We start from the raw sequence: 72,089 nt of genomic DNA, 5'->3' as shown, positions 1-72,089 counted from the left end.
TGAAAAGTTCTGCGTTTGCAGCAGTTTTATCAGGGTTTATGGGGGCTTGATATTTTGCCAGATTATCAATTAACAGTAGGAAGTTAGCCTTAGACTAGTTCCTGAATATTCCAGGGTTAAGCTGGGCTTCCTGGTTTTAGTTTTACTTCAAAGTAGACCATTCTGTGGTCTGATGTTACAAGAGAAGACATTACACTAGGAGGTGTGCAGCACTAACCCATATTAATGAGGATCAGATCCAGTATGATTGCACCCCTTGTTGGTGTACTGACAATCTGGTCCAGGGAGTTTGTATTTACAAAATCCAGGAATCTCTTTGCCTCTATATTTGGTGTCGTATATGATTCCCAGTTAATAGTGGGGTAATTAAAGTCGCCCATAAATATGGTATTGGGTCAGATGGTGAGTGTTTCCAATAAGTTTAAATACATGGTATGGGTTTCCTGGATCACAGAGGGGGACATATAGCTTGCAAGGAAGTGGCATTGAATTTTGCCTATGGTGATTTGAACATGGAGAAGCTCAAGTGTCTGATCAATCTTGAGGTATATTTATTTTGATGTAAATCGAGCCGCCTCCACCTTTAGTCTCTGTGTAGTAGCTGGTCTAAATGTATGGAAAGCATTATAACCTTGTACTGTCAGTGTGCTCTCCGTGGTTGTAAACCATGTCTCAGTGACTGCACAGACGTCAACATTCTCTAGGGTGAAGAGAGCTTCTAGGGAGTGAAGTTTTTTGGAGATTTTATGTGACAATTCTTTATTACTCTTTGATAACCAAAAAATTTCTCATAAGTAGTTGTCACTAAATGCCCCATATACCTGAATAAGGTCTCCTCTTAAATATCTGTATGAATTTTAGATACTTTAATCTTCTGCAATAACTTAATTTTCAAATACATGGATGCTCTTTGTATATTTTTGATGTACTCTTTCCAGTTTAGTCATTATTGTTTTCTAAAAAAATGTCCATATTATTATTGTTCCATAGTCTAGTATAGCTGTATTTTCATAGACTTTATAAATGTTTTTGTACAGCCTATAGTTTTATAACTATCACTAACCCATTAGTTGATATAATCAGAAAAAACGTAAAGCTGGATTTACTCATATGCCCAGATATTTAAATGAATCTACATTTTCAAATCACTCAGTGTTGCATTACATTTTCATCCTTCTCTCTATGTCTTTTAAATATAATTTGCTTAGTTTTCATTGTATTTATCAGCCCATTAGTCTGCTGTGCCTGAATAGTCAGTTTAGTCAAGTTCTTTTGCAGATATCCTTATCTGTAACATATGTAATTGGTTTACTAATTTTCAAAGTCTTCTGCATTTGGACTGTAGAACACCTCATATGAAAAAGATCTTAAATATAAGGCCTAAATTATTAAGGACATAGGACAGTGCTCCATGGGACACCATGACTGTAGTGTCGAATTTCACCAGTCCAGTTGCTGTATGATACTTGCCATGTCCTATTTGTAAGCCATGCTGCTATCTATCTTGTCAAGATTACATCAGTGCCTAGTTGTTCTAATTTATTGATCAATGTTTGGTGTATGACCTTATTAAAAGCTAAAGATAAAGCTATATAGATTACATCACAGAACAATTACTCATTTATAGCTGTTATTACATTATTATAGAACATCATATTACTACAGGTGTTTAAATATCTATTTTTGACATATGTATGTTGATATAGGGTTTCAAATCCCAGTCTTTCCAGTTCTGACAATAATTTATCCAAAATAAACATTTTTATTATTTTGCCACAACAAGAAAGTAAACCTATGGGTCTATATGACTCTGGGTTTGTCCTGTTCCTCCTTCGTTGAAAGACAGATTTAAGAAGTACATGTGCCCAGTGCTGAGGAATCGCCACACACTTAAATGACTTATTGAAGAACAGATATAACGGTTCTACAAGTTAATGCTTCAGTGTTCTTAGGTCATTGTTACTAATTGTGTCTACTTGGTGTGTTTTACTTGAGTCCAGTTTGCTTAGTTCTTTTTTAATGTAATCTAATTTCATTTCAGTTATCTGAAGTTACAGATGTTACAAGCACAATTTATCACACCTGCTTTGTACTGCCAAATGGTTTTACATAAAATTTTGTAAATATATCTGTAATCAATGGTGTTTTTAAATACATTTTAGAATCTACACATAATTTATTGATTTGCATGTCTTTAGACCTACCCCATTATGTATTTATAAAATTGTTTCCTATTATGCTCAGTATAATTACATACATTTTCTTCAAAGATTTCCTGATCTTGTCTTTCATTGTGTTGAATTTGTTTGGATTCTGGACAATATCTAAAATAATTGGGGGGGTATAGCATTGCCACCTATTCATTTTTTTCCAGACTATCTGGAAATCAATCCAATTGTCTATTAGTCTGGAAAACACTGTACCATCTCTGGTATTTTGTTTTTAAAAAAGAAGCAGTCGATTGCAGTTTGTTAAATTGGTGAATGTACTGTGCATTTTACAGAAACGAATAGTAAATTGTCAGAACAAAGAAATTGAGAAACTAAATAGAGAGCATTCTTCACTTGACTTGACAATGGCATCATGGAATGGGAAGAAAGTGGGCGGGGAGAGTGGAATGAGATGGGTGGGGTTATGGGAGATGTGAGGGATGTGGCCTTGATCCAGTGTTGGCCACAACAAAAGGTATCAATCCTCACTGGCAAAATTAGTAATAGTTTGAAATGTTACTCTAATTCACATAAAAAAAGAAAAAAGGTTTTACATGAATGTGTATTTTCAAAACAATTAAAAGTATGAAACTTTAATATTTGGCATTATTGGCTGACAGCAATCCTCAGTGATTAACTAGAAAGAACAACATTAAGAACATAGTAAAAGTATGAAGCAAAATCAGCCAGGACATTCTCAGAACAAATTTCAATAAGAGGTGTAAAGCTCTAAGATCTAGCTTTATTGACGGACTATAATCAAGCATTTTACAAAGGACAGTACACTGAAAAATATGAGGCAAAATTACTGATACTGATGTTCTGCAAAAGTATGGAGAGTTGAGAGGTATGAGTTCATTTAGTTGATGGCTGAAGTGGGTAAGAGTACCAACCATGCTGGCTAATGAAGTTGCTGAAGCTTTAAAGAAATAAAATAATATAGCTACATACTTATAGCAGCTAGATCCCTGAATGGCAGGAGGGGACCACCATTGTACAATAGAGGCAACCACAGACACAGTCAGAACTTACTAGAAAAAACACCATATGAGTCATGATTTTATTACATAACAATTCTGGGGTAATTGAGAAAAATACAGACTGTTTACTACTCACCCCCTCCAAAAAAAAAGGTTAATACTAGCCTACTAGGCTTAGACACAGGTAGACTTCACTGTGCAGGTACAGCTTCATCTTGGAAGTTGCAACTCCTCCCCACAGCACTTGATTACTTTTTTCTAAAGCCAGAGTCTGTCTATGCAATATACTTTCAGAGTTCTCTGGGGCAGCAGGCACTAGGCTAGCAGACAGCTCAGCACTGTGATCAAAATTGTTGAAACATTTGTTGTCACTAAACCCTGGTGGTATGAGACTCTCAATTCAAATTCAGGTGTAGTCTATGGCTGAGCCTGCCATCTGTTTCTTTGCCAATTCTGCCATGCTGGGGGGGGGGGGGCAGAGCAATATATTAATGGGAATAGGGAGGGAGTTAACATTTTAGGATAGGAATTGTATTGGCCTTGTAATTAAGAAGAATGTGTGGCAATAAGAAGAGATTGTATTTATTTATCTGATATTTGTTTAATGGGAAAGTCTGACTGGGTATGAGCCCATTTTCAATGGAGTCCCAGGGAGAAAAGCTCCACAGTACAATTTAAACAGAATTACAAATCAACATTGGTTACAAAAACTAAGACCTAGTAATATAAAATAAGTATTTAGTCAAGTGTTACATTTGAATAAAATTTAAAAAAATGGAAAATAGTCATGCCAACCTACCTCAATGGAAGAAGCCAAAGACCATCAAGCCAGGTAGGCTGAATTGTTAAGGTGTTAGGTCAAGAGCACTAGTGCTGCTAATTTAAGGGGGTGTGGCTTGCATTTGAAAACTGGGAGTGGTGTGGGATACTTTTTTAACAGTAATGTACTACTGCTGACTTCTGAATGATTTAAATCATGTTGGAAGTTGGCAGAGTCTAGGATTAAATTCCAAATTCCAACATGAGTATCATTTGGAACTTAGAAAACACATTTGTGGTGACACGGATTATAATGGGATTTCCCAGATAGGTTTGGGCTCTAGTCAGCTGCCTAGAGTATCTTGTGCTAGATTGGACAGTGCCACGAGTATAGCTTCAAATCCTTAGATCAAGTGGAGCTGTTTGTCTTGCAGAAATATAAATGATCAAGGAGGGTTTAGTCCTTGATGGAAAAGAATGCAAATCATGGATCACCATGTAAGAGTCTATTAGAAACTGAGTACATAGACAGGGCTTCAAGCCTGCCTTGATATCTGAGAGATTTCAGACCAGTAATCATCTTGGTTAAGAAATGCTGGGCCATTTCTAGCTGTGTGATGTGTCTGAACAGGTTATGTATCAGTGAGTTCAGTGTACTTTACAACTGTTAAAAAGTCAGAGGAGAATACAGTGGAAAGATATGTTTTTACCTGTATGAGATGCTTTTAGATATCAGTTGTTGTAAACAGAAGGATTTCCTGACTACTATTGCTCCATGGTGGTCAAAAGAGAGGGAGTTGGTGACACAGGTAACAAGATGCCTGATTATTGTGGCAGTTTAGAATGGAGAATAAGCTATTGTGTAAATTGGAGTGAAGAGTTTTTTGCCAAATACAATGATCCAACAATGTTTTGCATTTATTTATTTATTTACTATTTGCATTTATTTTTACTACGTTTATGATACATTATTGGTTAGTGAGGATTAGTTCCTGCTTTAGTGACATTGTGTTGTGTTGTAATCAAACAGTAACACCCAACTTGCAGTCATCAGCAAAATTCATGAGACACAGAGCTGGACTTTCTATTTGGAGGTCAGAAATGTACATGGCAAATAGCAGGGATCCAAACATTGTATACCGCTAATTGATTTTTTGTTTCTGAGGTGGCACCAGTACTTTGACTATGCAGATTCTATGTTTAGCCAGTTTACTGTGTACCTTACTATGTGCAGGTCTCTTTTTAAGTATTTTAGTTTATTTACAATGCCAGAATGTGGGATGGTGTCGAATTCTTTGCCAAATCCAGATAGGTTGTGTAGATTGAGTGACCACCATCCATAGCCTGTGCAACCCTCTTGAAGATGTTTATTAAGCTGAATAAATAGAATCTCCCTTTGACAAAACAAAACTGTTCAGGGTAAAGGTGTATGATAATTTTTGATATCACAATCTATGAATTCAGACAAGAGCTGCTACATGGCAACTTCCATACCATTGCTGCCTCACAGCAAAAGGTTCCCCAGTTCAGTTCTTAGCTACTGTGTCTTCCATGCAGAGTCTACACATCCTCCATAAGTTCATGTAGGCTTCCTATGGGTGCTCTGATTTCTTTTCACATTCCCAAGACATGCAGTAGATTTATGTTTGCAACAATTCCACTGAGCTTTGCCAAGATGTTTGATTTAAGTTCAAAAGAAAGGTTACCTGTGCCAAAATAAATCCCCTGAAGTGTTGGTGGAAGAGTCACCTGGGTACTGATGACAAGGAAATCATATAAGAAGAAACCAGCAAAGTTATTTGTGCTGGATGGTAAAGCATCAATGGCGGGCTATGATAACAAGTAGGAGGAGTGAGTAATGCTGGAAACAATATGGAGTCAGATTAAAAAGACATGAATGGAGAAGCTATCAGCCCAGGATGAGAAAATAACAGAAGTGGTTGATGGACTAAATGAAAACACTAGTGTGATCTTGAAGTTGTATTGATTTAGAAAACAAAAAGCTAGAGTGGTTAATCAAATTGACATGGCATAGGATGATTGGATGTAGGCAAGGGGAGAGAAGTATTTAGTGGCAGAGTGGGCAAAGTTCTATGCTAGGAGAAGAGTGGTCATGGTAATGACAGAAAGAGATGTAATGCAGGGTTTCTCTTCTCTGAGATTTTCTTTGGTAATGTTGTTTCACCTCTTTGTAAATATGTATATACTTTTGGGGTGGTGAGAAAGTATCCATCCAAACAGATAATAGAGGAGATTAATAATTTACAGAGATTGGAAAAGGGTAGGAGAGATGGCAAAGACGAAACGGGAAAAAGGGTATGAGGTCTCGTAGGAGCACTGTATGACAATAAAATATTATATGATAGAGTAATGGACATTTGTAGTGAGAACATCCAATAGAAATTGATGGGAGAATGGAATAAGAAGGACAGGGTTATGAATTATATTAGACAAAGCAGAAATAATAGCTTTGCAGGAGATACAAATAAGGAAGAGCACGAGAAGTTGTACGGGTGTGTGCATAGAGTGGTTGCTACTGCAGCAACTGAGAATAAATGGCAAAGAGGGATAGTATTACCAAAGAATAATCATTGGTCCCTTGAAATAGAAGGTTAATTGGAAGATGGGAATGGGAGGATGGCCAGAATTAAGGGCAGAGTGATGGAAAAAAATCTACAATCATATCACTCCATATTCCCCCCAAGATAATGGAATTAAGAGTGCTAATGTCAGCAGTTATCAAGTTTCTGGATGGGGGTTACAATGTATATTGGGGACTAGAATATAATAATAATCAAAGAACAGGTGAATGAATGTCCTAGGCACAGGAGACTTTTGAGGGAAGGATGTTTATTGAAGATCTACTTAAAAAAATCTGGGAATGGTGGATGTGTGGTCTTTAGGGACAGAGAAAAGGAGAGGTGAGGAATATAGTTTTTACTCTCACAGACAAAATTCATGTTGAATGTTGGACAGAGGCTACTTAATTAAGAATTATATGAGGAAGAGACCAAGTAGGTGTTCAGGAAGCAATGGCTAGAGGTGAATGAAGGTTACCAATAATGGAAAGGCTAACTGAGCAGGAAGAAGCTAGTAGCCTGCTTCCTATAGGGAGAGATGAATTGGAAAAGACTTGAAGTAGGATGGTGAAGGTTAAGATTCCAGGAAGTGATAGGCTCCAGATTGAGGTTTGAGAGCTGAACAGAGCTAGTAATGGATACATGGCTTAATCTGTTTAATGGGCCGTTAAATTAGGAGGCTCGTCCTGATATCTGGAAAGAATATTTGATTACTGTGATCTATAAAGAGGAGAAAGATTCATTGTATCTGTCCTCTTAAAGGCCAATATAATTTTTTGGAATATTATTGTAAGTGTCTTTTGCAGATTCAGGCTGATAGATTAGTGAGAATATTCAGAATGGTTATAAAAGATCACCAAGGTAGAGGACACCAAACTTAATAAAACTTTGTTGATGATTCAGGATGCTCATGATAAATGAGAGGATCTAGCTGTGATCTCACTCAATGGTTGAAAAGTTTTCAATAGATTGGGATTATATGCCTTCAGTGGCCAGATTATGGGACTTTCCAGGCAGATAAATTTAGTTGGTAACAATTATCAGGGAGCTACCAGTAAAGTAAAAATCAAAGTAAAGTTGTCTGTGGAGGTTACTACTGAAAGACGAACATGGCAAGATTGCTGCTGTCATCTCTACTGATTGCCGTATATATAGAATAACTGGCTGACTTGATAAGATCATTGACTGTTAGTGGATACCACTGATGTGACACAGTAGGAATACAGCACTTTATGTATATGATATTTTGGTAATGATGACTGACTATTGGATAGATGGGGAAGTTATGTGATATAATAGAGAGGTTTGGGGTGAAAAGTTAGTAGAGATAAAAATTAATGCTCTGACATTAAAAAGAGTAGAGGAGAAAGGACAGACAGGAGACAGTGAACATTTCTGGGTAGAAAGTATTTAGTATTTGGGTATATGGCTTAGTAAACAGACCACACTGAAAATCCAAATCACTTATAATATAGGGGAAACTTAAATAGCAGCTGTGAAAATGGAAGACTTTAAACGCAGAGTTGAACCAGAAAGTCTTGGTTTTACAGATGCATGTGATGCAACAATATACATATGCTGGATAAGTGTTTTTGAGGCTGTTGGACAATATCTTATTAATGAAAATTAAACAGCTTTGTACTGATTTTTATATGGGATGGGGGATGGCTGAGGATAATGTGAGAATGGATGACAGAGTATAAGGAAAGAGATAGATTGGGGGTTCCAGATCATAAAACAAATTTGCAGGCTTGCTAATGCTTTAAGGCTGGTCAACACAGAGTACACTGCAGATTGGAAATGGATGATGTAGAAAAGGGAGGTATGGTGGAAAAGGACAGGAGACATTTTTACTACATTATTGGAGATCCCTTCTTTAGAGTTAAAACTGGAATGGACCAGGGAAACACAGAAAATGGTTAAGAGTATTTGGGATGACACATGGGGAAGTAGAAGGAAAGGATGATAGTGATAAGGTGGTGTCAAGAAGATATGTTGAGGAGGAATGGTTCATGGAGACTGAGGTAGTGACAGGATAAGGTTATACAGTGGTCAGAACTTGTCATAGGTGATAGGATAAAAAGTTGTGAGGTAGTACAACATAAATTCCAGTTTAGAGAGTCTTCAAATGGGATTACAGGCTGGCAATAAGAAGTGGATGGAATCATATTGATAAAGAGGTAAAAGAGCAGAAGAATTGTCTGACTTACTGAAAGACATAGAATTTCACCAAAATGAGAGGAGGACAACTATAGGTTTGATAAAGTTGGGGAAAAATGGATAAAAGAGAATGCTAATAAGATGTGAAATAAGCATAAAAATAACCGGGAAAGAGAACTAGGTGTGAAAGTTGAAGAGACTGAAGGGAATAAGTTGATACCATATACATAAGTAAGGCCAGAAAGATTAAAATATTGCATGGAAGTGTCTCCATAAATAACTTTATAGACCACATTGATTGAATCGAATGTTTGCTGGGGCACAAAATATGTGTTGAACATGTAAGGAAGAAATGGGAATATGGCAGCATATTTTTGTGTATTATAAGAAGCTAGAGATTTTTAATAGAGAATTGGATAGGACAGCAATTGAACTGGCCTTGCCTGAGAAGGAGTTGACTCCTAAACTATTTTGTTAGGATATGAAAAAAATATAGTAAAAAAAAGATAGGATGTTCGTAGGAATGTTAAAGATAATAAGGAAGAAACCGATTACTAGAAGATGAAAAAAATGGATTACTCCCCAAAGATAGATGAGGTGATATATTTAATGAAAAGGGAGAGGGAATCCTTGGAGGGGAGGAAAGGATAGATATTAATAAAAGATGCATTAGAATATGACATAAGTGAAGAGAAATAATTCTTGACTGAGAGGTAGAGTAGAAACAAAATCCAAAGTAAATCTTTGGGATAGTTAGGTCAAGACAGGAGAGAGATAGGGAATTGATGGCTCCTGAAATAGAGATTTTGTCTGATGTATGTGTGAAATGATGAATTAAAAGAAAAAATAAACTATATGTGGGAGGAGGTTTGAGTCGACTGTTTGTACATAGTTAAATTTAAAAAGCAAAACGGACATTAATGGTAAGAATTAGATTTATATGTCGCATTGTAATTAAGGTGCGTATTATATCACTGGAATAAGGTAACCCCCTGATGAGCTGTTCATTGTACAGCTTCAAGTCTGAGCTATTCTTATGTGTTAAGAGAAGGGGGCTATTTAGTTATGCAGCCAGCTCTTCAGCTGTATAATAGCTGTGCACCATGTATGAGGTTTGCGCATAATATGTGTAAAAAATTTCCTTTGGTATTTGGGCAAATACAGTATTAGCTGTCAAACAAACAAAAAATGTGCTACATGGCCTTGTAGATTAAACTAGTTCGACTGATAGGTCTGTATTTCCCAGGGTCTGTGATGGAGCTCCCTTTAAGAAGGAACATCACAACAGCAGTTCTCTATACTTCAGGGACATACCCTGTGGTAAAGATTAATTTAAAGAAGTTTAGTAGGGATTCCACAAGGGAATATTTGAAATTATTTATTACATAACCAGGTAGGTTGATTAGTCCCACTAAAGTGGTATTTTAAGATCTTTGGTGGTGTCAGGTATTCAGGGATTTGCAGAATTTTGCTGCTTCTTGGGTAAAATTTGTGCCAAACATTTCTACAAAGATGTTTGTTATATCCTCTGTGGCTGAGGTGATTAATTCTTTCAGATCAGTTTAGAAGACTGCTGGATATTGTTTCTTAACTTTCTGACATAATTAAAGAAGGATTTGTAATTGGGAGTATTTCTTTGGCTACCGAAAACAATAAAATGCGAAAGGCTAAATACTGAATGGAAAAGAGTGAAACATAAAAGCAGTGCATAAGAACATCATCGAAAAGAAATACATCAAAAGGCTATAGTCGGCCAACATTACAAACAAAACCAACCAAGGTGGGGGGCTATGCCAGCCACACCCCCAACTATACACAACTCAGAGATCGCACTACAGTGGGGAATAGAGTAAATTTAAAAGGTTTCCCTTCACTTACCATATGCATTGCATTACTTCCTGGTAGTTGGCCAACTACGGCCATTCAATGAATTTATGTTCTCTTATGTCCTTGTTCGTGGCTTTTTTGTTTCGCTCTTTTCCGTTTGAGATTTAGCCGTTTGCATTTTATTATTTTCAGTAGCTGAACATGGACCCTTATAATTGTCATTGGCTTCAGGTGCTAGGTCCTGTTCATATTTAGCTTTGCTCTTTCTATTGTTAGCTTGTAGGTCTTTGCTGATCTTAATGACAGAGTCTTCAATTTGAGCAGATTTTGACTTATTTATTTAGATTTATTCTAGAACTTTAGAAGCTTTTTTCCTTTTGTTATGAATTTATTTATATTTGTAGATCACCAGGTAGTTTGGTTTTGAATTTCCCCATGTATTTGGTTCTAATAAGGACTGCCAGCTCAAAACACTTTTCCAGGTGTTTGTAGAACTGTGTTGTATATATAGCAGCTGAAGCTGCAGGAGGTTGGAGATTTTATGAGTACATTTTGAGGGTTCATCATAGAGTTTAAATAGTTGTTTTATTTTGAATTCTTTAAATATCATTTGTACTTGCAAAGAGTCTGTTAAAATCTCTTTGTATATTTTTTCTCACTATATATGTTTTTGGAGCTCTTCTCATTGGGCCTTCACTGGAAAGGAGTTGTGCATGACCCAGTTAGACCTTTTTCATAACCAAATGCAAATAAATAAATAAACTCAGATTTATTTTGGGAGGGGGTGTTTGAGACTTTAATGGACATGATTACTAGTTTATTGCTAGTTTTAACTAGGAATATGTTTACTACAGGCAAGGTGCATGAGGGGGCCACATTTGTGGAGACAAAGACTAGAAAGTTTTGCTCCTTCCTAGCGGGTTTGTTTAGAAATTATTTTAGGGGAATAATCATTTATCTAAGTCCAGGACATTTTCACCATACCCAATGTCTGAGGTATAGCTGCACCACTTTATCAATGGGTAACTAAAATCAACCATCACAAAAGATATTTGTCATTATGACATTTCAGAAAGTACATTCATGAATCTCTCACAGTCACCCAGGGGCATAGAATGCATCCTATAACAGCCAATAAATTGATAATTGCATTGTTTAGGGTAAATTAGAGTTCAAGTAGTTATGTGTGAGGTTCTTGTGGATCTGGCTAGAGGTGATATAGTTTCTGACAAATATAGAATGGCACCACAGTTTCTTACAGGTCTGAATTCATGACAAGCACTAAACCCAGGTAAGGAGGGACTGGAATCTTTACAATTAAACCAAGTCTCAGACATGGAAGCACTCAAGTTGCAGGAGGGCCTCAAGAACAGACAATTTATTACCAAGGCTTTTGGCATTAAGATCAACCTTGATATAGTTTGATTTGGAATATGCCATAGCCTTATCTTTATCTGCTATGCTAGAAAGTCAATTAGCCAAACTCTGCCCAAAAAAGGATACTATGGATGGAGCAAAGTATTTGGCCAGTAAGAGAAAGCTGTTGAAAGAAAGGTGCAGGCTGTCCTTTGTGAAGCAAATTGATCTGTCTACCATTTCCTCCCAAGTTGCCACATACTCCCCCCCCCAATGACACCAAGTACTTAGACAATTGTTGAAGTCAATTATTCTGTCTTGGTAGATAAGCATCATTCTGGGTGAAGGCAGGATTCCAGTCAGTGCTAGAGTTTTACACACATTTGACAGATGCATGGTGACCTTTGATATGCCTCTCCACATGTCATTCAGGGTTGAGTGCCAAAATTCATTCTCACCCCATTAGGAAAATGCATAATAGCAATGTGCATGCTTAGTACATTAAAGGCTTAAATAGGGTTAATACATTTATTCTGTTCATACTGCATGAATCTGCACAGCTATTAGAAACTTAATAAAAGACACTTTATTCTGTTTATGCAATGAAAATATGTGCAGCTGCCGGAAACTTAATAAGAGACATTCTATTTCTGCTTATGCCATGAGAAAATGTGCAGCTGCTAGAAGTCTTGATAAAGAAAACAATAGATGTTTGAAAGCTTAAACTATAGTCAGCACTACTTGTACCAAAGCTAGAAATGTACCTTGAATCTAGACAAAATGTATCGCATGTATTAGAATTGTACAATGGAAGAATTGAAGAGACAAGGTGGGCTAAAATAAGCCCAAGGCCAGGTTGTTTTTCTCAAATGTTTTTGCAAGACAGCAATAATCTGACCATATCAGCAATAAGCCTGGTAACATTTTCTGTGTAACATACAGAAAGCTGTGTCCAACTACGTCAGCAGTAGATTAGTAACATTTTCTATGTGACATGAAGAGAACTGTATAAGAATAATATACTGACCACCAGAAAGTTAGACAAACTTTGTACCTACATGCTTTGTCTCCTTGCTGCAAGTAATAAAGGGTGCCTTGCTTGAACCTAACGTGTATTGATCTTTGAAGTTTTTCCTTTTACAGATTGGTCCTTTGGACCAGAATCCTCTCTTCACCTCGGATCAGACGGCCAGGTGGCTGAAACCGTACGGGGAAGAAACCAAATCGGTTCTTCTTATATGAAAAGTCCTCCGACTGAACTGTCGTCAAAAGGGGCTAGCCACTTTCTGATCTGTGACTGAAGGACGGGTCTCCGCGAATCGGTGATCAATCACGTAAGCTCAGGTAAGGTGAATCTACTTTTTTCTGTTTTATGTTTCAGATCAGGGACTAGATGTGTATTGTTTTTTATCAAATTGTATTTTTCTTACAGTCAGGGATAAAAAAAGAGTACTGTCTTGTCATAGATCAGGAGAAACAGAATAAGTAGGCAGTCATTCTGAAGAGACTATAACAAAATCTGTGGTACATGTTAAAAATTAAAAGAAGTTACGTAACAATCAAAGGTAAAATAAAATGGGTAATAATTGCACAAAAACACCCCAGAGCCCGCCGTTAACGGAAGACGCAAAATATATGCATTCGCAACGCGCCGATAATATTAGATATTTTTCAAAATGGGTTAATAAATATGAATTCGACGGAAAATTAGAAAAATCCTCGCTTATCAAACAACTCAAAAACGATTCCAAGGGTCAGGTAAAAAAGCAACTGCGGTTAGGAATTCCTCAAGCTCACAGGTGGCTGGAGGAAGTAAACCGTAGGGACCAAAGGAACAAAGATTCAAAAGCAATGTTTTTAGATAAGGAGGATAATAACTTAGTAATAGCATCATCACCTCTACCTCCTTTACCAGAATATGAAGCGAGTGAACAGGTTAGTCCACCCCCACTATATCCTGTGGTCACTGAAGATAGAGGTATTATAAAACTAAAATTAACTAAAATCAGAGATCCCATCGGGACCAGGTCCCGAACAAAAGCAAATAATTCAGAAGATATTGAGTTATGGCAAATAGTTAAGAATTCATTACCTATAGGAGAAGAAGAAGAAATATGCCCGCTTATAGAAGTACCTAATCCTCAGGCAGGTCAAGACAATCAGGACCCAACTATCTTAGTATATAGACCTTGGACTCCGGAAGATATCCGGAAAGCCACTGAGGGAATTCCCCATCTGAAGATTAATTTTAGAAAATTCTCAGAAGTCTTACAAGGAATGAGGTTAAGTTATAACTTAAATGGAGAAGAAGTAGAAAAAGTAGTTAGACAAATTGTAGGGCCAGATTGGTACATGATTTGTGGCAACTGGAACCCTCGTGATGCTGCGCAAAGACCCCTCCCACATAGCAGCGCAGAATTAAACACAAGAGTAAAAGGTCTTACGGACCGCATCTCTGAAAAATGGAAACCTAGGGCAGACTGGACTTGCATTAATCAATGCATCCAACAAGAAGGTGAAACAATTGACCGGTACTATGCCAGATTGATAGAATGTTTTAATAACCACTGTGGAATGCAGGTTCCTGAAGATCAAACGCAAGATTCCCCATATGAACAGCAATTAAAGAATGCATTTTTGAAAGGCAGTAGTGCGCCTATAAGCAGTTTATTACAAAACACATGGTAGACCATCGTACAAGCAGGTTACAATCATTACTTGAATATGCTAGACATGCGAAGGCATTTTAATAACAATAGATGTTTGAAAGCTTAAACTATAGTCAGCACTACTTGTACCAAAGCTAGAAATGTACCTTGAATCTAGACAAAATGTATCGCATGTATTAGAATTGTACAATGAAAGAATTGAAGAGACAAGGTGGGCTAAAATAAGCCCAAGGCCAGGTTGTTTTTCTCAAATGTTTTTGCAAGACAGCAATAATCTGACCATATCAGCAATAAGCCTGGTAACATTTTCTGTGTAACATACAGAAAGCTGTGTCCAACTACGTCAGCAGTAGATTAGTAACATTTTCTATGTGACATGAAGAGAACTGTATAAGAATAATATACTGACCACCAGAAAGGTAGACAAACTTTGTACCTACATGCTTTGTCTCCTTGCTGCAAGTAATAAAGGGTGCCTTGCTTGAACCTAACGTGTATTGATCTTTGAAGTTTTTCCTTTTACAGATTGGTCCTTTGGACCAGAATCCTCTCTTCACCTCGGATCAGACAGCCAGGTGGCTGAAACCGTACGGGGAAGAAACCAAATCGGTTCTTCTTATATGAAAAGTCCTCCGACTGAACTGTCGTCAAAAGAGGCCAGCCACTTTCTGATCTGTGACTGAAGGACGGGTCTCCGCGAATCGGTGATCAATCACGTAAGCTCAGGTAAGGGGAATCTACTTTTTTCTGTTTTCTGTTTCAGATCAGGGACTAGATGTGTATTGTTTTTTATCAAATTGTATTTTTCTTACAGTCAGGGATAAAAAAAGAGTACTGTCTTGTCATAGATCAGGAGAAACAGAATAAGTAGGCAGTCATTCTGAAGAGACTATAACAAAATCTGTGGTACATGTTAAAAATTAAAAGAAGTTACGTAACAATCAAAGGTAAAATAAAATGGGTAATAATTGCACAAAAACACGCCAGAGCCCGCCGTTAACGGAAGACGCAAAATATATGCATTCGCAATGCGCTGATAATATTAGATATTTTTCAAAATGGGTTAATAAATATGAATTCGACGGAAAATTAGAAAAATCCTCGCTTATCAAACTTATCAAACAACTCAAAAACGATTCCAAGGGTCAGGTAAAAAAGCAACGGCGGTTAGGAATTCCTCAAGCTCACAGGTGACTGGAGGAAGTAAACCGTAGGGACCAAAGGAACAAAGATTCAAAAACAATGTTTTTAGATAAGGAGGATAATAACTTAGTAATAGCATCAGCACCTCCGCCTCCCTTACCAGAATATGAAGCAAGTGAACAGGTTAGTCCACCCCCACTATATCCTGTGGTCACTGAAGATAGAGGTATTATAAAACTAAAATTAACTAAAATCAGAGATCCCATCGGGACCAGGTCCCGAACAAAAGCAAATAATTCAGAAGATATTGAGTTATGGCAAATAGTTAAGAATTCATTACCTATAGGAGAAGAAGAAGAAATATGCCCGCTTATAGAAGTACCTAATCCTCAGGCAGGTCAAGACAATCAGGACCCAACTATCTTAGTATATAGACCTTGGACTCCGGAAGATATCCGGAAAGCCACTGAGGGAATTCCCCCATCTGAAGATTAATTTTAGAAAATTCTCAGAAGTCTTACAAGGAATGAGGTTAAGTTATAACTTAAACAGAGAAGAAGTAGAAAAAGTAGTTAGACAAATTGTAGGGCCAGATTGGTACATGATTTGTGGCAACTGGAACCCTCGTGATGCTGCGCAAAGACCCCTCCCACATAGCAGCGCAGAATTAGACACAAGAGTAAAAGGTCTTACGGACCGCATCTCTGAAAAATGGAAACCTAGGGCAGACTGGACTTGCATTAATCAATGCATCCAACAAGAAGGTGAAACAATTGACCGGTACTATGCCAGATTGATAGAATGTTTTAATAACCACTGTGGAATGCAGGTTCCTGAAGATCAAACGCAAGATTCCCCATATGAACAGCAATTAAAGAATGCATTTTTGAAAGGCAGTAGTGCGCCTATAAGCAGTTTTATTACAAAACACATGGTAGACCATCGTACAAGCAGGTTACAATCATTACTTGAATATGCTAGACATGCCGAAAGGCATTTTAATAGCAAAAAGAAAGCTCAAGTATTTTCTGTAGAAGACGGAGCAGAAGTTTATGTAGTGCAGTCTGGGAAAAAGGGCAAAAAAAATACACAGGGAAACAAGCAGTCTGATCAGCGATCAGAGGACTTTGAAGGGCATAAGAAAAGGGGAGAATGTTTTAAATGTGGTAAAAAGGGACATTTGACAAGGGATTGCAGGAAAAATAAGAAGGCAACAACGGAAGACAAGGAGGATAAGGACTGACTATATGATAGTCAAGAATCACTAGAAGGGGCTAGCGAAGAAAGGACAAATGAGAATGTGAAAGAGGGAGTACAGGAAGTGCAGGAAGTTAGTGACAATGAAGAAAACGAAATATTAGATCTAGCTTTGTTGAGCCTGGAACTCTATTTAGCAGACACGAAACCAGAAGTTACACTCTTGGTAGAAGGAAGGGAGGTCAAATTTTTGTGTGATTCAGGGGCATCACGGACTCTGATACACCCCTCCAAACTACCAGAAAACTTAGAGTCACCTGATTACATACTGGTCAATGCAGCTAATGGACAGCTGTATCGGGAACCTCTCTCCCATAACATTGCAATAACTGATCCAGTTTCAGGATTAACACAGAAAAGCAAAATTGTAGTTTCTGCAAAATGCCCAGTAAATCTCTTGGGCAGAGACCTCATGCAGATATTTGGTATAGCAGTAGTCCCAACCATGCAGGGTATGGAAGCACAGTGACAAAATAATACTTTTGTGGTGCAATCGGAGGGTGACATGTTTTACTGGTACAGCCAGGACTTGGTTACGACTGGTCTAGGGACTGTGACTGAGGAACTAATAAGCATAGCCATCAGTAAGTTTCCCTCCCTTGACATTGACAAGCAACACCTGATGCACTGTACCCTGTATATTTGTAACACACCAGGACCTGATAAGGAATATGAGAAAGAATTATTTAAGAATCATACAAATAGATTGATGCTGCGTAACCTGTACTGGGACACAGAAGGGAACAGTGTAGCCAGCTGTTCGCTGCCCCAGGAGTTTTTTGCACTTTATAAATCTAATCGATTACCACATGTTAGTTTAACTAAAAACAAAAATATAAAATGGGCAGACCTAGGAGAAAAAGCCATGAGATGGGAGAAACAGACAGAACTAAAACTGTCAGGACAGGGGGTACAAGTACAAAAATTGAATTGGATAACTCAGACCAACCCAGCTGTGCACTTACAATCTAGCAAAGACAGCTGATGGACACTCCTATTAAAGGAGGAAGAAAACGCCTTGTGAGGTATACCAGAGACTCTCTGGTCAACAGGGAAATCAGATGTAGGACTCATTCGTACAGCAGGGCCAGTCACTATCACGCCAAAGTCAGCATTCAGACCACAAAAATGACAGTATCCCTTAAGAAAAGATGCAGAGGCAGGGATAAAGCCTATTATAGTATCCTTACTTAAAGGAGGGATACTAATAGAATCTCCCAATTCACCATGTAACACACCCTTATTTCCAGTTAAAAAAGCCAGTGGAGAATGGCATATGGTCCAGGATTTGCAAACTGTAAATGACGCGGTAATACCAAGGGCACCCATAGTGCCAGATCCACACACCATGTTGAATGACTTAAAACCTCAACAAAAGTATTTTTCTGTGGTAGACATTAGCAACGCATTCTTTTCGATACCGATACACCCTGATAGCCAGTATTGGTTTGCATTTACATTTCAGGGAAAAAGATATACATATACACGCCTACCACAGGGATATTGTGAAAATCCAACGATATTCTCACAAGAAATGGCAAGCAACTTGGCGGGATTCAACCCACCAAGAGGTAGCCAGGTTTTACTTTATGTTAATGACATTCTGCTGGCGGCCCCCACCCAGCAGGATTGTAAGGAAGATACCATAGCACTTCTACGATTTTTAGCTGCTGAGGGACAAAAGGTAAACAAAGGCAAACTGCAGCTCTGGAAAAAACAGGTTAAATACCTAGGATATGTAATATCCAAGGAAGTTAGAACATTAGATGAGGACAGAAAAGTAGCAATTTTACAAGCACCAAAACCCACTACCAAGAAGGAAATTATTTCCTTCCTGGGTACAACTAATTTTTGCCGAAGCTGGATTCCAAACTATGCTTTGGAATCAGTGCCCTTAACTGACCTTATATATAAGATGCCTATGGCAGCACAGGATTTGTTACAATGGACACCAGAGGCAGAGTCTGCCTTTTGTAAACTAAAGCAGTTAATAGTGTCCTCACTAGTTCTGGGATTGCCAAACTATCATAAATGTTTTTTCCAGACTGTAGATTGCAAGCAGGGTTACATGACATCAGTATTAACACAACAGCATGGGGATAAGCAATGCCCCATCGCTTACTATTCCTCACAACTGGACCCAGTGGCAAGATCCTTACCCCACTGTATACAAGCAGTAGTTGCAGCTGCAATGGCAGTGCAGGCTTCAGCCTCAGTAGTCTTGTTCCACCCTCTCACTTTGAGAGTGCCCCATGCAGTCACGATCATTTTACTGCAAGAAAAAGTGGCATATCTCTCCCCTGCTAGGCATCTTTCCTGCATGACTATATTGCTGAGCCAGCCTCATATGACAATTGAACGATGTACAACTTTGAACCCTTCTACGCTGCTCCCAACCCCTGCAGATGGCACACCACACCGCTGCTTGCAGGTAATTGAGCAAAAGACCCTACCTAGAAAAGATCTCACGGATGTCCCCTTGGATAATGCCGAGGTGCCATATTATGTGGATGGCTTGTGCAAAAGGGGTCCTGCAGGAAAAAAACTAGTAGGATATGCAGTAGTCTCTGATACTGAGATTGTAGAAGCAAAATCTTTACCACACTATTTATCTGCACAGGCAGCAGAATTGATTGCCCTGACACAGGCATGTACCCTAGCAGAGGGTAAATGTGTAAGCATCTTTACTGACAGCCAGTATGCTTTTTCCACTGTACATGTGTTTGCACAACAGTGGAAAAACCAGGGAATGATAACATCTACTGGCAAACCTATAAAACATGCACAGTTTATTTTAGATCTTTTAGAATCTATTCAGTTACCTCAGAAAGTGGCCATTTGCAAATGTACAGCTCACACCAAGCAACAGGATATGATTACAAAAGGTAATGCGAGAGCTGATACAGCTGCAAAACAAGCGGCCACAGAAGTATTTCTTTTAAATAAGGAATTGCAACCATCTGAAACCTTAGATCTAGACATGTTAAAAACAATGCAGACACTCACTACGCAAGCTGAAAAACAGCGATGGATAAAACGAGGAGCAATCCTCAAAAAAGGGCTATACATCTCTAAAGAAAGAAAACCAATACTACTCTCTAATTTGTTTTGCTATGCAGCATTGTTGAGCCATGGGCAATGCCATGTCTCAACAGGGGGGATGGTACAGCTGGTGAACCAAGTGTTCACAACGTACAGATTTACAAACTACTCTAAAACATTTTGTTTGATGTGTCAGATTTGTAACAAACATCATGCACAGGGGGTGATAAAGCCCAAGCAAGGGAGTTTCCCCACACCACCATATCCATTTCACACTATCTGTATGGATTTCATAGAATTGAACAAATGTGAAAATAAAAAGTATTGCCTTGTCATTATAGATATGTTTTCCAGGTGGGTGGAAGCCTTTCCAACCAAAAATCCGGATGCAGCTACAGTGGCAAAAGTACTTGTCAAGGAAATTATTCCTAGGTTTGCATTCCGGAAAGAATCTACAGTGACAATGGTACACATTTTGTAAATCAAACCATAGAGCAGTTAAGTAAGCATTTTGGTATTTCTTTAAAAAATCATTGTGCATACCATCCACAGTCTGCAGGGCTGCTTGAAAGGCATAATGGTATATTAAAAAGCAAATTGAGAAAATTAATAGCTGAGACAGGAAAAACTTGGTTGTACTGTTTACCCCTGGCACTGTTGAGCATGAGAACTGTCCCTACAGCAAAAGGATTGACTCATTTTGAAAAACTGTTTGGAAGAGCTTATTATACACCCCAGTGGAAACTTCTCATGTCATCAGACCAGGAAGCTGATTTTACACTAGCTGAATATATGAAAAAGTTGTTGAGTTCTAAACATCTGTTGCAGTCAAATTCTGTTTTAGATAAAAAACAAACCGAAACATTGGAAGTGGCTGTGACGCCAGGAGACTGGGTATGGATTAAAATCGTAAAGCAAAAGAACTAGGCATCGTCAAGGTAGCAAGGTCCCTACCAGGTGCTTCTTTCGACACCTACTACAGTCAAAATAGCAGAACGAGCTTTGTGGATACACCTGATGCACTGCAAGCTGGTAAAGAAACAAAATCAATGGTGCATTCTGCTTATGCCATGAGAAAATGTGCAGCTGCTAGAAGTCTTGATAAAGAAAACAATAGATGTTTGAAAGCTTAAACTATAGTCAGCACTACTTGTACCAAAGCTAGAAATGTACCTTGAATCTAGACAAAATGTATCGCATGTATTAGAATTGTACAATGGAAGAATTGAAGAGACAAGGTGGGCTAAAATAAGCCCAAGGCCAGGTTGTTTTTCTCAAATGTTTTTGCAAGACAGCAATAATCTGACCATATCAGCAATAAGCCTGGTAACATTTTCTGTGTAACATACAGAAAGCTGTGTCCAACTACGTCAACAGTAGATTAGTAACATTTTCTATGTGACATGAAGAGAACTGTATAAGAATAATATACTGACCACCAGAAAGTTAGACAAACCTTGTACCTACATGCTTTGTCTCCTTGCTGCAAGTAATAAAGGGTGCCTTGCTTGAACCTAACGTGTATTGATCTTTGAAGTTTTTTCTTTTACACCTCCATAGACTACCACAAAGGCATATCAATATCTGCACAGTGTACAGGACTGAAGAGATTTTGTAATATGATGGATTCTGATGGCAGAGAGACAGCTAACTGTAACTTTGTCCTTGTCTGACCTTGTAGGCATGGAGTCAGTGTGCTTGACAGTCGAGTCACCAATCATTTCGACATTTCTATTCATGCTCTTGGTTTTTAGTGCTAGTAGATGGCTTACAGTCAGCAGCCTAGTAACTTTTTACTACATGGGAGAATGATGGTGTCATGCTGAGGCTTTATCTTCCTGCTTCTAGGAGGCTTGGGAAGTCAGTTTTTGAAAACTTCAGCATGAGTTAATTTAGTATGTTTGTGCAGAGATGAGAGTGGTAGCATGTTTTGCTCACAGACCATCTTTTCTGGATCAAGGGTGGCATCTGTGCTGAGTAGAAGCATACAGTTCACACAGATTGTACCATGTATGTTAAGTATTGTAGTTCATTGTCTGTGAGCATTTGGCATTGTCTATACTGCCTAAGTACACCAGGTGCTATGATGCCAGCAAGAGAAGGGATACTAGTCTGCTTGTCATCCTCAGGAAACAAATGAAGGCTCAAGGACACAAAGTCTCCAAAGCAAAAAAAAGTAAAAACAGGTTTATTACTTTGCAACTAAACATACAAAAATAAATGGTTAAGCGCTTTTCATCTTAATTTAGAAGACTTCTTCAGACATACAACAGTAGCATAAGTGCTCAATTTAATAGAGACCACATGGTGATTTCAAAAAACATTAACGAATGGTATTGCATAAGTAATTAAGTAATTAAGCTTGGACACATGACATCAGCAACAAGTCAAATACAAAAACAATAACTGTGAAAACCTGTAAAGAACAAAAACGTATAGCTGCTTTTGTGCACAAATAAAGACACATTAAATCACTGCATTTAGGTGGACAGAGTGTAACTCTTAAAATATGTGATAAAAAATGATGAAAAACCTATGGAAAATATATATATAAATGTAAATGTTTATATACACATTGTTATGAGTTACAAGAGCGCTCCAAATGGACTAAAAGAATGCTGCACTCAAAATAAAATAAAATAAAATAAAATAAGAGACTACAATTTCAGCTTTAACCAGTGTTGGTCGACTCAACTGTAATGCTTTCACAAATCACCAACAAGAGTGAAGCAAGCTTAAATGTAAGATGGGACATATTTTTAAAGGTTTAAAACATGAAGCGAAAAACCTGCATTCTTTTACTCAACTACAAATAGAGATGTTTAAAAGACTTAGTTAGACAAAAGACTTGTCTAGCGCATTAGGCTCTTTAATTTCAGAATACAGGCAATAGAAGTGACTTCATTCAAACCTGGGGGGTTATAAGAGTTGAGACGCAGTTGCCAAATCAACTCCTGTCTTTCCAAAATTAGATGATAAGGACCCCCTTTTAGATTAACAGTAACCTGACAAATCACTCTAAAGTGAAAGTGGTGTGTTGGGTTTTCAGCACAATGCCTTGCCAATGCGTTAGAAGGTGACTTTTTTCTAATATGGTATGTGTGCTCATAAATCCTCTCTCTTAGTTTTCTGTCCGTCTTACCAACATAATATGCTGGTCAGGCTACACAGCTAGCCAGGTAGACAGTGGATTTAGAGTTACAGTTAAATCTACCCTTAGTTTTTACCTTAAAGGAACCTGCTGTGACTTCTGTCCCTGTTGCTATATATCTGCAATAGTTACAGTTTTCACATTTAAATGTACCACCAGATCTACTACATCATCCTGTTTGACTAGGTAGGTCTAGGCCTTATAAGCGCACCATTGTATAATTAAAAAATCAGTCAATAGGTAGAAAGAGCTCATGTGAAAGAAGTCATAATAACCAAGACAGCACCAACGGCATGGGCAGTTGGCTGAGAGGTTATGGTTGTGAGTTGTAGCTCCTGTGGCATGGGGTTTGATTCCTACAGTCATCATTTGCCTAGTCTGTGACCTTGCGCAAGTCCCTTGACCAGAGATTGCTGCCAGATCATTCCTAAAAAAAGCATTGTGCATCCAGTGAGCCTACCTGGTTAAGAAACAGGATTATTATTATTATTACATTAGTAACTAACAAGCCTACAAGAAGTTTAAGCAAGCAAGACAAGAACTTAAGTAGAAAATGTTACAACTACCAAGGTAGTAGTAAATAAATAACTATTCTACAGTCAATATAAATGTCAAGCAGGACTAAACTGATAGCATCAAATGTGAGTGGGTATAGCAACAGTGATAGCAGAGCAACTATGGACAACTAGACATTTGCATGGGCAAACACACTTAAACTATAAGAACATTATAATGAGGACCCAACAAGCATACTAGCCATCAGCAGAAACTAAAGAATTTGACAGTCAGTTTTAAAGGAAAAGTAAGAAAAGTGTGCAGTAGTTAACATGCAGAGTCAACTATCATAGTCGTGCAATTCTCCTCAAACAAGGGTCAAGTCGGGGGGCGTGGCCAAGGATGAACACAGGATAGCAGCAGATTTCTTCAGCTCCACCAATTTCATTACATTGACAGGAATTAATTACTTAAAAAAATAATTCTTGAAGTAATTTTCTTTCTAAATATGTTTGTCTTATATAGTTCTTGAACTATATCTAAAAAAGAAAGGAAATCTTAATAATATTCCTGTCAGAAATTACTTTGGAAATTTTCCTGTCAGTTTATCAGTCTGAAATGAGTTCCAGTAAGACAAATTCTCAAGACTCCAGCATCAAGAAAGAACTTCAGTCTCTGATAATTATAGTCCAGCAACTTACTGCTAAGATGGATAAAATGGATACTAAAATAGACACTTTCATAGAAAAACTACAAAACAAATAGACTTGTTACATATGGACCTGCAACAACAGAAGATCCAGATGACAGGCATAGAAGAAGCTGTGAATGACATGGAAAATAAAATACAAGAACAGGAAATCAACATTGAGTTTCTGCTGAAACAAAATACACATTTACAAACAAAGCTGGATGACCTGGAAAATAGATCTAGGCAATAACATTAGGATTTTTGGACTGCCAGAAAATATTGAAGGTAACAATATTACTTCTTTTTAACAACATGGCTCCCTAAAACTTTAGATTTACCAGAAGCATTCTCTTTTGGTATCGAAGAGCACATAGATCTATAGCTAATACTAACTCAAACAAAAACTATCCTAGATCAGTTATAGTTAGATTTCTATCATCTTTTGATAAAGAGATGGTTCTTAAATCTGCTTGGGCTAAAGCTCCTGTTAAGTTTAATGAGACAACTGTGCGTTTTGACAATGACTATTCTTCCATGGTAATTGCTAAAAGTTTTTCTGCCACTAATAAGGGAGCTTAAAAAGCACAGTTTAAAACATACCTTCTGTTTCCTGCCAAGCTTAAAATCTTCCTTCCTGATGGTCCTAAGGTCTTCGATGATTTAGACTCTGCTTTACTGTTTGTCAAAGAAAAAGGATTTTGGATAAAATAGAAGAAATGGAATGGGCTAGTTCTTCATTAAAGAGATTGGCAACTGAAGCTTCCTGGAAGACTTCAGAGAAGAAGAAGAGACTAAAAAACAAATGATTTGTTATATGTTTTTTTCTCTCTCATCATTTTAGTTCATTATTAATCTTTTGAATATAGTTCCTGCATTTCCAGAAAGCCACAAATATTTTGGAAAAGATTTAATCAAAGTTATTCTCTATGTGCAAAGAAATGTTTTGTTTCATAACCAGTCAAAATGCCTGAGGATTTAATGGCAGGCTGTGACTCGATTTGTTTTCTTTCTGAAAAAGTAAGGTTAGTAATTTGATACATTTTTTTTATCTTTACCTTTTTTTCCTTCTTTACTATTTTCTTTGTTTAAACAATGACATTCTATTTAGATTATGTAGTGGGTAAAGGGTGGGGAAGGGCAGGAGAGAACAGTAATGAAAATATCATTAACAGAATAATAACATATTTATTTCTTGTAAAAGTTTATAAGTTCTTCAAATGCTATTTCTAATTATACTTTCTTGATTATACTGCTTATGCTTGTTTGTAAATAATCTGTCATGCTTTAACTAATAATAATCAGAACTAAATAAGAGTAAATAATATGTTTTATTTTAACTCTATTAATATAAACAGTAAGTGACATTCCATTGTATATACTTCTTACAGCTTTCTCTTACATTTTTTATTTCTGCCCCACTCCCTTTTATTTTCTACTCTCTTTTCTTTTCTTTATTAATATATAGAATGCTTTTGACTGTGTGGGCACAGTGAATAATAGGATTTGTATGAAAATTGAGTTGGGAGAAGAATGCTGAGTTTTATTACTTGTTGGTAATTTTGAGTTTAATTTCACTTGCATAGAGGCTGTGATGATCTGTGGAATACATTGTGGAGGTTCTGTCATGTTTAGATGCATTTACACTGCTAAATGAATGTTTGTCACTAGTTTTAATAAGTTTCCCGCCAAAATGTTAAGAGAGACAATCTGGGATGTGGGCTGTCTTATGCATAATGTCCTTGAGTTACCTCAGAATCTTCAAATCACAGAATTCTCACAGAGAAACTGAAAGCAGTTAGTATAAACATTGACAAGGTTATCACACTGACACACCACAGATTCAGGAAAAATACTCTGTTCATAAAATATGTCAGTTATAATGAGTTTAAATGATGTAGTTTCTTGTAGTAAGTAAATGTCTTATTTTAGAAGGCATAAAAATGAAACATTTATTTAAATGTTTTTGAAAATCTACTTAACAGCAGCATAATAATCTGTGTTAAAAATTTGTGTTCCAAACATATACTTTACTATAACTCATTTAATTCATCTGATTGACAAACATAAATAATCTTATAACTCTATTTTGGAAGAAATGTCATGTGATATATTTTAAAGCAGTAGGTTAGCATGATTGTAAAATCTGGTTACCAATATGTGTTTGCTGTGCATTATTTTGTATAAAGCAGACAGATTTATTCTAGGGACAGCAAGTAGGACAGTGCTCTACAAAGGCACAACTCAGTGAGATCAGATATATATATGTGTGTGTGTGTGTGTGTGTGTGTGTGTGTGTGTGTGTGTGTGTGTGTGTGTGAGTGTGATGGCTTTTTTTTTTTTTTCTAAGAATCTGCATAACTATCTAATATGATTTATAATAATTTCTGTGAATACAATATTTTACTCTATTGACAAAATGAATGTTTGCCACAAGTTTTAATAAGTTTCCCGCCAAAATGTTAAGGGAGACAATCTGGGATGTGGGCTGTCTCATGCATAGAGTCCAAGAGTTTCCTCAGAAGCTTCACTCACAGAATTTTCACAGAGAAACTGAAAGCAGTTAGTATAAACATTGACAAGGTTATCACACTGACACACCACAGATTCAGGAAAAATACTCTATTCATAAAATATGTCAGTTATGATGAGTTTAGATGATGTATTTCTTGTAGCAAGTAAATATCTTATTTTAGAAGGCATAGAAAATGAAACATTTATTTAAATGTTTTTGAAAATCTACTTAACAGTAGCATAATAATCTGTGTTAAAACTTGTGTCCCAAACATATACTTTACTATAACTCATTTAATTCATCTGATTGACAAGCATAAATAATCTTATAACTCTATTCTAGAAGAAATGTCATGTGATATATTTTAAAGCAGTAGGTTAGCATGATTGTAAAATCTGGTTACTAATATGTGTTTGCTGTGCATTATTTTGTATAAAGCAGACAGATTTATTCTAGGGACAGCAAGTAAGATTGTGCTCTACAAAGACACAACTCAGTGAGATCATATATATATATATATATATATATGTATATATATGTATATATATGTGTATGTGTGTGTGTGTGTGTGTGTGTGTATGTGTGTGTATGTATGTATATATGTGTATGTGTATGTGTGTGTGTGTGTGTGTGTATATGTGTGTGTGTATATGTATGTGATGGCTTTTTTTTTTTTTTTTTTTTTTTAGGTAATAACACAGGTGTTTCTGAGAATCTGCATAACTATGCAATATGATTTATAATAATTTTATGAATACAATATTTTACTCTATTGACAATAATGAGTTTAAGTAAATGCTCATATACAAACAATTCAAGATTTTTTTGGAAGCTGTTGATAGAATTCGCATGACAGAAAATAGATGCATCTTAATGCATGTAATGTCTGAATCATATTAGCCAAAGTTTTTGATTTAAATGAATGTTAGAACATAATTTTCTCTCCTCTTGATTTCTAACATTAAGATTATTTGAATGCTATTAGAATACAAGTGTTATATATTACATAGATCTATATAATAGTATGAACAGTTTTTAAAAAAAAAGGAAAAGGGAAAAGGGGAAAAAAAAAAAAAAGTTTATTTTAGTTTATATGATGCTGTTTTACCAAATGTGTAGTTTTGTCTTGATAGATAATTGAATTGAAAACTGTTAACCTCAGTTAAATATAACTAGTATTAAATTGATACGGTGGTAGCTGAGGTACTGCTGCTTAGGGTAGGGGGTTAACTTGAGTAGTAAATACTGCTCTAAGTTGGAGTTTTCAACTCCAGGCGGGATGCAAGGTTTAATCCTTACATTATTTTCACTTGTTCATTGTTATATGTATATAGTTTTGACATCCACAATATATTTTGTACACTCATTGTCACTACAAACAAAATTGAATCCTATACAAAATCCCATAAGAGATTTAATAAATACAGCTATATTTAAAGGTACACCTAAAAGAGGAGATGTAACATTATTTATCTGGTTATTTGTTATTTCGATCATAAGATTCTTGAGTTTTAAAAATGCCAAATGACATCTTTAAAAGGAATTTCTTTAAACATTAATGGATTGAATAATCCGTGTAAAAGGGCAAGCCTAATAAGATACATTAATCTACACAAGGCCAATCTAGTCTTCCTGCAAGAAACCCATCTCTTGAAAAAGATATTGATAAACTAGCCACTAATAAGTATACAGTATTGGTTAGTTCAGAGCACACTCAGAAAAAAGAGGAGTCGCTATTTTATGGAATAAAAGTATGCCCATTCCTAAAACCATTAAGTCTTATCAGGATGACAAAGGAATGTTTTGTATGGTTACAATACAAATTAATGAGAAGACTTACACTTTAATTAATGTATATTGGATACCTGGAATTGGTATTAATACAGTGAAACATCATATTGATAAGATCATATCATTCTCTATAGGGATATTATTTTAGCTGGTGATTTTAATTGTATACTACATGAAAGTGATACTACCACTATAAAGAAAAGAAGAATTACATCTAATGCAAAACATTTAAATGATTTTGCTAATTCTTATCATTTGAATGATATTAATAATCAGATAGAGTCAAAATCATTACCATACACCTTTTTTCTAACAGATACAAAACTTATTCAAAAATAGATAGGGTCTTTATTTCTAACCAGATGGTAACAGATTTAATTAATTCCAAAATCATTTCATGTCCTATATCTGATCATAACTCAATTGTTTTTGAATTCATGATAAAAAAACTCATAATGTTCAGATCAAAAGGATACCAGCATACTTAACTCAGCTAAAAGACTATAAAGAATATATACTTTCAGAAGTACAACATTTTCTAGACATAAATAATACTCCTGAAGTCTCCATTGTCTATGTTTGGGATGCCTTAAAATCATATCTATATGGACAAAGTATCAGATGGTATAATAACAAAAGGAAATCTTGGGATAAGGAATTGTTAGATATTCAAAGTAAACTGGACTCTTATAAGCATAATAATAAAGAAAATATTATGGACAAGAAAGTTATTGAAGAAATAAACAAACTAAATGAGAAATACAAAGAAATTTTAACTCATAAAGTTAAAATAACTTTAGAGAAATACAAGTTTTGTCTTATTCAATAAGCCCCAAATACTTACATAGACTTAAAAATAAAACAAAAGATTGAATAAACAAAACCATATCAAAGAAATCTTTTCTCTAAGGAAAAGAAGAATGTTTCTAGTATACCAGAAATACTGGACGAATTTAGAAATCACTTTCACAAGATTAACCATAACAACATTAACATGGAACCTAAAGATAAAATAAAGGAGTTTATAACCACAAACATGAATAAAAAGCTTAATAAACAACAGATTAAACTATTGGACAAGAGTATTTCATATACAGAAGTTATTACACAAATAAATAAGCTTAAATCAAACAAAGCACCGGGTAATGATGGTATTATACCAGAGATATATAAAATCCTTTCTAAAACTACATATTCATTAATACATAAGGTTTTTATTCTGGCCCAAACTGAGTTAATAACCCCCATCTTGGCAATATACATTTATTTCACCAATTTTAAAACCTAATAAAGATCCAACTAGATGTTCTTCATATCGACCCATCTCATTACTTAATGTTGATTATAAAATGTTTATGAGTATTTTTGCTGATAGATTGAAGACAATTATCCCGGCATTATAGACATAGATCAGACGGGCTTCATTGTAAATAGAAATACTTTTGATAATATAAGAAGAACTTTAACATTAATTGATTTTGCAAATAGGAAAAAGAAAGATTTAACACTTATTAGTCTTGATATAGGTTCAGCATTTGATTCAGTAAGTTGGAACTATCTGTTTACCTTACTGAAATGCACAAATTCTCTGATGCATTTGTAAATTTAATTGAGCATTTATACAAAGGAACGCTGGCTTATATTAAGGTAGGAACATATGTTTCACAAAAAATACCCATTCTTAAAGGTACAAAGCAAGGATGTCCACTTTCTCCACTATTATTCACTTTAGTAATGGAGCCTTGGGCTAATTTGATTAGAAACAGTACTGACATAGAGGGTTTTGAAATAGAAGAAAATACAACATCAAAAATTCAACTCTTTGCAGATGATGTTCTAATTACATCAACAGGATCTAATTCTTCTATGCAGTCTTTATTTGATAAAATGATGAATTTTAAAAGTATTTCTGGTTTAATATTCAATGAAGAAAAAACTAAAATACTACCTATATATACACGAAAAATACTCTCATTAGTGATTTTACTAAATATGTACCCAACTCAGGTCAGATAACTTATTTAGGTATAATACTATCTAAAGATATTAAATCTATTATATATAATAACTATAATACCTGTTTTCTTAATATACAAAATCTTTTTAATACCTGGAATAATATGTTTTTACTATGGAGGAGAGACTTACAATTATTAAAATGATAATATTCCCAAGATTTTATACTTAATACAATCAATAATACTTTCACCTACAAAAATAACTATCAAGAAACTGAATACACTAATGTTAAATTTCTTATGGGCACCTAATAGACCTAGGATTGCATTAAAGAAACATACTAATAGCTCCTCTCATGGGGCTATTTCTTTTACACTCTTTAATTTATATATTAGCTTTTCTATTAGAAAAGTTATTACTTTATTAATAGATCGGTCATATGTCAAAATGGAAAGATTATTGGGAGCTAATTAGTATGCACTTCATGAAAATCTCCTTAACACATAAAAATATGATTATAAATAACTCCATGTTGTGGTTGCTAAAGGAATTTTGTACTTCACCTATTGCACCTAAACATATGGTCTGTTACCCATTAAATATTATTATTAGTTATCGTAACTTTATATTCATGCACCCTAAGTATAGGGAATGGAATTTTATTGTATTCCTATAATTTATACTCAGGGTATGCTTATGTCATCTACTTCTGAAGGAGCTCATTTAGCTATAGATAATAATCTAAAGTACTGGTATCAGCTGATATCTGATAATAAAGTTAAAAATCTAGATTTCTTAAAACAAGAATTTGATCTAAGAGAAACTTGCTGGTTAGAGGTTCAGATCTTTAGACAACATCTCATTGATAGAATAGATCTAATGTCTATAACAGTTAAAGAATCTATTCCAAAACTGATTGATTACTTGATAATAAATTTACAGCATAAAGTTTCTGATAAAGGTAAACTTTCATATATACATAAAATTATCAGACAAGAAACTTTTTACAATGTAGATTCATACTGGAATTATTTCACCTCTATTAATGGGGACCCACCAACTCAACAAGATAAACAATATATATTGGAATCTGCTTATAGAACTACATCTTCCATTGTCTGGAGACTTTATACATGGAAATTTTTACATAGATCTTTTATACACCTTTGATGATGAATAAAATTAATAATAAAGATAATCTATGTAAGAGATGTAATGTAGAAATTAATGCTGACTGGGCTCATATGTTTTATGACTGTATGAAGTTGAAAGAATACTGGAAGTCAATTAATGAATTTTTGCAGGCTCTTTTACAGATAATTTCATTATTTCTAAGTCTCTTATATTATTCAACACACCTGTACCTCAATGTGTTAAAAAGATTAAGCTTCCCTTGTTATGGTCTATCCTAGCAGTGGCTAGGAAAATAATAACTAGAAATACCTCCTTCGTTCAATGAATTTAAAAATGTTATGAATATAATGTGTCATATGGAAATAAGCACAATTAGAATGAGAACAACTAGAAAAACATCACACTTTATTGTATGGGATAATTTACAAAATTTGTTAAAAAAATTCTAATTTCAATAGCACAGTATTTTAGTTTAATTAATTGATCTGATTGTAGTGGATGTCTTTGTAAATACTTTAGTTGTTTTGTTGAATATTATAATAATACCTATTTTTAATTATTTGTATAAAATTGTTATGATATTTCTCTTATATGTTAAAACAATAAACTTGTTTTGAAAAAAAAAAAAACAAGGGTCAAGTCAAGCAAAGGAACAGAAATTAAAGCAATGCACATGCAACCAACAGCCAAGGAAAAACCTCACAATATTAGTTCACTTCCAGCAAGTAATATCTTAGAAAACTGTGAATTTCCATTCTTTCATAAGAGAAAATTTTCAAAAAGTTTTAAACTTTTGAAATACTGATACTGCCAGACATTTATATTTAAACTTTTGATTTGCACTTTTACATACACTTTATACTTTTTAAAGTTTTAATATTTCCTTGTTTCTGTGATGCTGTTTTATTGAAGATAAAAATCTGGTACTATTAGTTTAAGAATGTATTATTTCAATAGACAATTGATTTAATTTGTGTGATTATATAAAACCTGGTTGGTATATTGGAAGTTAGTTCTGATGAAGTCTGAATGTGGTTGAGATGAAAGCATGAAATTTTATCATTTTTTTTTTCATTAAAGTGTGCTTTATACTCTAACGACTCTGGATTATCTCTTACTGAAGTTACATGGTTTTTGGTTGCCAATAGGCGTGCAGGTGGATGTGTATACTGTGCGTTTTTTGTGGTTCTTTTTTTTTTTTTTTTTTTTACTACACATGCCGTTATTTGTATCACCTTCTATATTACTAAGCTTCGGCATTCTGCCTTCTGACTTTGCTTTTACAAAGAAATACTGATATCTGTGCTTTGTGAATGCAGGTCAGATTTGGCCACTCTTATATGGCTGGATATTTGCAGTAATTTTCTTTTTACTATCATAAATCCCTACTGAGTAATGTTGTTTTATAATGTAATAACTCGGCAATAGCAGATTGAATCTCAAATCTTTGAAATATTCATTGTTATATTTGGGATTTTGTAATATTGCCTTAAATGAGTTCATTAGGCTGGATGTTTTCATTTAGGGGAAAAAAACTGCTATTAGTGTTTTCTGAATGCAGAAAAGAATGGACCAGTCTAGCAATGTGGAATGTTTTCCAAAGTTTATGTTTTTTTCCAGTTACATGTTTTAATTTGTTCCTGGCATAAATCTCTGTTGAAGACTGTCAGAAGATAAAATAGCTTAAAGGCAGACAGTAGCTTGACTGATGTCTAAGGTTTCTGAGACGACATTTATATATTGGAGTTATACTTGCAATAGATTTATCTTAAAAGCTGTTGATGCTGCAAGCAGAAGCAGCAGGAGTGAGACGGATTTCTGCAGTGTGCAGAAGATCTGTGAGATGCATTTCCACTTGAAAGGTGTGGCTGATGGGCAGGGTGTACAGGGAGAGTTAAATAATTTATTGTATGCATTTAACCATGCAGAGCCCTGTGAATACAGGAGAGCTTCCAGCATAAAGAAATAGGCAGAAACATTATTTAGAACATGGTTTTATACAATGTTTATGGATATAAGTTAGCAGGTAAATTATAGTAAACTATATAACATACATTGCACTCTGCTACCTGTTTTTTAAACACTGTGAAGTAATTTGTGCACATTCTGGGAAGACTATAAAACTATATAAAACTAGTTGAAGTTTGATACATCAAACAAAATAGAGACAGAAAAGGAAGATTAATGTATTAAATGATAATATACATAAAGAGACAAAGGGGATCAGTAATAGCAAATAACCCATAAGAAAAATAAGGTTATAGTCCATAACTTAAGAAGTATAAAATAAGATAAGACGTAGAAGTTATTTATGAAGTAGAGGATGAAAATGATCCTAGTCAGGGGAGTCAAAGAAAGAGGGACTGAGAATTCAGGCTATCAAAAGCAATGCTCAGTACCATGTTCTTTGATCCTTCCACTCCATCAAATAGATTATGAGCTGATGATAGTGGTTGACATGAGGTGAATGATTCAGAGAGGCATGCAGAAAAATATGATTGAGCTTTGTATTTTTATTTTTTTATTTTATTTATTTTACATTTGTTTACTAGGAAAGTCTGAGTGGGCTATTGGCCCATTTCTGGTGGAGGCCCAGGGAGAAAAGCTCCACTAAATGGATACAATTGCAAAAAGAATTACATTGGCAAAAATAGATGTTATTTAAGTACATTGTAGACAAGAATAACAGTGGTCAATAATACAGTACAATATTTATGCCTTAAAAACTATAGTATGTAAATAGCTGAGGAAGGTAAGAGTGATGATTTGCCATCTGAAGAAGTTAAGAGTGATAATCTGCTATCACCCAAAATGATGGCAACATTAAAAGACACGTTTATTACCTTTAATAAATGAATATGTAGCTGGTGTAATTTTATTATGCCCAGTATGTGTGAGCTTTGGACAAGAAGAATAGCAAGCCTTCCTCCTTTACCATGGGTGCTTTGCAGTTCTTTTAGCAAGGCTTTTGCAATCTGGATAAAGTCTTTGCTGCCCCCACAGTGCCGCTTTTAGACAGAGTCATTCTGTTAGATATTCTAACCTAGTAAATTCTAATTTGATGGCTTCCAGTGTTAAAGTTGCTGCCTATGTCTTTGGCATCTACTTCCACTTAAATAGTTGCATTTATTGATAAGGCAATCCCCATGCACAAAGTATGAGACTACAGTATAAATAAATTAAATAGCATGAAAAAAAGAAATACCTGATTTTTGCAAGATGCCTCATTCTACCTACCTGCGGAGCAAATTGTTGAAGGAGAGAAAATCTGTAATAGTGCTGTGTGAAGGGCAAAAGCCATGTTGGGAGGCAGGAGTAGGTCATTATGTAGGAGATTCTTTAGAGCTGCAGATGTTACTTGGATGAAGTGGGAGTTTAATTGCTGAGCATTGTTTTTTTTTTTAATTTGGTGGGGATTTGGCTTTGAAGTTTTTCCAGATTTCAGTAGTTTGTTTATGGCTGTCCAATAACCCTTTAGGTTAGAAAGGTTATTATTTTGGAGCTGGGTGAAGAACAATGTCTTTGTTAAGTTGGATGAGTTTCTTGGAGATATTTCTCAGCTGTTTTTATGTCTGGTAGGAGGTTCCAGTTTTGACTTTATACCATTGTCTCCATGCTTTATCTCATTCTTGCATGACCTGTTTGGAGTTTCTAGCAAGACAATGGATTAGCTCACATCTGACACATTTTATCTTTGTGGAGCCTAACTATTGAGAACAGGCAGAAAGTAAAAAATACATTTTTTCAAAGTGCTTCATCTAGAGATAAGGTTTTTAGGGAAACATTTGATATGTCTGAGTGTATATGTAAAGGAGGTCAAACTGATATTTGTGAGGTTTCAGACTAGGTTGTATGAGATGTTTTTTATAGCTTTTGGTGCATTTTTGCATAGCACATATGGGATTGTGATTACTTATGAAATCTGGAAAGGAGCCTGTAGCCGCGATGTTGTCATGTGCATTGATTAATATCAAACTTAATATTTTTGACTGGTGAAGAAATTAAAAAAAATACAAGTGTGATGAGCATGAGATATATTTTATTCTTCAGACAGTTAATGCATTTGATTAAGATTGTGAGCTGTTAATGAGCTGCTTGTAGTCTAGGTTTGATTTGCACAGCCTCCATTTGCCTATTGTTTGAACAAGATAGTTAAGCAGACAGTGCCATGTCTTTAAAAGATCAGCGCTCTGCTCCAATTAATGTTGCTCCTTCGTCTTTTCCCGGTTAGGGGTCACTACAGCGGAACTCCGGTCCACTAATGATTGGCAGCAGATTTTCACGGTGCCAAGGTGCCAGCTCGATGCCCAACCTTCAATGAAGGCACACCCATTCATGCATGTCTTTCGAATGCCCCTCAACTGCAGGGAGGACATGCAGATTCCACACAGAAGGCACTCCAGCTGAGAATCGAACGGGAGAACCTCTTGCTGTGAGGCGACAATGCTACCGCTGCACCACCGTGGCATACTCTCTACCCTCTACTCCATTTAATACATTTAAGTGAACTGGTTAGACTAACCCTTTTCAGCCACAACCCAAGATGTTTATGGCTATGTTGTTAGAGATACAACCTTTATTTGTGACAATATAAAATATATGTATATCAGAATTAACAAAGTAAGCAGGCAAATATGAATAAATATTAGTAGAATGGGAAAACTGATGAGTGATGAAGGCTATGGTGGTGGATCAAAGAGAAGGGAAAATCAAGAAAGCTGGAAGCAAATTCATAAATAGCATTTCGGAGAATGTGACTAAAATAAAGAAAACTTAGAAGAGAAATGAGAGAATATTTCAGAAAAAACTAGTAGTATACTTGGCTATAGCATACTGTCATGGCCACTGCTCAGCACCCAGAGCAGAAGACTAAAGCTCTGTTCTCTTAATGAACAGCTTCCCAGGATTTGATTCCTTTTACCTCCATTTGCCTCCTGTATGACTTTGAAGAAGTCATTTAACCAGACATTGTTAATGAAAAGGGACATTTATGTCTATCACGCTACCTGGTTAACAAATAGGTAAATTAAAAAAACAGAAGAACACAATCATTTTATATTTTTACACAACATAGGTAAAAAAAATGAAGAGAAAAGACTAAAGGAAAAGTAAAAAATGTTTTATATCTGGAGATTTAATTCAAGAGGAATAGTATATAGGTGTATGAGTATGAATGAGTTATACAAATGAATAGCGCTCCTACAAGAGATAAAATCAGTGCAAGTAAGGACATTATTTATTTATTTATTTATTTGTTGACATTTGTTAACCGGGTTTGTCCTTCTGGGCTTGTGGCCCATTTTCAGTGGAGAGCCGAGGAGAAAATCTCCAGTAGTATATTTTTAAACAAGTACAATTTTAAACAATATTGATATAATAACAGTTATAGCAAAAAGATTCACATATGTTGGGTTACATGCATAAAGTTAAAGTTGCATTAAAAAGAAGCTTAGTAACATAATTTTACATTGATATAGTTCAATAGGTCAACAATACAATTTTTTGTTTGTATAAAATTATGCAAATGCATAGTAGACACATTGGAGAGAGAGAGGTATAATGAGGTACTAAGTATGGAACGTTTGAGGGTACATAAAGGGAAGGAAGACTAGGTGGGGTCATGGCAAGGGCAGGTCCTGGAATTTAGAAAATATGCTTTTAGTTCATTTTTAAAGTGTGACGTGTGGGAGATTGAATGTAAGTCAATGGGAAGTTTGTTTCAAGCATGGGCAAGGGAGTGTTTGTAGAGTAGTTTGCCTACTGACCTTTTTGGGTGGTAGACATCAAGTAATTGTTGGTTAGAAGTACGGAGGGTCCGGGATGGGATATAGATGGAGACTAAGGAAGATAGAGATGGACAGAAGCAGGTTTTAAAAAGAATAGAGTGTAGCATATAAAATTGATAAAATAGCAGAAATTGGGGAAGTTCAAGCCATTGAAGAGAGTTTAAAGAAATGCAGTGGTGTGAGTTGTATGGGGAGTTAGTAATGAATCTGGCTATTTTACGGTAAGTCTGTTGGAGTTTGTTTAGAGTGGAGGCCTGGATATTGGTAAGAACTGGGGCAGTGTATAAGAGGGAGGGGAGGAGGAGTGCCTGGCCCAGGGTAAGTCTAGATTCAGGGGTTAGGAATTTTTTGTTCCGATATAGTAGACCTAGTTTCTGTTTTTTTTTTTTTATACACTGGAGTATGTGTAGGTTGAACTTTAGTTTGTCATCGATAATGACCCCTAGGAGTTTTGTGTGGGTGTCAGGTTGGATAGTTGTATTGTTAGAAGATATAATAAAAAAGGAGGTTTTGTGATGAGAAAGAGAACGGGGAAGGAAAACTAGGAGTTTGGTCTTTTTGGGATTTAGAATCAGTAGGTTGTGAGAGAGCCATTGTTCATTAGATAGTAGGGCTTGTTGGGTCAGGGAGTGTAGTTCAGGAATGTTATTTGAGATGGATATAAGTGTTGAGTTGTCGGCATACTGAATAAGGGAGGATTTTTTGCATGAGGTGTAAAGATCACTGGTGAAGATGTTAAACAAAAGGTGTCCCAAGATGGAGCCTTGAGGAACACCAGTGGAGATGGGAAGGAAAGGTGAGGAGGATGAGAGCCATTTGATAGATTGTTCCCTGCCAGATAGGTAACTATTAAACCAAGCAAGTGTGGAGGGGGATAGGTGGAGATTTGCAAGTTTGGATAGTAGTAGAGGATGAGAGACAGTATCAAAGGCTTTGGAGAGATCTAGGAAGAGACAGGAAATGAGTTTATTGTTATCTAGGGCCTCTGCAATGATATGAGTGAAGGAGAGGAGGTACAGTGGTGGTGCTGTGGTGAGGACGAAATCCATGTTGGGTAGGGGTAAGTAAGTGGTGTGTGAGGAGGTGATTGAGAAGCTGTGAGTGAATACATTTTTCTAATATCTTGGAAGGGGGGGGGACAGAATGGCAATGGGTTGGTAGTTTAAGGGGTCAGTGGAGTTTACACCTTTATGAAGAGGGATAGTAAAGAAAGATTTCCAAAGGGTGGGGACAGTTGATTCTAGAATAGACTGATTAGTTAGTATAGATATAGGATAGGCAATTGAGTCAGCAGCAAGTTTGAGGAATGTAGGAGATACAGTGTCAGTGGAAGGAGGGCAAGGTTTTAGCTCGAGTAGTAGATATTTGATGTGAGTAATGGGAACTGACTCAAATGAAAACAAAGTTGTGTTAGTGGGACTTAGAGGGGTGGGTGTCGAAGCAGAGTTTGGCTTAGAAGTTACCAGATTTTGGATGGAAGAGATAAAGTGTTTATTCAGGAGGGTAGCTGTTTCCTGAGAGGAAGAGTTAGGGTACGGGGAGGGATTAGAGGGCTTTCCAGGATAGAGTATGTTGTTGAGAGTTGACCAAAATCTTCGAGGATTGAATCTGTTGTTAATCTGAGCAGAGCTATAGTATAACTTTTTGTCGTTAGTTGTATTTTTTTGCAAGGTTCCTCAGTTGCCTGTATTTTTGAAGAAAAGGTGGTTGTTTAGTTTTAGTCCATGTTTTCCAAGCACTATCTCTTTGTTTCATAAGGGACCTAGTCTCCTTGGAGAGCCAGGGAGCATGATTTGATTTTACTCTGATCTTCCTAGAGGGAGCTAAGGAGTTTAGAGTACTCATGAAGATGCTATTGAAAGTGCTTACAGCAATGTTTAGGGGGAGATGTTTTAGGATGGACCACTCTACGTTGTAGAGAATGGAGTTAAATTGGGATAAATTGAAAGTCGATAGTTTTCGACAGTCTTTGATAAGGTAGGGTTTAGGAATATGGGAGTAATGTCTTAAGATGGTGGTAGGGAGATGATCACTGAGGGAGTCAGGTAAGGTGGTGGGATTGTGGTATTGGTGAGGGGAATTGGTAAGGATCCAGTCTATGATGGAGCTGGAAGTGGAATTTCTATGGAAGTGAGTGGGAGATGTTATAAGTTGGTGGAAGCCGTGTAGATGGATACTGAGTTGGGAGGAGTCAGTTGTGAGTTTGGACCAATCAATGTTGACATCACCAAGGATAAGTGTCTCATATGGTATGTTGTGGGAGAACCAGGATAAGATGTTTTCAAGAATGGGCAGATTGTTACCAGGAGAAAGGTATATAGAGGTAATTGCAAGTTTTTTGTGAGGATTCAGATGGCAGTTAAGGATGATGATTTCAGCTGGGAGGAAGTCAGGAATTGGGGAAGGGTAAGGTGAGAGGTTAAGGTTGTTTGAGTAGAGGATGGCCATGCCATCCCCTATTTTCACAGGTCTATCGGATTGGAATATATTATAACCTGATGGGAGTATTTCACTATTTGAGATTTGTGGCTTGAGCCAGGTTTCAGATAGAGAGAGGATGTGAGGGGTATTGAGAGCTATCCATGAGTGCAGCTCAGTAACTTTATTTGCTAGACTCTGAATATTCAATGAGTAAATAGTTAAGTATTTGGATGGAGATGATTGTTGTGACTGAGGTTGGTGACTGTTAGAGGAGTAAGATGGGGGCAGTGTAGAGGTAGTTTTGGGGAGAGTGAGGGTGGGGAGAGAAGAAGAGGGGCCAAGGCTGGGATGGATATCTCCAGAACAAAGTAGGTTTTTAGTGAGGAGAGAGTATGTAGTAGATGCTAGATAGAGTATGTATAGTTTTGACTTAGCTTTGTGGGAGGTTTAAATATAGATTTGAGGTAGAGGTAGTAAAGAGATTAAGGGAGATAGTAAAAGATGAAGTAGTTGGATATATGTTGTATGAGTGAGAAGTTGGTGAACATAGGAGTGGGTCAGAGGGATTGGAGTGGTAAGAGGTGGAGATAGACAGAATAAAGAGTAGTGTAGAAGATATTAGAAAATAATACATGGAATAAAATATGGTCAGATAGAGTAGGTAGAGACAGTGGTATAGAGGAAGAGGTGTTGACAAGATTGACAGATTAGTAAGGTGGTTGTGGCAATAGGCAGGAAGTGGAATTGTAAGGGCTAGTGGGACAGGAAGTAGAGGGATAGTTAGGTATAAAGGTAATTGTAATGGGGTGGGTAGGAATGGGGTAGGGTAGAGGAGCGAAGTGAGCCCGAGCATAGCGAGGGCGAATGGAGCGGGGCTAGCACCCTGGTCAAGATGAAGTCAGCGAAACAATCAGAAAAAGATAGGGAAAAACTAGCTTGAGAAACAAGGATATAAAGTTTCTAAAGGTATAGTCACCAGAAATAAATAAAAAAGAACTAAAATAGGAGCAGAAGTATGCTTACAAAAGGACACTGGCCTCAAACTACACAAGTAGATTTACTTGAAGCAAACCCAGTGCTGTATAGTTAAAATAAGCTACAACAGAGAGGGGCTTTGGAGGGAGAAGAGGTCTTACTAGCAGCTAAAAGCAGGGCAAAAAAAAAAACATTAATATGTAAGAGTCTGAAGACAGTAAAATAGGGCAGGTGCACTAACAAAGGCAGTTATGAGTGAGGCTAGAAATGAATTCAGGGATGGGTAAAGTACAGAACAGGAGAATATACACAGAAACAGTATGAGGATAGTGGGTAACCAAAGAGAAAGGATAGGAGCTGCTGGCGTCTGCTTTTCGTGGTGACTAGCAAAAAAAAAAACACTGTAAATTCCTGTTGTGCTTATAAATTCTAGCATTAATTAAAAGATTAACTTATCATGTAGTAGTTATTCACTGGGACACATACTTCAGTGGTATTATTTTAAGCTTAAAATGGTGGCTTCTGGACCAATGGTTAGAGTTGCAGGGTATCTGTTAAGGTTCTCAAGCCTGTGTTGTTTGTGCTGTGGCCAGGAGAAAAGCGCAGGGAAAAATCCACTAGGGCTCAGTGGTATTATTTTAAGCTTAAAATGGTGGCTTCCAGACCGATGGTTATAGTTGCAGGGTATCTGTTAAGGTCCTCAATCCTGTGTTGCCTGTACTGTGGCCAGGAGAAAACCGAAGGTAAAAATCCAGTAGGGTTCAGTGGATAGGGTTCAGACATTTCCAACTATCACATTAAGCCATTAAAATGAAGCACTATCTTATTCAAGAAGGATGAAATGGTAAACAGACACAACACTTCAAAGAGATTGTGAAAAACACAATGTATTTATTAGCATATCATAGAAGAAAGGGTGTAACATAAACATATCATTTAGGTTCATAGGTTCATAGGTTCATACTAGGCTATCTGCCCTGGGGCAATTATAAGCCTAGCCATATTCTGTATGACTTACGCCACCCCTTGATTTGAGTATACTGTGCCCTTTTTAAGGTTTAGTTTACTGTGCCTCTGTCTAATAGTGACATGGGAGTAATCCCTGGGACAAACCTACGATCCCCCATCCACTTATCGAGATTCCTCTTGAAGAGATTCAGTGAGGTGCTCTGCCTCACATGAACTGGAATTCTATTCCAGAGCGAAGGGAGCCTCTGGGTTATGAACCTGTCCCTCCAGCAAGTTCTATTTATTTCTGTGCTGAGGTTCAAGTCCCTCGAGCGTGTGGCTCTAAGGGATTTAGATTTACTGAGGTGGAGCATGTCCATTAATTCTGCATTGGACATAGCATTGTATGTCAGGCATAGATCACCTCGAAGTAGGTGGTATGCAACTGAGTAGAGCTGGAGTTTTTTTAACCGAGCAGCATATGGCATCTGTTTGAGACCCTTGATCCTCTTGGTGAGATACTTTTGGGGTCTTTCTAATTGCTGCAGGTGTCGGGTAAGGTACATCCTAAAAGGGGCATTGTATTCTATGATGGGCCTGATGAGGGATGAATAAAGAGGCACGATTACCTCTCTTGATCTAGATGTGAAACCCTTTGTGATGAGGTGGGCTATGTAGAAGGTCTTTCTAACCACTTTGGCAATGTGGTTTTCAAAGGAGAGATTGCTGTCAACTTGGGTCCCCAGGTCCCTAATAACTTTCTCTGTACTTAATGGGTTTTCGCCTATGTGGTAATTTGTGGGCACATTGTTTTTGCCAAAGGGTATGACTATACATTTTTTGGCATTTAGCTTTAAACCATGGCACTGGCACCAGTTATCTGTCTCTGTGAGACCTTTTTGAAGGATGTTTGTGTCAGCTGGAGAGTTGATTATGGCCCAGTTTGCAGTCGTCTGCGAACTTGGTGAGCCATAGTCCTCCCACATTTGCCTGTACCTCGGAAAAGTATATACCGAACAAGAGTGGTCCCAGGACAGAACCCTGTGGGATGCCACTTGTGACCAGTTTCGAGTCTGACATGGCTCCAGCAACTCTCACTCTGTGGGTTCTGTCTTTGAGCCAGTTTGCGACCCATCTTGTGACATAGGGGTTTATATTTAAGCTGGATAGCTTATCTATGATGCCCGAGTGGGGTATTGTGTCAAATGCCTTTGCAAGGTCCAGATAGGCTGTGTGGACTACCTTCCCTTCATCTATGGCTTTGGTGACTGTTTCAAAGAAGTCAACCAGGTTCAAAAGGCAGGATCTGCCCTTGACAAAGCCGAACTGGGTAGGATCTAGTGTCTGTAGGTCCCCAATGTCTTTGTTTATGAGCTCTATGATGATCCTCTCCATAGCCTTGCAGACTAAGCTAGTCAGGCTTATGGGGCGATAGTTTCCAGGGTCCGTAGAGGCTCCACCTTTGTGGAGTGGGACCACTGTTGCTGTACGCCATTCTGTGGGCACATATCCTGTAGTGAGGCTGAGATTGTATAGCTGTTTTATTTGAGGGATTAGTTCCTCTTGGAGTTCATGTAGGATGCAACCTGGGACGCCATCTGGTCCCATGGAAGCAGTGTTTTTTGCTTTGGAGAGGGCAGCCTTCACCTGAGCATCTGAGATGTTTGGGAGGCAGACCTCTGCCAGGAGAGATACTTGCTCTTTTGGGGGGGAGGGGGTGGAGAAGTTTGCACTGAACCTGTCTGCCAGGATATTGGCGATGTCTGTGGGTTCAGTGTATTTTTTGTCGTTTAGAATCAACTCAGAACAAGTCTGGGAGTTGCATCCCAGGTTTCTAACATAACTGAAAAAAGCCTTATGATTGTCTTTGGTGTCCTGTGCAATTTTTCTCTCGAAGCTGGCCTTGGAGGATTTTATGAGGGATCGTAATTTTTGCTAGTACTGATCAGAGATGCCTTCCTATTAGGGATTTTGCTCTATCATGTAGTAGCTTCCTCCTTCTGTTGTACAGTTTATTTATGGCAGGGGTCCACCAGACTGGACGCCTGCCTTTGGATGATTGGGTCTTGGTTTTGTTTGGAATAGCATGATCCATGCATTCCTGGAGATGTCCGTAGAATGCATTTATATAGGATTCTGCAGTTTGGGCCGTAGTTTCCACTGGCCCTGGGGCCTTGAAGGATTCCACTTTGGTTTTGAGAAGTGAGAAGTTCGCTTTTGAGAAGTTTTTCACTGTGGTTGTCTGGGCTGGGGGTGGGGTCGGGATGTGGACATCCAGTGAAATTAATTTATGGTCTGATCTTACCAATGAGGGATATACTTCTGGTGTGGAGCATAGAGTCCCCATGTTGGTAATGATCAGGTCTAGTATGTTGTCCCCTCTTGTGGGAGTGGTGACTAGTTGTTCCATAGCATTTGAGTTTATAATTTCCAGGAATCTTTGGGCTAAGGTGCTGGGGCTTGAGTAGTGCTTCCAGTCAATGTTTGAGTAGTTGAAGTCACCCAATATAATGGTGTTCGGAGAAATATTCATGTTCTCCAATGTTTTCAGGAAAGCCGAGTGGGATTCCTGACTTTGAGAGGGTGGTCTGTAAGATGCTATAAACTGAAAAGCAGTCTTGCCCACTGTTAGTTGCACATGGATGGTCTCCAATACTTCGTGCAATGCCACTAACCTGGAGGTGTGGATATCCTTGATAAATATGGAAACTCCCCCTACTTTTGTGGTTCGGTCTGGGTTTTGGGGCCGAAAAGCATGATATGAGGTATAGCCTGGTAGTGCTGGGGTGCTCTCTGGAGCCTTGAACCAGGTTTCTGTCACTGCACAGATATCGATGTTCTCCATACTGAGGAGAGCTTCGAGTGCGTGCATCTTGAGGTTAAGACTTCTGGCGTTTAGCAGCATTACCCTTAGTTTCTTGTTCCTTGTGCTGTCTATGGGGGTGGGTTTGACTTTTGAGCCTTGCCTAAAAAGGCACTATGGGGGTGGCAAGAGCCTTTGCCAATATCCAAAAGCCCAGTGGTGACAGGTGCAAGCTGTCCCTAGTGAAGCAACGTGGCTTGTCGAGCATGTCATCCCAGGCTGACAGACACTGGATCCCCTTTGAATGACACCAACATTTTAGCCAATTGTTAAAATCGATCATTTTGTCTTTGTACTGTGGCATCATTCTAGGTGAGGGTAAGATGCTGCTCAAGGTCAGGGTCATACCAGCCTGGGCTACATGATCAGAGAGCTCCTCTATGTCTCTTTTCATGTAGTCCAGGGAGGTACGTCTCAGGTCATTCACACCAGCATGTACAATGACTGAGTCATATTTGTATTTGCTTTGGAGTGACCTGAGTGCTTGCGTTATGTGTCGGATCCTAGCACCCGACAGGCAGCTCACTGTGACCTTCTCTTTATTCAGCCTGGTGAGCGGGACATCAGTGTGTCTGACAATAGAGTCACCTATAACAAGAGTATCAGGTGTGTTATTCAGCCTTAAGGGCTGTGGCTGCTTGGCACACTGACTTTGTGGGTTATGTGTTGTGTGTGTTTTGTTTTGAGGTAGCGTTTGCTTGGATGTCTGCTTTGGAGGTTGCTCTGTTGCTTAGGTAGATTTTTATTTAGAGCCTCCGAGTATGTTTTTGTGTATTTATGTGTTTGGTTCGCTGATGTGGTGGGACTATGTGATACTGGAATTGTGTTGTGTGAGGTTACCTTCTCCTCCTGACTGGTTACACCAGTTTTGAGATGAGAGAGTTCAGCCTCCAGTTTGGCTAAATAGTTGCATCTCTCACATATATTTGAACCTGTTTGGAGGAGGAGAGGGTTGTCCGTGTACATGAGACAGTTGTAACATTGCCTCAAAATTCCCAGATTCACCAGCTGGACTGGAGAGGAAACCATTGACTGACCTTTGGACATGCTAGAGTAATAGGGAAACTGAATTTAAGACAGACCAATAGAGGACAGGGTAATCGTAGAGAGTATAAGAGTAAGTAGTGCTTCTGGTTTAATAGTGCTAACTTGTAGGATTACTTAATTGGACCAGTGAAGGGCCTTAGAATGAGAATATGGTGTTTAAATTGAGAGATAGAGCAGTTCTAAGGGAAAAAGTGAAGAGCAGACTTTGTGGAGCCAGGAATAGTTTAAACCCAATTAGGCGGTGGTGCCCGCTGTTGCGCTATGCACAAAAATGCGCAAAACCACGCAAAAGAGGGTTTTAAGAGAGGAAGATGAAGGAGTTTTGGAATTGACCCAAAATGGCCAATAAAACTACAGTTTCAAGTCAGTAACCACTCCCACAGGGGCAGGTAGGCTGCTCAATGTTTTTCACTGCCACTGATCAACAGAAAGACTTCCCTTTAGCCCAAGCAAAAAATGGCCTCCAAGAAACTTACAAACAGTTCAAGAACAGCAAGCCTATAACTGAACTTTTTTAAATCTCAGAAAAGTGGGAAAAAAGCAAGATTTTTTTGTTTTTTTTGTTTTTTCAGAGATAGCAGAGGTTCACAAGTATCAACAAGTTATAACAGTGCAGTAAATGACCCCACACAAGAGTGCTAGGCCAAAGACAGATAAAATGCAAGTTTTATATGTGTACGTTTTGTTGTCTTTGTCCTTGTGGCCTGATTATTGGCAAAAAAGGGTTTGTGAACCAATTAATTTACTTGGCAAACAAAACCTATACAAAATAAAAATTAAAAAAATCTTGATCTAGGAAAAAAATTGAATGGCTTGAAAAGAAAGGGAGTCAGGATGGACAATGCAGGACAAGGCTTGCTAGAAGAGTAAAGAGTACACAGAGGTGTATTGTGCATCACAGTGAGGTGGACAACCTACAGGACTAGTGAGGATAACAGACATGGTAGGATTGAAGTGGGAAAGGTTGTCAATGGGATGGAGAGCTACACGAATTAGGAAGTAAAAAGAAAGAAGAGAACCAGTGTGGTAATATAGTATATGGTAAGAGAACTGTAACGCCTACAGACTCAGTCAGCAAGAATATAAAAAGTACTGAGAAGGGAGAAAAGAGAGACCAGAGTACAGTGAAGCTGGTCTTCAGCATTAGGTTCATTAAGCAATAAAAGGAGGTGTCCACGTTGAATAGTGTGTGGCGGGGTGAATGCATGTTGTGTGGTGCATGCGCTCACCACTTATTTGCTAGAGAAGACATTTGAGGTGACAGCAAAGAGAGGACAGGGAATAAATCCCTGGAATAATGACTGGAGGTAAAATTCTCAGAAGTGCTGCCTGTACCAGGCGCCTGCATATTGAACAGGGAGAGGAATAAGGAGTATTATGAATGATAGAGATAGGATGGTGGGGGACAGCTGGTAGAGAGGCCAGATCTGTGTCAAAGAGAGACTCCCACCCCCCCATTCTAGCTCAGAGAGGATAAGTGGGACTAGAAACATAGAGCTCCATGACAAGACCCAAAAGTAAGAAAGAAGGAAGAGATGACATAGAGTACAACAGTGGACATGACTAGACCCATGCAATAGGCAAGAAAGAAGGAAGAGATGACATAGAGTACAACAGTGGGCATGACAAGACCCATACAATAGGCAAGAAAGAAGGAAGAGATGGCACAGAGTACAACAGTGGGCATGACAAGACCCATACAATAGGCAAGAAAGGAGGAAGAGATGGCATAGAGTACAACAGTGGGCATGACAAGACTAATAAAATAAGTAAAAAAGAAGGAAGAGATGACATAGAGTACAACAGTGGGCATGACAAGTCCCATACAATAGGCAAGAAAGGAGGAAGAGATGGCATAGACTACAACAGTGGGCATGACAAGACCCATACAACAGGCAAGAAAGGAGGAAGAGATAGCATAGAGTACAACAGAGGGCATGACAAGACCCATACAATAGGCAAGAAAGGAGGAAGAGATGGCATAGAGTACAACAGTGGGCATGACAAGACCCATGCAATAGGAAAGAAAGGAGGAAGAGATGGCATAGAGTACAACAGTGGGCATGACAAGACCCATACAATAGGCAAGAAAAAAGGAAGAGATGGAATAGAGTACAACAGTGGGCATGACAAGACCTAAACAATAGGCAAGAAAGAAGGAAGAGATGGCACAGAGTACAAAATGGGCATGACAAGACCCATACAATAGGCATGAAAGCAGGAAGAGATGGCATAGAGTACAACAGTGGGCATGAAAAGACCTATACAATAGGCAAGAAAGAAGGAAGAGATAGCATAGAGTACAACAGTGGGCATGACAAGACCCATACAACAGGCAAGAAAGAAGGAAGAGATAGCATAGAGTACAACAGTGGGCATGACAAGACCCATGCAATAGGCATGAAAGCAGGAAGAGATGGCATAGAGTACAACAGTGGGCATGAAAAGACCTATACAATAGGAAAGAAAAAAGGAAGAGATGGAATAGAGTACAACAGTGGGCATGACTAGACCTATGCAATAGGCAAGAAAGAAGGAAGAGATAGCATAGAGTACAACAGTGGGCATGACAAGACTAATAAAATAAGTAAAAAAGAAGAAAGAGATGACATAGAGTACAACAGAGGGCATGACAAGACCCATACAATAGGCAAGAAAGGAGGAAGAGATGGCATAGAGTACAACAGTGGGCATGACAAGACCCATACAACAGGCAAGAAAGGAGGAAGAGATAGCATAGAGTACAACAGTGGGCATGACAAGACCCATACAATAGGCAAGAAAGAAGGAAGAGATAGCATATGAGATGTTTCTAAGACGTCTAATGCCTCTACATTATTTGAAATATTACGCTCACCCATTCTTGGAATGGAATCATTATTCAGTGCCATACTGGCATTTGCAGTTTCCAAGCTCAATGTCTGTGAGCCGGGAAGATTCAAATTCACATTCATATCAGTAGTATGTTTCTCCCTTACTTCATTGCTGTTCGGCCAAGTAAATACATGCCCATTAGAGAAATCTCCCAGATCTCTCTCTAATTTTTTTCTTTTTCTGACTTATTAGATGTTGTTCATGAGCAGTAACATTCTCACATAGATTAGAAAGCAGTCTATCATATACATTCATCGGAACTATAGACCTCAGATCATCTTGTTTTCTCCGTATGTCTCTTAACAACTGATTTTCACTGGGTTAGTGAAAATCAATTAATAGGGTCATATATTTAAACCTGGTCTCAATGTTCAGCTTTTGCCAGCATTTTAATAGTTCAGGAAAAGTGTCTGCTGAGGCAGGCATTTTTAAAATCCTGAGACCCCTCGGAAATACTTTATGGGAGATGCATTCCTCAAAATGAAATCTTTGCCATTGTAATTGTTTAAATTTCAGCAAATCACGTTCCAATTCATGAATAAGCTTATTAACAGTTCTTTCATCAAATGTTATTTGTTCACATCTCATTTCTTCATCAGAAACCTCAAAGGCTAATAAGGGGTTGTTGCTTTGTTGTAACATCTCATCAAAGCCAGCTTGAGGGACACTTACTTCTTTAGGCACATAATCCAGTTCAATACTTTTTCCTTCAGCCATGCTCCACTGGACTAACACCAAAAATAATATCACAAAAGCAATGAAAGTCAATAGTGCAGCTACTCTGGATTAACTTCCTCTGAAACCAATGAATAAAACTTCCAATAAGATGAATAAGAGGGAGAAACACAGCAGGAAAAATATAAAAATAACTTTAATACGGTTAGTGCTTTCACATCACACATGCTTCATCAGACCATGAATAAACCAAATTCAAAGCATTTATATATACTTTCATGTTCTATTAAATCATTATTGATTGATTAATTACACCTAATTAACCAATCAAGTTAAAGAAGCAGCATAAAAATAACAGCATCAAAATGCTCCCTACCTAACCTAAAATGTGTTATCAGCCCAAAATATACAAAAATAACAATTAATAACTAAAATAAATACGACATATATATAAAAATATACATGTAAAGGATCTATTCTTATAAATGTTGTGCTTTTAAATAAGGTTTGATCAATGTCCTGTCATTGAGCCCTGATTCTTTCTCAGCCTGCAGTTCAATTATCCATTTTAACTCTCTCAATTCCAGTTTGTTGTTCTTGTCTCCCTACCTTAAATCTTGGTAAATGCATTCAATAACTTTAAACTGGAAATAATGCTTTGTCCCTTCACAAATGATATGTCTATCTAGGGCACTTCTGTCTGGCTCACTATTTATAATAGCTGTTAAATGTTCTCTGACCCTCTCTCTTAGTGAGCGAGTGGTCATGCCAATGTAGAAAGAGGGACAGACTGAACAAGCAGCCAAGTATAATAAATTTCTTGTTCTACAATCTGCTTTCACTCTAAACTCATACTTCTTAGTTTTGGGATGTATAAAAACGCTGTTGTTACTCAGTACATCACAGACACTACACTGTCCACATTTACTAAGACCACATACCTCATCCTTTGATCTTTTTGATTCACATAATAGTCTTTTAAGATTCTTTTTGTTTTTATAACAGAACTTAGGTTTCAAACCTACTATCCTAGCTGTCTCCGGATCTGACTGCACGATAGATCAATTCTTATCAATTATATTTTGTACCTTTCTATTATTCCCAGCATACTCTAAATGAATGGGCAGGGTTTTATTTGTGGAACTTTCTCTAGGGTGTTGGGACAAAACATTGTGGTCACTACGAATGTATGGTCTTGTTCTATCCCTCCTCCTAGCTTTAACCTGATTAATCCCCATATCTATTTCACTTTTTTGATTTTTCTGTTGCAATAACTCATTCCTAAAGGTTCTCATATCTTTGTCAAAATGCTCCTGTTGCACATCTAATCTGGAAATATGCATGGCCTGACCTTTAATAATATTCCTATAAACATAGGTAGGGTGCATACCTTCTCTACTTAGGACATTATTTCTTCTGCATTCCTTTCTATATAGCCTGGAGGATAACTTTCCATTAGTATCTTTAAATATTGTCACATCTAAAAAAGAGATTTTTGTAGTGGAGACTGAATGAGTAAATCTCAAAAAATCAGTAGTGGTGTCTAAGAATATAAAGAATTCTTCCAATTATCTATCTGTACCTTCCCACACCAACAGGAGGTCATCAACAAACCTCCTATAAAAGAGAATTTTACTGGCGAACCTAACGTGGCAAAACTTGTTGTTCTCCCCAATAGGCAAGGACCATGTTGGCGTAGCTATTGGCACAAGATGTGCCCATAGCTACGCCAAATAATTGAAGATAGTATTTTTGTTCAAACAAGAACATGTTATGCTCCAAAATTATTTCTATTAACATACACAGAAAATCAAATCTCTTTATGTCATACGAGCTATGCGAACATAAATATATCCTAATGGCCTCTAACCCATACGTGTGAGGTATTACTGTAAAAAGGAAATTTATATCCATAGAGACCAAAAGGCAGTTATTAAGAGAGAGGGTCAGAGGACATTTAACAGCTATTAGAAAAAGTGAGCCAGACAGAAGTGTCCTAGATAGACATATCATTTGTGAAGGGACAAAGCATCATTTCCAGTTTAAAGTTATTGAATGCATTTACCAAGATTTAAGGTAGGGATACAAGAACAACAAACTGGAATTGAGAGAGTTAAAATGAATAATTGAACTGCAGGCTGAGAAAGAACCTGGGCTCAATGACAGGACATGGATCAAACCTTATTTAAAAGCACGACGTTTATAAGAATAGATCCTTTACATGTATATTTTTATATATATGTTGTATTTTATTTAGTTATTAATTGTTATTTCTGTATATTTGGGGCTGATAACACATTTTAGGTTAGGTAGAGATCATTTTGATGCTGTTATAAGAATAGATCCTTTACATGTATATTTATATATATATATATATATATATATATATATATATATATATATATATATATATATATATATATATATATATGTTGTATTTTATTTAGTTATTAATTGTTATTTTTGTATATTTAGGGCTGATAACACATTTTAGGTTAGGTAGGGATCATTTTTATGCTGTTATTTTTATGCTGCTTGTTTAACTTGATTGTTTAATTAGGTGTAATTAATCAATCAATGATGATTTAATAGAACATGAAAGTATATATAAATGCTTTGAATTTGGTTTATTCATGCTCTGATGAAGCATGTGTGATGTGAAAGCGCTAACCGTATTAAAGTTATTTTTATATTTTTCCTGCTGTGTTTCTCCCTCTTATTGATCTTATTGTAAGTTTTATTCATTGGTTTGAGAGGGAGTTAATCCAGTGAGGCTGCAATATTGACTTTCACAATATTAGATAGTATACCCACCATCCTCCTGACCTCTGTAACATTAGATAGTATATCCTTCATCCTCCTGACCTCTGTAACATTATATAGTATATCCTCCATCCTCCTGACCTCTGTAACATTAGATAGTATACCCTCCATCCTCCTGACCTCACTACAGTAGATAGTATCCCCCATCCTACTGACCTCTGTAACATTAGATAGTATACCCTCCATCCTTTGACCTCTGTAAATGTAGATAGTATACCCACCATCCTCCAGACCTCTGTGACATTAGAGAGTCTACCGTCCATCCTCCTGACCTCTGTGACATTAGATAGTATACCTCCCATCCTCCTGACCTCTGTAACAGTAGATTACCTCCATCCTCCTGTCCTCTGTAACATTAGATAGTATACCCTGCATCCTCCTGACCTCTGTAACATTAGATAGTATACTGTCCATCATCCTGATCTCTGTAACATTAGATAGTATACTGTCCATCCTCCTGACCTCTGCAACAGTAGATTGTATACCGTCTGTCTTCACTAGACATGATTTTCTTCTTCAAGTCTTAATCCTCAGAAACATAAGGACCAACACAAGACACCTCATAAGATGGTTGCTTTCTAAACCAGAAGATTATAACAAGGAGCCTTCAAGTTCATTCAGTCAAAGAACGGATCCTCATAAGTTCATAGGTTGTTACTAGACTAATGACCACCAGGGCCTTTATAAGCCTACCTATGCACTCCAAACCATTCATGTTCCAGGTTATCATGGGCATTTACTTGGAGGATAATGATAATAGGGAGATAATTAAGGATTTTATCCTCTGTCCATAAGTGACATGGAGACCGGACTAGGGGTAAATTTGTGATTTCCCATCCAGGATTCATTTGAATATGGTCAAGGATTAACTCTGTTTAACATGGATTGGGTGTCTATTCCATAGTGCAGGGATCCTTTGAGACACATTTCTGTCTCTCCAACACATTCTGTTTATGTCACAAATGAAGTTCAGATCACTTGATCTAGTTTCTCTGGTGCTGTTTGTTTTGTGCATGCGCAACAGATCCATTACAGCTGGGTCTAAGGAAGCTCTGTAATCCAGGCAAAGATCCCCTGTCAACAGCCTGTTGGAAGCTGAATACAGAGAGTGAACCTTTAGGCGATCAGTGTAGGACAGGGTATTCATTCCCTGAATTTACCTGGTGAGAAGCATCTGTGGGTGTTCCAACTGTTGCAAATATCTGGTTAGATATATGCCAAAGGAGGTGTTACATTCAATGGTGGGTCTGATAACAGTCAAGTAGAGTAGTAGAGTTCATAGGATCATAGGAGGTTACAAGGCTAATGGCCCGAGGGCCCTTAAATGCCTAGCCAAGTACAACCGCTATTCCCAAAAATATCAAGGCATTAAGCAGAACTAAGTCAATAACTACTGCCCCTGTCCAAGAGGGACACAGGTGAAACTCCCAGGGTGAATTTGCGGTTTTCCAGTCAATTATTCACATTACACTTAAATATGGTCAGCAAGGGGCACTGTTTCACCTGAATCGGAATTTTGTTCCAGAGGAGAGGTAACCTCTGTGAGACATATCTGTCTCTCCAGCAAGTCCTGTTGATGTCACATACTAGGTTGAGTTCCCTAGAGTGAGTGCATCGTATACCATTTGAATTATAAAGGTGATGGATTTCCATTAGAGCAGGATCTGAGATTGCTTTATATGCAAGGCAGAGGTCACCTCTGAGTAGTCTGTAAGACAAAGATATAGTGCCAGTGATTTCAGTCTGTCAACATATGATATATGCTGCAGACCCTGAATTTTCTTTTTAAGAAACCTTTGAGGTCTTTCCAATTGCTGCAGGTGTCTGGTAAGGTACATACCAAAGGTAGCATTGTACTCTATTATTGGCCTGATGAGTGAGGAGTACAGGGGGGTTATAACCTCTTTTGTTCTGGATGCATTGCCCTTAATTATGAGGTGAGCAATGCAGAAAGCCTTTCTCACCACTGTGGAGATGTGGTGGTCAAAGGAAAGGTTGCTGTCAACCTGTGTACCCAAATCTCTCACTAATGATTGCATATTTAGGGTGTTGTTATTAATGTGGTAATCTGCAGGGATATCACCCTTGCTGAAGGGATGATAATGCATTTTTTTTGTATTGAGTTTTAGCCCATGACTTTGGCACTTGTTGTTTGTCTGTGTAAGTCCCTCTTGTAAGATGATGACATCATTTGGGGACTCGATGACTGCACCTAGATTCAATCATCAGCAAACTTTGTCAGCCATAGACCTTTTGTTTTAGCCTGTACATCTGAGAAGTAGATTCTAAATAATAGGGGCTCCAGCTTCGATCCCTGTGGAACACTACTGGTTATATGTCTGCTAGTGGAAGTAGAGTCACCTATTTTGACTGTGGGTTCTATCAGTGAGTAAGTTTGTGACCCACCTGGCAATATACAGGTTGATCTCCAGCTGGTTGAATTTATCAATGATGGCTGAGTGGGGAGTAGTGTCAAAGGTCTTGGCCAGTTCGAGGTAGGTCATACACATGGATTTGCCTTTGTCCAGGGCTTTGGTGACTGTCCCAAAGAAGTCCACCAAGTTCAAGAGGCAGGATCTCCCTTTAACAAAGGAAAGCTGGGTCAGGTCAAGCATTTGGAGGTCTCCTATATCTTTGTTGATAAGGTCCATGTTTATTCTTTCCATAGCCTTGCAGATTAGGCTTGTCAGGCTTATACATTTATAGTTCACAGGGTCTGTAGAGGAGCCTCCTTTATGTAACAGGATGACAGTTGTTATTTTCCATTCAGCAAGTACGAAACCAGTGCTTAGACTGTGGTTAAAAAGAGTACCCAGTGGTACAGGTAGTTCCTGTTTTAATCCATTTAAATCACAGCCTGAGATATTATCAGGTCCCTTAGAGGCTGTGTTTTTGGCTTTGGAGAGAGAGTTTATGACCTACTCCTTGGAGATACTAGCTAGAGGGCAGGGGGTAGGGGTGCTTTGGGGGATATGTGGTGGGAACGGGGGGGGGGGGTTCACTGAACCTATTAGCTAGCAGGTTAACTATTTTTGCAGGTTCAGTATATGTGGTGCCATTAACAACCAGTTATGCAAATATCTGGGTTTTTCCTTTAAGGTTTCTGACATAGCTAAAGAAACCTTATGGTTATCCTTAATGAACTAAGCTAATTTGAATTCATAGTTAGCTTTAGAGTGCCTTATGAGGTGTCTTATTTGCTTGTTTAAGCCAAAGATGAAATGCTTTCAATTCAGAGAGATTTCCTTCCTGCTCTTAGACAGCAATTTCTGTCTCTTATTGTATAACCTGTTAACGGTGGATGTCCACTAGGCAGGCTTGTTTTTTCCTGAGGATCTTGTTTTAATCCTATCAGGTACAGCTGAGTCAATACATTTGTATAGATGCTTATATAAGGCATTGGTGCAAATCCCAGTATAGGTGTCCATACCATCAGTAAAGCCAGGGACTATGAAGCTATTAATGCAGTCATATATTAGGCTGGGATTGGCTTTGGAGAAGTGTTTTAGTCTAGCTGCTGCTAATGGGGGGGTCAGATGTTATTGTTACTTCTAATGAGACTGATTTATGATCTTACCTCACTAGGGAGGGTTGCACACATGGGGTGGTGCAACAATCATCCATGTTAGTAAGCACCAGATGCAGGATGTTTGGGCCCCTTTTGGGGGTGTCAACCAACTGGCTGGCCCAGGGCATTGGAGTTGATGCCATTCAAGAACCTTTAGGCAAGTATGTTAGTACATGTATAATTTACTCATTCTATGGATGGGTAGTTAAAGTAATCTAAAACCAGGGTGTTTAGTTGTATCTTGAGCTATTCAAGTAGATCTAAGTATGCAGTGTGAGTAGCCTGGTTCATGAAGGGGGTCCTATAACTGGCAATAACTTGGAGAGGCTTCCTACCTACAGTCATTTGGACCTGGATTAGTTCAAGGGAATCGTTTTGTGTAACCAATATAGAGGTATATTTATCTTTGATGAATGTTGATACTCCACCTCCTTTAGTTCTCGTGCTTTCAGTTTGTGGTCTGAATGTATGGAACTCATTATAACCTGGTATGGCCAGGGTGTTTTCTGCAGCCTTAAACTAAGTCTCTGTGACTGCACAGATGTCAGCATCTTCTAAGTTGAGGAGTGCTTCCAGTCAGTGCAGTTTTAGGTTTAGACTTTTAGTGTTTAGCAGCATAACCTTGAGGTTGCTTTTTGAAGATATTTGTAAGTCGGGAATTTTTTTGCTGTGACATTGACTAAAAAAGATAATTTGGGGGAGGCAAGAGCCTTAGCCAATAACTGAAATCCCAGTGGTGACAGATGAGGACCATCTCTTGCAAAGCAGTGTGGTCTATTTACCATGTCCTCCCAAGCTGACAGGTACTGGATCCCTTTAGGCTGACACCAGAAACTAAGCCAATTGTTGAAGGCAATCGTTTTTTGTTTATATTGTGGTATCACCTTAGGTGATGGTAGTATGCTGCTCAAGGCTATGGATATACCTGTCTGAGACACATATTCAGAGAGCTCAGTCATGTTTGTCTTCATATAATCCAGTAAAATCCATCTCAAGTCATTCACACCAACATAAACTATGATGGAGTCATTACTGTACTTGTTGTGGAGAGACTTGAGTGTGTGTGTGTGTGTGTGTGTGTGTGTGTGTGTGTGTGTGTGTGTGTGTGTGAGTGTGATCTGGTGGATCCTTGCACCTGAAAGACAGCTGACTGCAACCTTCTCCTTGTCCAGCCTGGTGAGTGGGACATCAATGTATCTCACTTTAGAGTCACCTATGACCAAAACATTTGGTTTAGATGCGCTGTGCCTTAGGTGCTTGTTTGGTGAGACACATGTGCTTGTGGTTTTTGTGTTTATTGAGTGCTGTAGGTACTGTATTAGGTGTAGCATGTTTGTATTTTGGAGGTCTCTGGTACTGTACTACAACTTTCTTGGACCTGGCTGCCATACCCATACCTATAAGATGGGCTTCAACTATGTGTTGGTCAAAGACCAGATTGTTGTCTACATATAGTCCTAGATCCCTTACTACTGGCTCAACTCCAAGGGGGTGTTTTATTGATGGAGTAATTAAATTGGGTTGGCAGTTTCTCAAAGGGCATTATAAAGCATTTTTTTGGTATTGACTTTTATGTCATGGCTTTGGCACCAGTCATTTGTCTGTGTTAAACCTTCTTGCAAGGATGTTGTGTCTTGGGGAAATCTATAATAGCTCCCAATTTAAATTCATCTGTGAACTTGGTGAGCCAAAGGCTGTGAATGTTAGTCTCACCATTCGTGAAGTAGCTTCCAGACAGCAGTGGGCTCAGCATGGAGCCCTGGGATACTCCTCTTGTGACTGGTCTTTTGAGGAAAGTGGTCTCATTGATCCTGACTTTTTGGGCCCTGTCTATTGAGCCAGCCAGCAATCCAGTGAGCTATGTAAGGATTAATGCCTAGTTCAGAAAACTTGTCAACAATGCTATTAATATTGTATTGTAAAATATATTATATCAAATGCCTTAGCTAGGTTAAGCTATGCAGTACACAATATGTACCATTTTTCTCTTGTCCAATACCTTGGTGTCCCTCTCAAAGAAGTCTATCAGGTTAAGTAGACATAACTTTCCACTTAACAAAGCTGAATTGGGATGAGTCCAGTGCTTGTAGGTTGCCAACGTCCATGTTTATTATTTCCATGCTAATTCACTCTATGGTCTTGCGTATTAGACTCGTTAGACACTGAGTCTATAGTTCCCTGAGTTGTCCTTGTGGAGGGGAATGACTCTTGTGGTCCTCCATTCACTTGGAACATAGCCAGTTTGAAGGCTGTAATTGAACATTGCCTCATGACCTATAAGGAAGCACTATTAAATTAGAGGTCATGTTTTAGACTGTTCAGAAGGCAACTGAGCATGTTGTCAGAACCCATGGAGCTGGTATTCTTGGCTTTAGTGAGTGCTGCCAGCACCTGTTCCCTGATGATAGCTGGGGGTGGTATGTTGGGAGATATTTCACCTGGTGGAGCTGGGAAGGAACGGAGAATGAAGTCTGAGCTGAATTTATCAACCAGTAGATTGGCTATGTCTCCCTAATCAGTGAAGGTGGTACTCTTCACCATCAGTTCAGCACACTGCTGTGTGCTCATTTTAAGGTTCTGGATAAAGCTGAAGAAGGTCTTGTGATTGTCTGTAGCCTTTGAGGCTACCCTGACCTCTTTTTTGTCCTTGTTAGACTTTATTAGACCTCTTAGTTTCTTGGTTAGTTGCATAAGAGTGCACTTGTCTTTAAGGGACTTATCATTATCATCATCAGCCCCCCTTTTCCCATGTTTTTCTACATGGGGTTGGGGTATCATGTTAACTGTCGCCATCTCTCTCAATTCAGTGCTAGACTCCTACCTTCTTCAAAACTCATGCCTGACTGTCTCAGATCCTCTTCCACACAATCCATCCACCTCTTTGCTGGACATCCTCACTTCCTCTTACTGTCTTCCTCTCTGTCCCAAATCTTTCTCACCAGATTGTCTTCTGCTTTTCTGCACATGTCCAAACCACCATAATCTGTTCTCTTTGACCTTTTCTTCAATTGGAGCTACTTTGGCTTCTGCTCTTATGTCCTCATTTCTTCATCTGTCCCACAGTGTGCATCCTACCACCTTTCTCAGGCACTTAATTTCCGTCACCTCTAGCTTCTTCAACTGTTCTGCCTTTACTGTCCATGTTTCTGTACCATACAGTAGTACTGGTCACACCACTGTCTTGTACACCTTACACTTCAGTTTCTTTGGCATTCTTCTGTCATAGACTATACCTGACACTGTGTGCCAGTTGGCTGCAGCTCCTCTGATTCTAGCTTTGACCTCTTCATTCAGACACCCCTTCTCCTCAACTATCCCTCCCAGATACTTGAAGCTGTTTACCTGTTCCACTATCTTCCCTTCTGTCTCTATTCTCAGCTTCTTCTGATTTCTCCAGTTTGTTGCCATTACCACTGCCTTATCTCTGCTTAGTTTCATCTCATGTACTTTCAGTTTTGCATTCCATTCTTCTATCTTTTGCTGAAGTTCTAGCTCAGAGTCAGCCTGTACTGCCACATCATCTGCATACAGCAGCTTTGTTGATCTGTCCCCTCCATCCTGTTTACTAATGTAGACCATCAGCAGTATGAACAGCAGTGGGCTCAGAACTGAACCCTAGTGTACACCCACTCCCACTGGAAACCCCTCTGTGAGGCCGAACACTGTTCCTACTTGAGTCATTGGGCCCTTATACATAGCCTGCACTAATTCTACCAATGTTTCTGGGACTTCAAACCACCGCAGTACTGCCCAGATCAGCTTTCTTGGGACCATCTCATATGCTTTCTCCAAATCTAGGAATGCGGAGTTGGACTCTCTCCTCATCTCTAGAGTCTTCTCAGGTATCTGTCTCACTGCAAACATCGGGTCAGTTGTGCTGCATCCTTGTATGAATCTCAACTGCTCATCTCCCATCTTACATTATACTACTCTGCATATCCGTTTATCAATCACCCTGTCCAGAACTTTCATGCAATGTGATAGGAGTTTGATGCCACTGTACTGCCCACAGTTGTGGATGTCCCCTTTGTTCTTGCACACTGGCACAAGTATGCTTATTCTCCAGTCATCTGGGATACGCCTTTCTCTCCAGACTGCTATTACTACCCTCAGGATCCATTTCTCGCCTATCTCACCCAGCATCTTTATCATATCTGCTGTGACCTCATCTGAGCCTGCTGCTTTCCCTGACTTCATTTTCCTTAGTGCTATTCTTACTTTTTCTAGGGTGGGCTCCTTTTCTTCTTTCATTATAGGCTGTTTCTGGGGCAGTGCAGTTTTTGTGGGATTTTCTTCATTTAGAAGCTGCTGGAAATACTCCATCCATCTGCCTTTGATGTCCTGTGGACTGGTGAGCAGGTTGTTGCTGGAATTTCTTATGAAGGGTGTCTGGCTTTTTTCTTTATATTTCTGTCTTTGCCTTGCAACTTGATATAATTTCTTTGTGCCACTTGCTGAGTCACTTTCCAGAGGTTAGTAGAGTGCCTCCGATGCCCTATTCTTTGCTATTGCAACTCTTTTGTAGCTTTTTGTTAGCCATATAGCAGTCCTTCCTAGCCTAGTCAGTCTTGTCTGTCTCCCACTTCTTCCTGCACTCCTTCTTTCTTTTGATGACTTCCTGGACTTCTGCATTCCACCATCAGCTTTCCTTATGTACCTTATTTCCATACCTGGCTTGGCCACATATCTTTTCTGTAGTCCTAACACATGCTGTTTTTAGGCGCTGCCATTCTTCTTCAACTCCACCTATTTCCTCCTCTTCTCATTCAACTCCCCCTATTTCGTTCTCTTCTTGGGGTAATAGAGCCCTGAGTAATTCCTTTAACTGTTGTACTTTCTCTCCAGTCAACTTCCAGGTCTTTAACCAGGTGTCTGTTGACCTTAGAGCCTTCTCTGAACACTGCTTGCAGCTGATTGTGGCAACTAGTGGTTTATGCTGTGGGCCAACTGCTCCACTGGGGATGACTTTGCAATCATGGATTCTACCCAGTGCCATTTCCTTACTAGAAGGAAGTCTACCTAAGTTACATGCTGGCTACTCTTCTATGTGATCTTGTGACTGTCTGTCTTTCTGAACCATGTGTTGGCTACTATAAAGCCATTTGCCAGACAGAAGTCTGGAATGGATTCTCCTACTTTATTCCTGTTGCCCCACCCATGTGGACCCAGGCAGTCCTCATATCCTGTTCTGTCTGTTTCGATATGTGCAGTCAAGTCACCCATTGTCAACATCAATTCATGTTGTCCTGTTTATCTAGTAGGTCCTACAACTGCTGTCTGAATGCATCTTTTCCTCATTATCACAACCTTACTGTAAGGCACAGACTGAGATTATGAATACTGCCCTATCATTACACTGGAGTCTGAGTCTGATTGCCAAGAGTCTGTCATTAATTCTAATTATATCCCTCATTGTCTTCTGAAGCCTCTCTCTAACCACAATTCCTTCACCATTTCTAGCCTGTCCCCTTTCTGAGCAGTAGAGTCTGGATCCCAGACTAGTGGCTTTGCTGCATTGCCCTTCCATCTTGTCTCTTGGATACATAGGATGTCCAGCCTCCTCTGTATCATCATGTCATCCAATTCCAAGCTACCTCCTGTCAGTGAACCTACATTAAGCATAGCAATTCTCAGTTCATGTTTGCTAGGTTGGTTGGTTTTATGTCTAGCTTTTGCTCAACAGAGCTATCCCAGGTAACTCAGGCTTGGCAACTTGACACTGGCTGGCCAGTAGCTTATTGACCCAGGGCTGCTGGGCTTTATGGTGGGCACACACAGGCCAATAGGGGCACATATACCCATCCCACCATTAGCAAGTGTCCATGGCGTAGGTCAGAGTAGGCCGGGTCTTCAACCTATTTATCACCGGTAACTACCCATGCCCATTTGGTGAAATTAGTCAACATGACCGAATCACCTAGAGCCATTATCTTACACCAGTGAGTGGCTAGCCCTGCCACGGTGTGCAGTCTGTGATCTGTGTTCTCCTATCTTGAGGATACTGCACACCACAGTAGATGCCCAAAGCAGTTGGTCTGTATAACACTTACTCCTATAGGGGAGCAAGTAGAGTCTGTGCTGCTACCCACAGCTCACCCATTCATTGGTTAGTTTGAGATGGAAACACTCATCATATTTTTTTGGACATGGGAGAAACCCCACGGAGACACAGGAAGAGCATGCAAACTCCAAAAAGGCATTGGTCAGAGGTCATAATTGAGCCTTGAACCTTGTACATGGGAAGCGAAGACCTTAATCATTATGCCAATTAGTCTCTTTTAAGGGACTTATTCTTCCTGATTTTGGTGAGGAATTTTCTTCTTTTATTATAGGTTCATAGGTTCATAGGTTGGTACTAGACTATTGGCTTTAGGGCCTAAACAAGCCTAGACATAACAATTCCCTGTCTATTTCTTCCCACACTATTTACTTCCCTGGACCCCTGTCTAGAAGGGCAACTGATGTGATCCCCGGGGTGAATTTCCTTTCTCCCATCCAATCATTAAGGTTTCTTTTGAAGAGGGCCAAAGAGGTGCTCTGATTGACATGTATGGACAATCTATTCCAGAGTCTGGGGAGTCTCTGGGTCAGTAACCTATCCCTCCAGCATGTTTTGTTTATTGTGATGACAAGGTTTAGATCCCTGGAGCTTGTGGCTCTGAGAGATTGGGATTTCTTTAAGTGTAGCATGTCCAACAGCTCTGGGTTTGACATGGCCTTGTATGTTAAGCAGAGATCGCCTTGGAGTAGATGATATGCAACAGAGTATAGCTGGAGTTTTTTAAGGTGGTCAGCATAGGGCATCTGCTTTAGGCCTGTGATTCTTTCAGTGAGGTATTTCTGCGACCTTTCCAGTTGTTGCAGATGTCTTGAGAGGTACATATCAAATGGGGCGTTGTATTCTATAATGGTTCTAATGAGGGATGAGTACAGTGGGACAATGACCTCCTTTTTTCTGGATGAAAAGCCCTTAGTGATGAGGTGTGCCACATAGAAGGATTTCCTGACTGTTGTGGCAATGTGGTTATTGAAGGTAAGACCACTGTCCACCTGTGTCCCTAAGTCCCTTATTTATTTATTTATTTTACATTTGTTGACCGGGCTGGTCTAGCTGGATATATTTCCATTTTCAGTAGAGGCCCGGGGAGAAAAGCTCCAAACAGTAAAAACATGAAATACAAACAATGAAGGAATCATAATTGTTACATAGTACATAAACATAGTAGAAATAAAGTATGCATCTTTTTTTTTTTTTTTTTTTTTTTTGTCAACCAGTATGTATCATTGTGATCACCAGTTCAGTTCCTCATAAGAGAAATAATGAGGAAAAAACAAAAAAACTTAGTATGGTATAGACAAATATGAGCACAGACAAGGAAGGGTTAGTCTGGTTTACTGCATGGGCATAACCAGTGTATTTTAAAGTGTGTTTTGAGCTTTTGTTTAAAGAGAGGCAAAGAAGAGAGTGATGTTAGTTCTTTAGGAAGTAGGTTCCAGTCTTTTCCCACAGTGTTAGAAAACACTGTGGGTGTTTAGTGTACTGCCACCTATGTGGTAATTCATGGGTACATGTTTTTTCCCAAAGGGGATAACTATACATTTCTTGGCATTGAGCTTGAGCCCATGGCTCTGGCACCAAGCATCTGTTTCTGTAAGGCCATTTTGTAGAGTATCCACATCATTTGGGGATTCAATAATGGTTCCCAGTTTGCAGTCATCTGCGAACTTTGTTAGCCAGAGTCCCTTAGTGTTGGCCTGTACTTCAGAGAAGTAGATGCCAAACAAGAGAGGTCCCAGGACTGAACCCTGAGTTACTCCACTTGTCACTTGTCTGAGCTGGACTTGGAGTCAGATACTTTTACAGTGTGGGTTCTGTCAGTAAGCCAGTTGGTAACCCATCGAGTGACGTAGGGATTAATGCCCAGCTTAGTAAGTTTATATATGATTCTAGAGTGGGGGATGGTGTCAAAGGCCTTGGCAAGGTACAGATAGGCTGTGTGGACTGCTTTACCCTCGTCCAAGGCTCTGGAGACTGATTCGAAGAAGTCAATCAGGTTCAAGAGACAAGATCAGTCCTTCACGAACCCAAACTGGGTGGGGTCCAGTGTTTGAAGGTTACCGATATCTTTGTTTATAAGTTCCATGATAATACGTTCCATGGCCTTGCAGATCAGGCTCGTCAGACTGATGGGGCGGTAGTTCCCGGGATCCAAGGTGGATCCACCCTTGTGGAGTGGGATAACTGTAGCTGTGCGCCACTCTGTGGGCACAAAGCCTGAGGTGAGGGTATGATTAAACATGACACTTAGGTGAGGTGCCAGTTCATTTTGTAGTTCATGTAGTACACAGCCCGGGATGTCATCTGGTCCCATGGATGCTGTATTCTTAGCTTTGGAGAGTGCATTTTTTACCTGTGTGGCCATTATTACCAGAATTTGGCAATCTTCCGGTATTGAGATGGGCCATTTAGGGGGTGAGAGGGGGTTGAAGTTGGCACTGAATCGATCTGCCAGGATATTGGCAATATCTTTGGGATCAGTATATTTAATGCCATTCTGTTGTAGCTCAGAGTAGATCTGAGCATTGCCATTTAGATTCTTGACATAGTTATAGAATGCCTTGTGGTTGTCTTTGGAATCTTTGGCAATTTTAACTAGCTTTGGAGAATTTTATGAGGGATATCAGCTTCTTACTGAGGCAGGTAAGGGAGGTTTTTGCATCCTGGGATTTTCCTCTTTTCTGCAACAGTTTCTTTCTTTTGCTGTAAAGTTTGTTTATGGCAGGGGACCACCAGATTGGCTTCCTTTTTTTGGAGGAGAGCATCTTGCTTCTATTTGGGATGGCACGATTCATGCATGAGTGGATGTGCTCGTACAGTGCCTTAGTGTAGGACTCAGCAGTCGAACTTTCAGTTCCTGTCTGCATGGGTGTCATGAAGTTTGTAACTTCTGACTTGAGTAGCATGAAGTTGGCTTTGGAGAAGTTTTTTATGGAGGTTTTCTTACTGGGGGGTGGGGGTGGGATGTGGATGTTAAGGGTGATTAGCTTATGGTCTGACCTGACCAACAGGGGGGGTGACCATAGGTGTGGAGCATTGATTTCCCATGTTGGTAATGACCAGGTCTAGGATACTGGAGCCCCTGGTGGGACTTTGGATTAGTTGATCCAGGACATTGGAATTTATGAATTCCAAGAACCGTTGGGCAAAGGTGTTCGTACATGAGTAGTTTTCCTAGTTAATGACAGGGTAGTTGAAATCACCCACTATTAGGGTGTTTGGTTGTATTGTATATTAATATTTTCCAGTATGTTTAGAAAGGTGTAGTGAGAATCTTGGGGCATGGTGGGGGATCTGTAGCAAGCTACAATTTGGATTGCAGTCTTACCTAGTGTTAGTTGCACCTGGAGAATTTCAGACCCATTGTGTTAGGCAATGTGGTAGTGTGAATATCCTTGGTGAATATGGACACTCCTCCACCTTTAGTGTTTCGATCCTGGTTTGATGGCCGAAAAGTGTGGTAAGAGTTGTAGCCTGGTATTGCAGGGGTGCTCTCTGGATCCTTGAACTAGGTCTCATTTACTGCACAGATATCGATGTTCTGCATTTTTAGGAGTGCCTCGAGAGTGCATTTTGAGGTTTAGACTTCTACCATTGAATAGCATTACCTTCAGATTTTGCATGCTCGTACCTGTTACGGTGGTGGTTTTGTCCTTTGAACTTTGCCTAAAAAGGCACTATAGGGGTGGCAAGAGCCTTATCCAGTAACCTGAATCCCAGGGGCGACAGGTGCAGACCATCTCTGGTGAAGCATCGTGGTCTGTCGATCATGTCGTCCCAGGCAGACAGATACTGGATCCCCTTTGAATGACACCAGAAGCTTAGCCAATTGTTGAAGTCAATAATTTTTTCCTTATATTGTGGTATCATTCTGGGCGAAGGCAGGATGCTACTCAGGGCTAGGGTCATATCTGCCTGGGCCACATGATCCGAGAGCTCTTCCATGTCTTTTTTCATGTAGTCCAGGGAGGTATGTCTCAAGTCATTCACTCCAACATGGACAATGACAGAGTCATATTTGTACTTGTTGTGTAGTGACTTGAGTGCATGAGTTATGTGGCAGATCCTGGCACCCGACAGGCAGCTCACTGTAATTTTCTCCTTGTTCAGCCTGGTGAGTGGAACATCAGTGTGCCTGACTATAGAGTCACCTATGACTAAAGTGTTTGGTACATTGTCTTGCCTTAGGGGCTGTTGCTGGGTGGCACACTGGTGTTGTGAGCCATGTGACACTTTGGTTGTGATTGGTGTTTGTTTGCATTTCGGCTTCGGAGGTCCTTGTTGCTTGGGCAGGTTACAGTTAAGAGCCTCTGCAAATGTGGATTTAGTATTGCTATGTGTGGGTGTTGATAGTGTGAGTTTAGAAGGGCTATGTGTTGCTTGAGGTGTAGTACGGGTGTTAACCTTCTCCTCTTGACTGTCTAGCACAATCTTGGGTGGAGAGAGCTTTGCTTCCAGTTTGGCTATGTAAGTGCATCTCTCACAGGTTGTAGTGTTGGGTGGTAGGAGGAGAGGGTTGTCTGTGTACATGAAGCAATTGCTGCATTGCCCCAGTATGCCCAGATTTACCAGGTGGACAGGAGAAATCAATGGAAGCTGACCTTTGGACATGCCTGGTTTGGTGCTTTTTTTTGAAAAAGGCAGGAGCTGTTTTCCCTTACCTTAGCAAGGTACTTTGCAATTATAGGCTGTTTAGTGCCTATGATTAATTTCTCCTTATTAATAAGGAGAGTTGAGTGCTTGTACCAGTTTAAGGCTTCCTAGTGATTTCCAGCAGGTATTAGAGCAAGTGCTAGTCACAGGGATGCTTAAAGGCAAGATGAAATAAAAATGGTTTATCTTAAACACGGCAGTGTGCACTAGAGAAGTTAGATGTCAAAGTAGGTAACTTAAGTTTTACCTTAAGTTATATATCCTCTTTAGGTGAGGATTCCACCAGTGGGGTTTGTTTGTCAGTGCTTGTTTTGGGTTTACTTCTGGTAGGTATGGTAGTCTCTGTGCAGCCATTCCCTCATTTGTAATGGGACTCTGTGAATAATTCTGCATAGGTAGTTGTGATGTTGGGGAAAGGGGGAGCTTTGAATTTTGACAACCTGCTGTGATGCCCCTGCACTACCCCAGAGCCTCAATCCTCACCACTAGCACCAGTGAGGGATGTATACATTGGGAGCATTACAAGTACACACACAGTAAAGTACAATTTTCCTTAAGAGCACACAGAGATCACAGTCAATCTGGGAGCTGGTTTCTCCCTCTTTCTTCAGATCCCCAATAATACTCCCCACTGGCACAGCTATAGGGTTAAGATCTCAGCCGAGCAGTCAAGCCAAAACCCCCAGCACCCTCTCTGTCCAACCAGTGCTTCATGTCCCTGCTGAAGTAGCTGACACACACAGTTTGAGATTTGATTTACATACAAACACTCCTGGGAAAGGCTGCACAAACTAAAAGGTAGTTATCACTGCCACCAACCAGCTCTTTATCAGCTATTATAAGGCACTTCTTAAAGGGTGACCAATCCTACTATTTGATGTTACTATTATCCAAATGGTAAGTGTGATGAAGACCAAGGCTATTTGAGAGGCCCATACAGTGTCACCAAATACATATGCAAGTACTCTAAGAAATTAAATATCTCTAAACACACCAGCCACAATTAGAATGTTTAAATATATTTAATAATACATAATAAAAGAACAAAACAATACTCAATAACTCAATACAGTGACTATAGAGTTCAGAATCACAGGAAATATTTTAAAGCAACATTGCAGGACATTCTCAAATAAATAGGGAAAACATCTAAACCAATACTTACTGTACTCCTATTTATATCTAAGAGAAAGCAGTTTTCCCTAAGTCTTACTTACAGACAACATGCAGCCAGAAGTGCTGATGAGTGGATGGTTCTAGGTCCAAAACAAGATACAAAATGCAAAATCTGTCTCTGAGAGAGTTCTTAAATTACTGTCAAACATTACTGCTGGGTCAGCTGTGGATGACATCACTCTTTGTTACCTGCATTCAGTTCCCAGGGTAAACGGATACTTAGAATTTAGCACCTCTGTGTCAGAAATATTTCTCTCTCAAATGTTCAGCTGCTAGAAAGTCACAGAGCAATAAAAACACTTTACATTTTAAACCTAGTAATTATTTCTGTTTCAAGACAACAGGAGAACCTCTAGCTCTAGACATTGTGTCTGCCTGCTGCACTGAAACACAATTGTAAAACACTTTACTTTTCAACTTATTTTCTTGAGGGTTTGCAAGTTAACTCTCTATGTTCTAGCTTCCAGTATGAAAACATACATTTGCACAGGCACATAGTTTGTATACATTGCTTTTCTCTTCCAGTAGTGTACACTGTGGTTGCATTCTTAAAGCTCAGTACATGACATACAGTTCCGCACCAGTAGTTTAATATACACATAACATACAGTTCTCCCACATTTGCAAGACAAGCACACGAATCATATTAATATTCACAAATGACATATGATTATTTACAAAATACCAGACAGCTTCGCTGGCAGTGTCACATCTCTATACAAATCATATTAATATTTTCATGTGACATACAATTATTTACACAATTCCAGATAGCTGGACTGGCAATAGTTCCCTGGTGTCATATTTCTCCCTTCCTGAAAACTCAAGCTAGATTTTCAAGTGACCTTTGAGCATTGCTTGAGAGGGTGAACTTATCTGGGAATACCTTACCCCATTCCCTGTCTTGAGATTCCAGCTGCCTTGACATTGCTGGCCCCAGTACAGTGCTGCACTATCCCATCATATGCCTGCAACCCTAGGTTCAACTGTAATAATTTGGGAGTTTTTCCTGGCTGGCTGCCTGTAGCCATATATCCCCCTCAGACTCCTCCTGCCTTGTACTGCAAATATGCAGTACAAGGGCTTCCCTATCATGGTAAGGTTTCATCATGTTAACAAAGTGCATTTTGTGGCCCTGCCTCTTGTCTAGCAATTCTACCATGTAGTTAACATCACTGACCTCCCTCACTACCTTGTAGGGTCCCTCCCAAGCTGCTTGCAGCATGTTGTATCTGACAGGAATGAGAAACATTACCTGATGCCCTACAGCATATTCTCTAGCTTGAACATTCCTGTTATACCAGACCTTTTTCTGCTGTTGGGCTTCTGCCAGGTTCTCTTGGGCCAAGCCCATGAGTTCCCTGAGCCTTGTCCTGAGGTTTAGGACATATGCCACAACAGACTCCTTGTGGGATTCACACTCAACCTCCCACTCATCTTGAATCATATCTAGAGGTCCCCCTCACCCTATGTCCATACAGCAACTCAAAGGGTGAAAAACCTGTGGATTCCTGGGGTGTCCCACTCCCTCTTAAACTGGTCTGCAAATGCCCATAGCATTGTCTTGAGGGTAGAGTTTAACCTCTCAACAAGACCATTAGTCTGGGGATGGTAGGGGGTGGTCTTTAGGTGCTTCACCCCACAGTACTTCCACAGAAAGCCAGCAGGCCTGACATGAAATTGGCACCTTTGTCAGTCAGTATTTCTTTTGGAAAACCTGCCCTGCTGAAAACCTAAGCGTTTGCCACCTTTTTTGGCTCAATGGAGGACAGAACCACTGCCTCAGGGTATCTGGTAGCATAATCTGCTACCACTAGGATATACTTTTTCCCTGTGGAACTTGGGGTACTCAGAGGCCCCACAATATCCATAGCTACCCTCTGAAATGGCTCCTCAATCACAGGCAAAGGCATCAAAGGAGCTTTTATCTTGTCTCCTGTCTTGCCTTTCTTTTGGCACTTCTTACAGGTCCTGCAGTACCCTATTACATCCCTGGAAATCCCAACCCAATAGAAGTTCTGCATAATACATCTCGTTGTACATTTTATGCCCATATGACCTGCAAAGGGAATATCATGGGCTATGGCTAGAAGTGCCAGATGGTAAGCTCTGGGCACTAACAACTGCTGTATTCTCTCACTCTCTAGCCCTCCCTCAGGGGTCCACTCTCTCCATACAGTAACCCATTGTCCCAGTATACAGATTACCCTTTCCCTTGAGAAATAGGTGCCTCACTAGCTACCTCCCTCAAGACTTGTAATGTAGGGTCTGAGAGATGAGCCTGTCTCAACTCTGTTTTGTAACCCTTTCCAGCTCCCCTTCCACAGGAAGTATGATATCCTCTGACAGAGGTGCCTCACTGTCAGCCTGGGTACTACTACTCACCTCTGCCCTTGCAGTCACTCTGTCCAAGGGAACATCAGTACCAACAAGCAGCTGTGGCTCATCTTCAGTCTCACTGCTACAGGGTAGCTCCCTCCCTGAAGTAATCACCTCACCAGTCCTGGCTGCAAGTGTGCAGTCTGTCTGGGTCTCCTACAGGCTACCAGACCCACATGCTAATTTTCAAGCCTGACTGTGTGTAACGGCATGCACAAATGGTACTGCGTTATCAAAATCATTTCCTATCAGGACATCTGCAGGGATATCCTCAAACACACCTACTTGCTGACTTCCTTTTCCACCCTCCCAGTCAAGGTGAACCCTAGGCAAAGGTATTTGGAATGGGGTCCCTCCTAAAGCTCTGACTGGAGTACACTTCCCAAGCAAGTAGTGCTCCTCTGTAACCATTGCAGGCTTTGCAATGGTTAGGTCAGAGGCTGTGTCTCTCTTAACCATGGCATCTTTCCTATTCACTAAGATAGGATATAACCTCTTGTGGTAGTTTGGTACCCTTGTTGTCTCGAGACAACCTACTGTTGGCATTTTGTCATTCCCACTTACTGGCTGTGCCACCTTTTGTTCCCCACCTTGCCTCCTTGGACATCTATATGCTACATGGCCCCACTAGTTGCATTTAAAACATTTAACCCTTGGTCCTGGATGTGTACCTAGACTAGTGGCTTCCCCTGCTACTCGTGGACTCTGTCCACCACGGGTTCCCTTAGACCCATGAGCAGCACTGGGTGTCTCTTTCCTGTGCAATGATGCCCTGCTTGCTAAGTATAGGTCTCCCTTCTTCCCCAACTCATCTACAGTATTGCATTGTCTATCAGCTAACCAGATTCGCATGTCCTCAGGCAAAGTTTTAAGGGGTTCTTCCCTCACCAAAAGGTCTGCCAGTCCTTCAAAAGTGCTGACCTGACATCCACTCATCCACCTATGAAAATAAGTGCTTAACTCAGCAACATATTCATACACACTTTCATCTGCCTTGCATCTATGCTCACAAAACTTTTTCCTATAAGCTTCAGGTGTTAACTTAAAATACTCTAGAAAACAGTTTGTTACAACATTATAATTTAAACAGTCAGTATCCAACAATTTGGAAAGAACAGTTACAGCTTTACCATGGAGTAAGGGAGTCAGGAACCGTAACCAGAGCACTTGGTCAAAATTATACTGTTTACATACCCTCTCAAACATATGAATAAAACTATCAAAATTATCTCCCTCTGTAAATTAAGGAAGAAATTTACTGACCTTTGTTGCTTCTGGAGTTCGGTTACTCCCTTCTCCATTACTTCCATGACTCTGGCGAAGAGTCAGTATCTCCTTTTCATGTTGCCTCTGGCTTTCATTCTCCTCAGCCTGCAGACATCGCAGTTTCTTATTTTCCTCAGCCTCCAGATGTCTCAGTCTCTCTGCTGCCTCTATTTCCAAACACATGGCTTCTAGCTCAAGTCTCTTTAACTCCAGATGGATTTTTAAGTCCTCTGTGAAAAGGTTGAGCTGTCCATTTTCTGAGAGATGTACATCTCCAAGGCCAGTCTGATTGCCCTCCTGGTTGCTCTTCTGTGATGCAGCTGTGGCTAAAGCTGCAATCATGTCTGCTTTAGTCAGGTTGGCATGCACCAGTCCTTTAGCCTGGCACATCTCAGCCAACTGGCTCCTTGTCAGCTAGCCATATTCCTCTGCTGACATGCTTGCCTGCTCTCCCTGACTAACTAAGCTAACAAAAGAAAAACAAAACAATTGTGATATGACACTGAATGTTCACTGCATAGCTGATTGAGAGTACAAACACCTTCAGTGACCACTGTACACAGACTACAGGAATTCAATATCCACACCACTACAAGCCAATTAATATGTTATGTGGTTATCTCACCACTATCAACCAATTAATATGTGATGTGGATCTTCCACCACTGCCAAACAATTGATATGTGACCCTCCTGCACTGGACCAGTAATCAAAAAGCCTCAATCCTCAACACTAGCACCAGTGAGGGACGTACACATTAGGAGGATTACAAGTACACATACAGTAAAGTACAATTTTCTCTTAAGAGCACACAGAGATCACAGTCAGTCTGGGGACTGGTTTCTTCCTTTTTCTCCATATC

Source organism: Protopterus annectens, chromosome 2.part1 (assembly GCF_019279795.1).
Source record: "Protopterus annectens isolate FY-2018-M chromosome 2.part1, PAN1.0, whole genome shotgun sequence".
Taxonomy (NCBI): Eukaryota; Metazoa; Chordata; order Ceratodontiformes; family Protopteridae; genus Protopterus; species Protopterus annectens.
The sequence above is the reverse complement of the archived record's forward strand: the minus strand, read 5'-3'. Positions refer to the sequence as shown.